Source organism: Nomascus leucogenys, chromosome 25 (assembly GCF_006542625.1).
Source record: "Nomascus leucogenys isolate Asia chromosome 25, Asia_NLE_v1, whole genome shotgun sequence".
NCBI lineage: Eukaryota > Metazoa > Chordata > Mammalia > Primates > Hylobatidae > Nomascus > Nomascus leucogenys.
In genome coordinates this window covers 15,780,282-15,852,370 of record NC_044405.1, presented here as the reverse complement: position 1 = coordinate 15,852,370, position 72,089 = coordinate 15,780,282, and the positions used below count along the sequence as shown (strand labels likewise).

At 38.1% G+C, this 72,089-nt stretch overlaps 5 protein-coding genes across 5 annotated transcripts; all 5 read left to right on the top strand.

Moving 5' to 3' along the window:
• The first annotated feature begins 5,984 nt into the window (after positions 1-5,984).
• On the top strand, positions 5,985-6,854 carry LOC100599920 (keratin-associated protein 13-2). Its single transcript, XM_003263838.3, has one exon. The coding sequence runs from the start codon at positions 6,037-6,039 to the stop codon at positions 6,562-6,564; it is 528 nt and encodes a 175-aa protein (XP_003263886.1). The 5' UTR covers positions 5,985-6,036; the 3' UTR covers positions 6,565-6,854.
• A 23,160-nt stretch (positions 6,855-30,014) lies between these two features.
• Positions 30,015-30,211, top strand: LOC115833164 (keratin-associated protein 23-1). The gene has a single exon (XM_030806329.1). It carries the CDS (start codon positions 30,015-30,017, stop codon positions 30,207-30,209), a length of 195 nt encoding a protein of 64 aa, XP_030662189.1. The 3' UTR covers positions 30,210-30,211.
• A 10,729-nt stretch (positions 30,212-40,940) lies between these two features.
• On the top strand, positions 40,941-41,579 carry LOC100599235 (keratin-associated protein 27-1; the record flags this gene model as incomplete). Its single annotated transcript, XM_003263836.3, has 1 exon — positions 40,941-41,579. A coding segment is annotated over one exon (639 nt), but the record flags the coding sequence as incomplete, so codon positions are not given.
• A 16,601-nt stretch (positions 41,580-58,180) lies between these two features.
• Positions 58,181-59,358, top strand: LOC100598898 (keratin-associated protein 26-1). The gene has a single exon (XM_003263835.4). It carries the CDS (start codon positions 58,455-58,457, stop codon positions 59,085-59,087), a length of 633 nt encoding a protein of 210 aa, XP_003263883.1. The 5' UTR covers positions 58,181-58,454; the 3' UTR covers positions 59,088-59,358.
• Positions 59,359-61,619: 2,261 nt separating this feature from the next.
• On the top strand, positions 61,620-62,559 carry LOC100598567 (keratin-associated protein 26-1). The gene has a single exon (XM_012501793.2). The coding sequence runs from the start codon at positions 61,651-61,653 to the stop codon at positions 62,281-62,283; it is 633 nt and encodes a 210-aa protein (XP_012357247.2). The 5' UTR covers positions 61,620-61,650; the 3' UTR covers positions 62,284-62,559.
• The last annotated feature ends 9,530 nt before the right edge of the window (positions 62,560-72,089 follow it).

Genomic DNA, 72,089 nt, shown 5'->3' with positions numbered 1-72,089 from the left:
CATGGTGATTGTTGGCCATGGAAATAGCCACCTTCATCCTTAAAATAAGAAAGGAATGATCTGTGTCTCTTAAGTACATGAATAAAACATATTCAGCCATGTCTGCAGAGGCAATGTTATTTTAATTAGATAACTAATTAATGAAACTGCAAAGGACTCTCTGAATACCAGGATGTTTTCTCCCTATACCAGTGGTCAAGGGTATATAAAGTTCCTTAGGAGAAAATTTGTTAGAATTCCTTATTAAATGCAAGGAAAACTGAAGTCAGGAAACAATATCCAATTGAAATTCTATAGTAGGCATTTTTTTTTAACTTTTAGCGATGGCCTGTCTCCTGTTGTATGAGTTGAATTTTGTCCTCCCATGAGATTTGTATTTTAAAGTGCTAACCCTCTGCACCTCAGAACATAACCTTATTTGGTGATAGAGCCTTTATAGAGACAGGCAAGTGAAAGTGGGCCCAATTCATTCATATGACTAGTGTCCACATAAAAAGGGGAAATACAGACACAGAGACAGTCACGCACAGAGGGAAGATAACGTGAAGAGACACAGGGAGAAGACCATTCAGGACCATTTAGGGAGATGGCCATTTGGGGAGAAGTATCCAAGAAAGAGGCCTAGAAGAGATGCTCTCCTCACACCCCTCAGAAGGACCCAACTGCCAATACCTTCATCTCAGCCTTCCGGCCTCCAGGACTGTAAGACAACACATTCCTACTAAGTCACTCAATTTGTGGTACTTTGTAATGGCAGCCCAAGCAGACTAATATATCCACCATCTGTCAAAGGGAATTCCTCCCATCCCAGGAATTGAGTGGCCACAAGGACCTCCTTCACTCAGTGTCTACCATGTTTCTCCTGGCCAGCAAAGAACCTACCAGCCATCCCGTGCCCTCTTATGGACACCCTTTCATCAGCCTGTCCAGAGGACAGGGCTTTGAGCATGGGGCTGTGGACTCTGCAGTTTTCAGCCTCTGTGGATGTGAGACCTCCCTTGACCCAGATGATGGGCTGGGTTTCTGTCACACTCATAATTGCTCCTCCAGGAGAAGTCAGTTCACCGTATTCCCAATCAATTTGTGGTCACAGGTCTAAAGAGCAGCATGTTGCCTTTCCAGAATCTCATGAATGAGACTCTAGATTTTCTAACTCATGAACTGCCTATTCATTTCCAAAAATGAGGTCTTCAAAAGCCATCTTCAAGAACTTAGCTGAAGCTTTTTAATATAGTAGTGACCTATGCTACAGCTAGAAATCTGCAAGTTGTTACTCCTGAAATTATCTCTTTTCTCCCCCTTTCATTTTCTTCCTTCCTCTCCCTGTCTCTGTCTCTTCCTTAGAATACATTTTATGTTTCATATTTTCTAAATCCTCTTTTTTCCAATGTGTCTCCCCAAAACAGAAATATTCCAACTTCTTTAAAATCATCCTCCTAAGTTAACACAGAAATCAGGTTTTTGTTTTTACTTATTTTTGTGTGTTTTGTATGCTTCTAGTAAGTTTCCTCTGGCATGAAAATCCACTGGTCCTGCTTGGGAAGGCCATTTAACTGTAAGGTATAGCACTTCTGGAGACTATTCAAGGCAAGTGCCCAGATATTGAAATCACTGCAATAGCTACATTCTTAATTAGCTCTCCTACTTAATGTATTTTCTTCTCTTGGTCTCTATCCAAATGTGGAGCCACAAAAAATATATTTTTAAGTCTGAATAGTGATTAGCTTTTCCCCATCCCTTGTGTGATAAATCAGAGTATAACTTAAGAAATGTGTTGAGAAAAGTTCTTTCTTCTGTGCTAGCTGTTCCACTTGAGACCTAAGTGTTATCTCAAATAAGCAGAATCCAAATTCAACCTAAAGTTAGAATACAGTTCTTGCCATCTTGAAATATATTTCAGGCTCCTAAAAGAGTCAGAATTTAGGATAATTTGAGAGAGGATTTTATATTAATAACTTAGACTGCAGTGAACTCATAAACTTCATTTTTTCCTTTATGCATTTATATATCAACTCATCTGATCAAAATGAATAATGCCTATTCTGCTTAAAAATCTCATACTTAGAAAAGTAAATGAAATAAATAGAATAAGTGAATGAATGAAATGAATGAAATTTGCAGTAAGACAAACCTAAACTTGAGCATAATTCTATCATTTATGAGAGGTGACCTTATGTTAAGTTATTAAGATTTGTTGGTCTCTGTTTCAACATCTAGAAAATGTGAATGGTAATAACACATATTTCTTTGGAGAATTAAATGAGGCTACATATGTACAATTCCTGCTAGGGCCTTTGGACACATGTTGGTTCTGCTACTTTCCAACCCTTCCATCTAGCTGCCACATTGCTCTATATCCCTTTGTTTTGATCTCTCTGTATCCAGGAAGCTTTCTTGGACTAAACTTTCTCAACTTCTTAGTGTCATGTCTGTGATTTCTCCTCTATGAGCTTACTTTTTGATTTTTCATAGTCCTGGTCTTGTCTTTTTAGAGTTTTAATGCTCATGTCTACCTTCCTATGGCATCCAAACTAGAAATTAACATCAAATAATACGAAGGGTCAACTTTCAGAAATGTGTGATGAAATTGACAAATATATTTGAACCAATGGGATTTGTTAGAGAAAAGTTAGAAAAAGCTTCATGGAGAAAGCATGTTTTGAGGTGGATTTTCAAGTTGGAAAGGCTGGTCTCAAACTCCTGACCTCATGATCCGCCTGCCTCAGCCTCCCAAAGTGCTGGGATTGCAGGCGTGAGCCACCACGCCCAGCCTGGACTTTTTATTTCAAACGAAAGTCATGGATGATGAGGGTCTGAAGACATAAAATGGATGAATTTGAAGCAGGAAGAGCTGTAGTGAAGTTAGAGGAGGTGCCAGGGCCTGGAAAAGTCTCAAACAATGAGGCAGGATGACCTCCGACAAAGCCACAGGCCTGGGTAGGCTTGCATGGGAGACTGGGAAGAGACCATGAACAGGTTAGTCCAGCGAGTTCTCATCAAGCCCTTTACTCAGTAGTGGGTCCTTCATAGTTAGCATTAATGTTTAATAGATAAATTTCCCCTTGGGTGAGAATTTTAAAAATAAAATCTAGTGTAAGGCAGCTGTTATGAAGAAGACTCTTTAGTGACCAGATAATAAAAGGCTCTCCTAGGTCTAGAGAAAGCAGAAAATTAAAAAGTGAACAGAAAGTAAAAAAGGTGGCCAGATGCAGTGGCTCACGCCTGTAATCCCAGCACTTTGGGAGGCCGAGGTGGGCGGATCATGAGGTCAGGAGATCAAGACCATCCTAGCTAATATGGTGAAACCCCGTCTCTACTAAACATACAAAAAATTAGCCAGGCATGGTGGCGGGCGCCTGTAGTCCCAGCTACTGGGGAGGCTGAGGCAGGGGAATGGTGTGAACTCGGGAGGCAGAGCTTGCAGTGAGCCGAGATCACGCCACTGCACTCCAGCCTGGGCAACAGAGCCAGACTCCGTCTCGAAAAAAAAAAAAAAGAAAGTAAAAAAGGTATACGGCAGTATATACAGATTTCTACTATTTCTACTACTTCCTAGTATTTGGTTAATTTGAAAGCTTTTGAAGAATCTCTGGAAACATTGCAATAGAAGATTATCAGTTTAAAGCTTCTGCTACATTACTATGTTAACTTGGAAAAACAATCACTTTTCAAGTAATTCAGATCATAAGCTACTTGTGGCTACTACGTACTGTAATGATAGTTTTATTCTCTGTAGTGTTGTTATGCCTAAATTTCTAAAGAGAAAAGAGAAAGAAGAAAGAAAGAGAAAAAAAGAGAGAGAGGGAGGAAGGGAGGGAAGGAGGGAGAGAGAGAGGGAGGGAGGGAAAGAAAAGAGAGAAAAAGAAAAGGAAAGGGAGGGAGGGAAAGAAAAAGGAAAGAGGGAGGGAGGGAAGGAAGGAGAAAAGATTCCAATATCACGTTTTCCCTGACATATCAAGATAGTGAATTTTTCTTTCTGTACTAACACTTTGCCTATGTATGTAGAGCACGTAGAGTATTTTATTAGTTCCAGAATCCACTTTTGAACTGTTAAGGCTACTCTAGTTTTGTTTTGCTTTTTCTGCCTTTCAGATGGACACATTTATTAGCATTCGGGAGTTGTTCATTAGCATTTGTACAAAGTGCCCAAATAACTCCTAATAAAAAGTGTTAACCCAATTAGGAATGGGTGGAGGGACTGTTAATTGGAATTGATTTATTCCCAAGTTATTTTAGTGTTTATTCCGAGACATAGGGAGCTGGTCTAGAAAGGCAAGAACTTTTGGGTATTAGAAAGTTTTTTTTTTTTTTTTTTGGAGTAAAATCAACATGTAGTAAGAAAAGAAAAATATTTCTCATTTTAAAGGTGTTAAAATCTGCCATTATAAGGAATCCCATGTATTGGGGGTGGTGCGTACTTTTTAGTAAATTTAATAGGTGTCCATTCATAAAGCACAGCTTATTTTACTTCAGTGAATCAGAGTGATGGCTTAAGTATTGCACAAGGGCACTTCATGTGACGCATGCCACACTTTGGATCCTGCATGGGAGAGATAATCATAAAACAAAGTAACTAAGTGCTCTGAAGCAGCATGCTTTGGAATGAAGCAAGTTAATTTTCAGGTAGTTAAGAGGCTCTCTTTTCGATAACAATTGTGAATGCCATTTCCCTTAGTTAAACCAAATAAAATGTCAGATTCAAAAGAAGAAGAATAGGCACAAATAAGAAGCCTCTTCCCCCCATTAATCTAAACATGGATTATCAAGATTCTTTATCTTTCTTGGGCTAGGAAGTGAAATATACTTCAAATGTATAAAGATCAGTAAGGCATAGAACTCCCCAGCTGAACACTATTCAGTCTGAATATCCTTAGGAAAAGTAAATAAGGCTTTGTTAGGCTTTTATATCTTAGTATAAATAAGCTTAATAGTTTCTTTTCTGAGACAAGTTAAAGTTGAATTTACTTTTATATTTTCAAGGTATTTGCAACTTGACTCTGAATAAGAAAACCATGATTAAAGCTTCAATTTTGCTTCTATCTTACTGAGAAATTAGGGGAAAGTTAAAGCTCCTGAGAGGTAATTTTTCCATGTATGAGTTGACCAGGGGATGTTCAAAGACCCATATAACTCTAATACTTCAAGTTAAAAGTTTCAGAAAAATGTTAACAATTCCTCAAAGTTTAAGTATAAATTAATAATTGCAGCTAAGAATCTGTCCTTTCATCCAGAAAAAAAAATTGAAACATAAAATAAAATTTATGAGTTGATTTAGAGCATAACCATAGAATAATGCTTGCTACAAGATAGGTTCATCAGAAAATATCTGAAAAACTTCAATTTGAAGTCTTACTAAAAAGTTTGGGTTTATTGTTTCCTAAGTGAGCATTGTCTAAAGTAGCCTCTTGTTAAGGAAGATGCCCGGTATGGACACCCAACATAATGCTGCACTCCTCAATTCTGATCCTGAGCTCTTAAGATACTAGTAAAAGGTTTAACTGACAGATTGCTGAGGCTACTGAATATAGTTAGTATTTGGAGAAATCCTCTGTTTCTAGTAACAAGTAATATGCTTGTGTAAAAAAAAAGAAAGAAAGGACAATCTATTTTGAGTAGTAACCACTGATTCTCCTTATAACTTAATGGAAGTAAAGAAAGAATTTTGTGTAATTCTATTTGGTACAATAAGGACTCACTGTACTCAAATAGTAAGAGGCAAGATACTCATAAATGTGATGACATATAACACTGAAGGTCAAACCACAGTGAATTCCAGGAAAAAAAAAAAAAACTGAGTGGCTTCCTTCTAAGTGTTCCAGAGTGACTAAAGTACAACTAAGTATATGGAGATGTGATAAATTACACAATAACCTAGGGAAGCATTCTTATAATAGAAGGTGAGCAGGGAGGAGGGAGTGTCGAGACAGTGGACACACCCAGGTCTAAGAGCATATATAACTTGGAGTCCAGACTATGACATTCAAACTCAGAGAATCTTTCCACTATAACTCAACTGAACTCACATCTCCCGTCAACATGTCCTACAACTGCTGCTCTGGAAAATTCTCCTCCCGCTCCTGTGGCAGCTACCTGCGCTACCCAGCCTCCTCCTGTGGCTTTTCCTACCCCAGCAATCTGGTCTACAGCACTGACCTCTGCTCTCCCAGCACATGCCAGCTGGGATCCTCTCTCTACAGGGGCTGTCAGGAAACCTGCTGGGAGCCCACCAGCTGCCAGACGTCCTGTGTGGAGTCCAGCCCCTGCCAGACCTCCTGCTACCGCCCCAGAACCTCCTTGCTCTGCAGTCCCTGCCAGACAACTTACTCTGGGTCTCTAGGCTGTGGATCCAGCAGCTGCCGCTCCCTGGGCTATGGATCGAGGAGCTGCTACTCGGTGGGCTGTGGGTCCAGTGGCTTCAGATCTCTGGGTTATGGAGGCTGTGGCTTCCCTCCCCTGAGCTATGGCTCTGGATTCTGCCGCCCAACCTACTTGGCTTCTAGGAGCTGCCAGTCTCCTTGTTACAGACCAGCCTATGGATCAACCTTCTGCAGATCAACTTGCTGAATTTCCAGACCTTTTAAGCAAAGTGTCTCAGTCTCTACGTAGAGCTGTTATCATAGGCTTTTCCAGCAATGTGAGCTAACCCCTCTTACTACTAGCTCTTCATCCTTTCTCTGGCATCAAGTACTGGCTGGACAGGCTAGTTCTTTCAGACTGCGAAATTAATGAATGAGCAAAATATAGAGTCAAATGTCTACAATTTTGAAACAAGTGATTCATTATCACATAAGTTCATCTTATAAAGTATATGGAAGGTCAGTTTTATTTCACATAATAAATTCATTTACTGTTGATTCCAATATGTTCTCTTTGTCTTTTATTGGTTTTCAAAGTTTGATTTGTGATCTGTTTTGGGGGCGCCAGGCCCCCAGACGTCTTTTCCTTGGACATCCATTTCCGTAGGTCATGTCATCAGGCCTAGTGTATGGGGAGATTCTCTGGGCATGCCACTGCCTAAAAGACTGAGCAAGTGCATGTCTTCTGCCATGAAAACTGGTTGAATTCTTAACAGAATTATTGAGAGTACGCTCATGATGGTGGCGTGTTTTCAAGGAAGACACCTTTTGCTGACAATCATATTTGTTTTTTGTTTACATTTTTAAAACAGTATTTAGAGTTTTCTCAGAAGATGTCAACTAGGTGATTAAATATAAAATTATAAAATATTTGAATAAATCTGAAATATGATGGAAAAGGGAAAATATGAAATGTTAGGTACTGGAGGGCATTATGGTTGTGTTTAAATATAGGAGAAAATTAATTATTCAGTGTGTGTGTGTGTTTGTGTTGTGTGTGTGTGAGAGAAAGAGAGAGAGAAGCAGAGAAGACAGAAAGACTTAAGGTTTACAACTGTGAGTAATGGAAACAGTTATAGGGAGAAATACTTCGGCTTGTTATAAATGTATATTTATAAATTATAAATTTATAGAACTATTATGACCTTTGTATTTTCTTTGGATTATTGAGTTTATCAACAAGGAAAAAGATATTACTTTTCAGTGATTCCTGCATTGAGTGGCAGTTAAAATTAGATTATTTTCAATGTTCTAGATCTTATAACCTCCCTCAGTATCCTTGGAATCCACTGCTCAGCTCTGACAGTGTGAATAAAAATAAATATTTGTAGGATGCATTTCACATCTGAGACATAAGACCTTCTCTGTTTATTTTAATTTAAGCAAGTAATTTCTTTCAGAGGCTAAAGGTAGTATAAAAATTCAGCTAAAACTTTTTCATAAAATATTTAGTAACAACTCTCCATGAATAGGAAAATAAATTTGAAAGATTATCATTTCCTCCAATAATATGTCATGAGCTTTAATTGATTTTTTTCCCTGACACCTTTTCCTCAAGCTTTTTATAATTAAACCTGAAAAAATAGGGTATCTTTTCTCTTATACTGGAGACAATATGGGCTAAGCATGGAAGTGTGGGAACCACATCCTCTCATCATAGAAACCTGCCCACCACAGAAACTAGAAGAATAGAGAAGGGAAACACAGGAAGAAACTCCCAGCAACACAGAAGCCTCTGATTCACACGCATCTTAAGCTAGCTTTATTCATCCTTTAAGTGCTTTGATCATATGGGTCAATAAAGTCTTCTTTAGGTTTAAACTAAATAAAATAATTGAAATAAAATAAGACTTCTGGCACTCTCATACAAAGATTTACAATACTGGCAAACTGAATCTGGCAACACATCAAAAAGCTTATGCACCATGATCAAGTGGGCTTCATCCCTGGGATGCAGGATTGGTTCAACACACACAAATCAATAAACGTAATCCAGCATATAAACAGAACCAACGACAAAAACGTGATTATCTCAATAGATGCAGAAAAGGCCTTTGACAAAATTCAGCAGCTCCTCATGCTAAAAATTCTCAGTAAATTAGGTATTGATGGGATGTATCTCAAAATAATAAGAGCTATTTATGACAAACCCACAGCCAATGTCATACTGAATGGGCAAAAACTGGAAGCATTCCCTTTGAAAACTGGCACAAGACAGGGATGCCCTCTCTCACCACTCCCATTCAACATAGTGTTGGAAGTTCTGGCCCGGGCAATCAGGCAGGAGAAGGAAATAAAGGGTATTCAATTAGGAAAAGAGGAAGTCAAATTGTCCCTGTTTGCAGATGACATGATTATATATCTAGATAACCCCACTGTCTCAGCCCAAAATCTCCTTCAGCTGATAAGCAACTTCAGCAAAGTCTCAGGATACAAAATCAATGTACAAAAATCACAAGCATTTCTATACACCAATAACAGACAACAGGGAGCCAAATCATGAGTGAACTCCCCTTCACAATTGCTACAAAGAGAGTAAAATACCTAGGAATACAACTGACAAGGAATGTGAAGGACCTCTTCAAGGAGAACTACAAACCACTGCTCACCAAAATAAAAGAGGATACAAACAACTGGAAGAACATTCCATGCTCATGGGTTGGAAGAATCAATATTGTGAAAATGGCCATACTGCCTGAGGTAATTTATAGATTCAGTGCCATCCCCATCAAGCTACCAATGACTTTCTTCACAGAATTGGAAAACACTACTTTAAAGTTGATATGGAACCAAAAAAAGAGCCCGCATTTCCAAGTCAATCGTAAGTCAAAAGAACAAAGCTGGAAGCATCATGCTACCTGACTTCAAACTATACTACAAGGCTACAGTAACCAAAACAGCATGGTACTGGTACCAAAACAGAATATAGATCAATGGAACAGAACAGAGCCCTCAGAAATAATGCCACATATCTGCAACTATCTGATCTTTGACAAACCTGACAAAAAGAAGCAATGGTGAAAGGATTCCCTATTTAATAAATGGTGCTGGGAAAACTGGCTAGCCATAAGTAGAAAGCTGAAACTGGATCCCTTCCTTACACCTTATACAAAAATTAATTCAAGATGGATTAAAGACTTACAGGTTAGACCTAAAACTATAAAAACCCTAGAAGAAAACCTAGGCAATACCATTCCAGACATAGGCATGGGCAAGGACTTCAGGTCTAAAACACCAAAAGCAATGGCAACAAAAGCCAAAATTGACAAATGGCATCTAATTAAACTAAAGAGCTTCTGCACAGCAAAAGAAACTACCATCAGAGTGGACAGGCAACCCAGAGAATGGGAGAAAATTTTTGCAATCTACTCATCTGACAAAGGGCTAATATCCAGAATCTACAAAGAACTCAAACAAATTTACAAGAAAAAAACAAACAACCTCATCAACAACTGGGCAAAGGATATGAACAGACACTTCTCAAAAGAAGACATTTATGCATCCAACAGACACATGAGAAAATGCTCATCATCACTGGCCATCAGAGAAATGCAGATCAAAACCACAAGGAGATACCATCTCACACCAGTTAGAATGGCCATCATTAAAAAGTCAGGAAACAACTTTTACACTGTTGATGGGACAGTAAACTAGTTCAACCATTGTGGAAGTCAGTGTGGCAATTCCTCAGGGATTTAGAACTAGAAATACTATTTGACCCAGCCATCCCATTACTGGGTATATACCCAAAGGACTATAAATCATGCTGCTATAAAGACACATGCACACGTATGTTTATAGCGACACTATTCACAATAGCAAAGACTTGGAACCAACCCAAATGTCCATCAACTATAGACTGGATTAAGAAAATGTGGCACATATGCACCATGGAATACTATGCAGCCATAAAAAAGGATGAGTTCATGTCCTTTGTAGGGACACGGATGAAGCTGGAAACCATCATTCTCAGCAAGCTATCACAAGGACAAAAAACCAAACACCACATGTTCTCACTCATAGGTGGGAATTGAACAATGAGAACACATGGACACAGGAAGGGGAACATCACACACCGGGGCCTGTTGTGGGGTGGGGGGAGGGATAGCATTAGGAGATATACCTAATGTAAATGACGAGTTAATGGGTGCAGCACACCAACATGACACATGGATACATACGTAACAAACCTGCACGTTGTGCACATGTACCCTAGAACTTAAAGTATAATTTAAAAAACAAACAAAAAAAAGTGTCATTGGGCAGGGCTTGGTGGCTAATGCCTGTAATCCCAGCACTTTGGGAGGCCAACGTGGGTGGATCACAAGGTCAGGATTTTGAGACCAGCTTGGTCAACATAGTGAAACTCCGGCTCTACTAAAAATACAAAAAATTAGCCAGGTATGGTGGCTGGCACCTGTAATCCCAGCTACTTGGGAGGCTGAGGCAGGAGAATCACTTGAACCTGGGAGGCGGAGGTTGTAGTCAGCCAAGATTGCACCATTGAACTCCAGCCTGGGTGACAGTGTGAGACTCTGACTCAAAAAAAAAAAAAAATATGTCGTCAAGTGCAGAGCTACTCATTGACTTTGGTGTAAATAGGTAATTAAAAATGTTTATTAGACATAAAGGTCCTATGAGTCTAAATTATGCCATTAGCATTGAATGTGGACTACTAATTCATCTTTAAATAATGCGGAATGAGTAAAATGTGGATTAAAGAAATCGTTTGAGAAAACAAACTAAATGGGTCACAGTAGCATGGCCAGTAAAAGTCCTGGGAGCTAGAGGCTCATAACTTCAAGTGTGGAAGGCACCAGGCCTTGCAAGGAGAGATGAGCGCAGAGAAATGTTTAAAATGCAGCAATCCCAAGATAGAAGGAAGGGGTGTCCAGTGACATAGAGAATCTAGTTCTGTAGTGACTTGAAGAATCTCCCCCATTCTAATGCAGTCTTTAAGTGGGATGCAAATAATTGAAACAGGGAGGCAGAGAGTAAAGGAGGAAATTAACATATTAGAATACTTTCAATATTTAAACCTTTCAAAGTATAATGTGAAGACTCAGATTTCATGATTCAGACAAAATGAACATTCTTTGCCTCCTCCATTTTCCGCATGAGTAATCTTTCCTTAATATCTCATCTCTGCTAATCTCTATTTTTTATTTTCTTCTCTCACCTTTTCTCTTTGCTTTTCTTCTCTCTCTCTCTCCTTCTCTCTGTACACTCTGCTCCTCTCCACATTCACCCTTTAGGGTGCTGTCAACTTTAGGCACCTGGTAACTGTGGGTCAATGCCTAAGTTGTATGATGGTAACAGAGAGTGTAATGGAAGGCTGACTCCCATCACTGGCTAAGAAAAAGCAGAGTGGAAAGGACAAATTGCTTTCAAGCTCACTTATAATTATTCCACTCCTAATGACCTTAATACACCAAGTGACATCAGCTCTTTGTTCTAATTCAGCTCACTAGATGTGTTTGAGCTTTAACTTTGCACTAGAGCTCTTCTGTGAAAAGTGCTGAGAGCTCAGAAAAGACCAATGTCACTAGACTCATGTCTCTCACTAGTGAGAGAGACAAATTTCCTCCTATGATTTTGGTGTGAAGGATGCGTGAGAAGAGAGTGCCAGAAAGAGGAAACTGCTTAAGTGGTGGCATAATTGCTTGGAAGAATACAGTGTGGGTTTCGGGGACAAAACTGCAAGTTCCTTTTTTATTAAACTGGGAAATGTGGTCAGCAAGAGATAGAAGACTACATAATAATAAGAAAGTGTGATTGTCCAATTCTACAAATCCAGAAATAGAGACAGAAGCAACACGGATGCCATAGAGAGCCTTAACTTTGTGTCTGGGGTGGCAAGATGTCAATGATAAACAAATAAAAAAACTTCACATTTCATATGTGGGAGTGGTTTTGGGGGCTCATGTTATTCTTAGATATCAAAGTTTATGTAACTGGAGACTTAGTTACAATTAGCAGTCTAATAAAGTGTTAACAAGCACAAGCTCAGGGTTGCAGACTATTACTTGAGAGGCACCACAGTATGAATTAGAAAACATCAGGTATTTATTGTTCAAGTCCAGAATTCTCTATCCAGCTGTTCAAAAGAAATCATTCATGGTTATTCCAATCCTAATATCTCATCTCTGTTGATCTCCAACCATTTTTATTTTCTGTTTGTTTTTTTTTTCTCACTATGTCTTGCATGCTGCTTCCCTGCAACTTAAAGGGAAGGCAAATGTTTAAAATGTGATACTATATATATATATATATATTTTTTTTTTTTTTTTTTTTTTTTTTTTTTTTTTTTTTTTTTTTTTGAGACGGAGTCTTGCTCTGTCACCCAGGCTGGAGTGCAGTGGCGCAATCTCGGCTCACTGCAAGCTCCGCCTCCCGGGTTCACGCCATTCTCCTGCCTCAGCCTCTCCGAGTAGCTGGGACTACAGGCGCCCACCACGCCCGGCTAATTTTTTGTATTTTTAGTAGAGACGGGGTTTCACCATGGTCTCGATCTCCTGACCTCGTGATCCGCCCGCCTCGGCCTCCCAAAGTGCCGGGATTACAAGCGTGAGCCACCGTGCCCAGCCAAAGTCACGATTCTTACACAAATGAAAAAATAAAACACATATAAAAATTTTTATTTAACTCATTAATAAATGTGGGGACCGCTAAGATGCTACAACTGGTTCAAAACGTAATTCAGAGAACACTTATACAGGTTGTTAGGAAGGTTGAAATGAATCCACAGATAGATGCAAAGTAGTCACTGTACACAGAGTAAAAATCAGTATCATTCCACTTAACAGAAACTAATTCATTTCTATGGACTAGAATCATTTGCATTATTAACAATTTTATTCAACTTACAGAATTATATAGGAGTTCAAAAGCAATAATAAGTGACAATACCTTGAAAAATGAACTAGACAGACCACATAGTAATACATTTCCCCCATTTCAAAATCCCACAATTTTTTCTGACAACAGTATGTGAAATCAGTAATGTTAATTGTAAAACTTAGTAACACATGTGCTGCAAAAGTCTGAATATCATTTTTTCCTTTAATATGGAAACTGAGGAGGAAAAGAAATTATGCGTATCATTTCCTGGAAAGAATTACTTTACCTTATCAATTTATGCCTTTTTTCTTTTTCTCATCTTTACTGAGGTATAGTCTACAAAAATTATATAAATTTAAGGAGTATAAATTGATGTTTTGAGATACACACACTAGATATAATATATATACACATACTGTGAAATTGTCACAGTCAAGGTAATTAATATAGTTATAATTTCACAGTTTCCATTTGATTGATTATTTGACTGTGGCAAGAACACTGAGGTCTACCCTTTCTGCAAATTTTAAGTATACAATACAATATTGTTAACTACAGTCACATTGCTATACATTAGATATCCAGAACTTAATTGTCCTGCATAACTGAAACTTTTTACCCTTTGACCAACACCCTCCCATTTTACTCTCCACCCAGGCCCTGGCAGCTACCAGTCTAGTCTCTGCTTTTGTGAGTTTAACTAGTTTAGATTTCTACATGTATGATATCATGTAGTATTTTCCTTTCTGTGTCTGGCTTATTCCTCTTAGCATGATGTCCTCCAGGTTCATCCAAAATTTTGACATTTCTAATGGCACCGCTTCTACTTGTGACTTGGGGAAAAAAGGACATAATTACATAAATGTGTCATATTTTGACCTGATCTTTCTTTCTGCTCTATACCACCACTTGCACCACTCACCTCAAATGCTGCGTTACTGTCTAGTGTTGTTGTCTAGAAAACACAAGCTTCCATTTTTAATTTCATATATAACTAAATTAAACATTTTATAACTATAAAAGGGCAAATATGTGGCTCATATTTCTGCCTCATTACATGAACATTGTAATTCATGCACATGGTGCATGCCTGTAGTCCCAGCTCCTTGGGAAGCCGAGGTGGGAGTATTGAAGCCAGGAGTTCCAGGCTGCAGTGAGCTATTGATTGCACCACTGCAATCCAGCCTAGGCAGCAAAACAAGACCCTGTCTCTAAAAAAATAAAAATAAAATGCTAATCATAAATGGAAGAATTTTTCTTCTGGACTGTGGTAGTGGTTACACTAATCTATACATTAGATAAATTACATTGAACCATACACATACATACACAAATGAGTACATGTATAAACCAGCAAAACTCAATAAGGTCTGTAGTCTAGCGAACAACATGGCACCAGTGTCAATTTCCTGGGTTTGATTTTGTAGTATGGTTAAATAAGTTGGCAATATTGCAGGAGGCTGGGTGAAGGGACTCTAGGTACTATTTGTACAACTTTATGTGAGCCTATGATTTTTTTTTAAGTTTAATGAAAGTTAGTCACGTGTTGAGAACGTAAGTAGATTATTCATTAGTAAGATGTGTTATAAGGTTTTTAGTTGGCATTTCCGAAAGATTAGTATAAGAATACTAAAGTCTGTTAATTAAAGTGAGAAGCTGCAGTTATTGATGTATGGAAACTCTTCTGTTCTAAAGTTCTATTTTAATTTATTTTTATAGATTTAAGGGTAAACGTGCAGTTTTGTTACATGAATATATTATGTAGTGTGAACTCGGGGCTTTTAGCATATCCATCACCCAGATAATTTACATTGTCTCCAATAGGTAATTTTTCATCCCTCAACCCTCTCCCACTCTCTCAACTTTTGGAGTCTGCAAAGTCAATTATTCCACTCTGTATATCCAGGTATACACATTGTTTAGCTCCCAATCATAAGTGAGAACATCTGATATTTGACTCTGTTTCTTAGTCATTTCACTTAGGATAATGGCTTCCATTTCCATCCATTTTGCTGCAAAAGACACAATTTTATTCTTTTTTATGGCTGAGTGTATCACATTGCATTTATGTATCACTTTTTAAAATTCAATCATTCATTGATGGACACTTTGGCCGATTCCATGACTTTGCAATAGTCAATAGTGTTACAATAAACATACCAGTGCAGGGGTTTTTAATATATATAACAATTTCTTTTTCTTTGTGTAGACACCCAATAGTGGGATTGCTAGATCAAATGGTAGTTCTAGTCTCAGCTCTTTGAGGAATCTTCATACTGTTTTCCATAAAGTTTGTACTAATTTACATTCCCACCAACAGTGTTCCCTTTTCTCCGCATCCTTGCCAACATCTGTTGTTTTTTGACTTTTTAATAATCATTCTGATTACTGTAAGATGGTATCTTAACGTGGTTCTAATTTGCATTTCTCTAATGATTAATGATGTTGAGAATTTTTCCACATGTTTGTTGGCTGCTTGTATGTCTTCTTTGGAAAAAATGTCTGTTCATGTCCTTTGCCCACTTTTTGATAGTGGTTTTATTTTTTTTCTTGTTGAGTTGTTTGAGCTTCTTGTAGATTCTAGATATTAGTCTTTTTGTTGGACACATAGTTTTCAAATATTTTCTCCCATTCTGTAAGTTGTCTGTTTATTCTGTTGACAGTTTCTTTAGGAGTGCAGAAGCTTTTCAGTTTAATTAAGTCTCATTGGTCTATATTTGTTTTTGTTGCATTTGCTTTTGTGGTCTTAGTCATAAATTCTTTGCCTAAGTCAATGTCTAGAAGAGATTTCCTAGGTTTTCTTCTGGGATTTTTATAGTTTCAGATATTACATTTAAGTTTTTAATCCATTTTGAGTTAATTTTTGTATACAGTGAAAGATATGGATTCAGTTTCATTCTTCTGCATATGACAATCCAGTTTTCCTAGCACCATTTATTAAACAGGGTGTGCTTTCCCTTGTGTATATTTTTGTTGACTTTGTCAAAGATCAGTTGATTGTAGGTATTTGGCTTTATTTCTGTGTTCTCTATTCTGATCCATTGATCTATTTCTCTAGTTTTATACAGTACTATGCTGTTGTGTTTATTATAGCCTTGTAGTATAATTTAAAATCAAGAAATGTGATACCCCAGCTTTGTTATTTTTACTTAGGATTGCTTTGGATACTGTGGTTCTTTTTTGATTCCACATGAAGTTTAGGCTTCATAATTCTATAAAAGTGATGTTGTTATTTGATAGGAATTGCACTGAATCTGTAGGTTGCTTTGGGCCGTGAGGTCATTTTAATGGTACTGATTTTGCCAATCCATGAGTACAGGATGCTCTTCCATTGTTTGTATCATCTATGATTTCTTTCATTAGTGTTTTATAGTTCTCCTTGTAGAGATCTTTTACCTTCTTGGTTCAATGTATTCCTAGTTATTTTTGTAGCCATTGTAAATGGAATTGAGTTGATGATTCGTTTCTCAGCTTGATTGTTATTGAAGAAGATGTAGTTACTGATATAGGAAGTTCTTAATCTAGTAAGGGTAGCTATAGAAGTAGTGAGCAAAGTCAAAGAATTAGAAATTGCCCTAAGTTTTTTCTTTCCTTTAATGTTTGCCACCTATTTTAGTAGGTATCCCTTTAATCTCCAGTTTGTTTCCTGAGCTATACCCGTAATATCATTCCATTCCAATCTCAAATGACCAAAGCCCTTCTCCTCAAATGTTAATTGCTTGAGACACTGGTTTTAAGAAATATTAATAGATTGGATACAAAGTTTATATTTATATGATTAATTTGGACTAACCACATTAATCAGATTTGTTTTTATCCTTTTTAAAAGTTTGTTAATATGCTCAAGTGTTTTATGACTTTCCAAAAAATGAGAGGGAGAATTCTAGTTTTATTCTTCTGGACAGTGGAGTTGAAAGAAACACAACACTGTTTTTCCCAAGTGTCTTTGGGCTAGATAATATTGTAATTTTCAGTCAAACAAATTTTAGTTAAAATCTATACTCAAAATAATGAGTGATTGCCCTAATTTCAGGGCATTTCTGCAAAGAGAGAATATCTAAATTTGCTTCTGGTATATATTATCTTTTTGGTACTTTACTGGCAAAATAACCCTAGTCATGTAATTGAAGGGAAAGCTGTTAACACACTCATAATCATCAAAAGAAGTGAATAGTAACTGATTTTGTGTTTTTTAACAAGTTACTCTTTCTGCTGGGCAAATGACCACAAAGGTTAACGTCTTGACTGTAAAATTGATTCCAGAGACTTCACTGTCTGTATTCTATGGATATTGTAAGGTGAAGAGGTGTCATTGGCTGTTCATCTTCTCCGGCTTATAAACCAAATTTGAAAAATGCTTTAGCTTTGACAATCTTAGGGTAATTTACCATGGTCTATTATTACACCAGAGAGAACAGGAAAAACAGTCAACCACATTTAGTACATCTTTGGGAGCTGCAAACTTCATTCTGGGGAAAATGATGCAGAAATGTTCTCTTAATCAATTGTGAACACATGGAGAGTAACGTTTTGTACAGAAGCCTACATTTACTGAAGCCATGAGATGGAATTCTACTCAGCAAGGTTTTATTTTAAAATTCTAGACAAGAAAAGAATACCTTTATGGATTCTAAAATGATCTGCCTTTTGTTTTTCGACTCCCTATCTTCTGTCATTTGCATTAGTACTCTGTCTGGGATAGTCTATTCTTTCCTTCCACTTTCGTCCTTCTTCTGAGGAGTTTTAAATGCTAGGAGCTTAATAATAAAATCACCTCACCTGTGTCATACATTTGATCCTCAGCATTTGTTAGCTTTATATCATGGCTTAATAAACACAGAAAGTAGGGATGAATAATGAAATATCTGCAGACAGACAGAACTAGTCTCACTTTTTGGATTTATAACTTTTTGTTAAAATAATTTTTTAACAAATTACTTAATGTATCTCTATATCTTTATCTGGAAGTGAAAATATTAGTTAAATCATAAGTCTATTGTAAGAAATATATGATAATTATATAGAGTATGAACTTTTAGATTTTGAATTTCTTGAAGGTACTGTGCATCAGACACTTTGTCCTTTGAGCACATCTTTGTTCTTCTGAGCACATTCCCCTCAATATATGATTCTCATACGCTTGTCAGTGTTCACATATTAGTCTCCTTTTAGCAAGCAGGAAGAGCACAGAAAAGACTGATTGCATCACTGAGATTCCCGTAGGGCATTGCTATTTCAAGCATAAGCAAATAAACTGTTGTTTTTTCAACTATGGCTAAAAATAAATTTTGTGTAATAAAGTTTACTTGTAACTAAATTAACATATTTGCTTTTCTAAATTTTAACTGACATGTTGTGTTTGAGTAAAACAGCCAGAAAAATAAACAAATGCATAAACCTTTTTTAAAGTAATCTTTTACCTGTTGAAATACTATTCTGGGCAGACCCCTATTAATTACTGTAGCATATAATGACAGCCACTAAAAAGTTAGAAAAAAAACAACATTAAAACAGAATGCCACCAGGCACCCATTAGACTACCAGCATAACTAACACATTCTATTCTTGATGGTAACAGATAATGACTACACCACCATTGTTTTTTTTTTTTAATTTTTATATTTTTAGATGGTACACATGCAGATTTCTTACATGCATATTTTGCATAGTGGTGAAGTCTGAGCTTTTAGCGTATCCATTACCCAAATAGTGAATATCTACTATGGTTCTGTTGGGGATGACAAACAAGACGTAGCTTAATGATGGTCTTGAAACTCAAAATGAATGGACACCATAAGTTATCATCTTTGCCAGTTGAACTTTAAAGCCTTTCCAATATGGATAGAAAATGAAGGTGCATTGCCCTCAAGTTGCTGAAATCATGTAGAATTGATACTGTCCAAAGGAGTCCTGCCTGTTAACAGGCATATGATTCCTGAGTGGCTACGTGTCTTTGGTGAGTCAGAACTTGATTACCAACAGCAACAATCTTCCTAAAATGAAAGAAGATCTAGGATAGTTCTAGTGGAAGGTAAAGAGTTTGTAAGGATCAAGCTGCTTAAACAGACAGAGGAGTCAGGGCTGCTAGGTCTAGTAAGCAACTCATATTCCAGGTTTTGCCTTGTCTCCCATGCTGTCCTCCAGATAATAGGAGTGCTTGATCATCAGAATGTCATGCTCAGGGTCCCCACTTTGGTTTCTACACTTCCAGGATCTTCTCAGTTTTTGTGCTTTAGAAAAATTCCTTAGAAGATTTCAACATTTAGTTAATAATGTATTTTTTTTAGCTGCACGTTACTCTGCCTGCTGTGAGATTGAACCCATTTAAATTGTCAAAGCATGTAAATCCTGAAGAAGCACCATATATATTTATATATCTGAATTCCCGACTCTAACACCAGCTATTTGCCTTGTAAACATTATAGAACCTCTCAAAAAATTAGTTTCCTTAAATGTAAAAGAGAGATCATGAATGATAGCAATTTGATCGTGGGGTTACGATGAGAGGCAAATGATAGGATACGTGAAGCAGCCGGAAGAATTCCTTGAGTATAGAAATCACTCCATAAATGTTAACTATTATTAGATTATAAATGTATGCAACTTATGGCCAAAAACTAAATGCACATGAGTGCTTCGAGTGAGCCATACACGTCATATTCTTTTATGCACCCTAAAATGAAATATTTATCCTACACATATTTCTAAACATTTTTTGCTGAAAATGTTTTAAACGTTTAGAAATTATAAATAGTTAGCACATTTTATACGTTTAAAATGTGTTTAGTATTTAACAACATGTATTAGTTGTTTGGCACATTTTAAATGTTTAGAAGCTTCTAAACGTTTACACGGTACACATGTCAATTTTTAAACATTTAACATATCCACTACAGTACACAATACTGTAATTCATTCCCTCCCAAACATCATACATATGTAAAAAAAAAAAAGTGTGTTTTACTCTATTTCCATTATATTTTTATCCTGGTTGTAACCTAAGTCACCATTCCGTTAACGCTTTTTTTGTATCCATTTTTAAAAATTTATTTTATTCTATGATGTTTCTGGTTAGACCCATTTCTTTGCCATTAATTTCTTGTCCTCACCAATGTCTGCTCTTCTCCAGGCCACCACATTACTATATCTAGGCTCATCTGTAGATGTAATTTCCCCTCTCTCATAATAAGGAAATGTGACTAGCTACAACATTACTTTGGAACTTTTTATTTGTTCAGCAATTTTCAAGGTGTTTGAAGAAAATAATTTCGTATTTGTTTTATCGCTTATAAATGCAGTCCCTAAGGGGCCATTAAAAGTTTCCACACTATAAATTTGAGAGATTACTTTTTTTTTTTTTTTTTTTTTTTGAGACAGAGTCTCGCTCTGTCACCCAAGCTGGAGTGCAGTGGCGCCATCTCGGCTCACTGCAACTTCTGCCTCCCGGGTTCAAGCAATTCTCCTGCCTCAGCCTCCAGAGCAGCTGCGATTACAGGCACCCATCACCACACCCGGCTAATTTTTTCTATTTTAGTAGAGACGGGGTTTCAGCGTGTTGCCCAGGCTGGTCACAAACTCATGAGCTCAGGCAATCTGCCCACTTCAGCCTCCCAAAGTGCCGGGATTACAGGCGTGATCCATCGTGCCCAACGGAAATTACTTTTTAAAAGTATTTGGCCTGAAATTTCCATCTTCTTAACTAATGTAATTTAAGTCCCCTTATATAAGGCATTCTATACCCATTCAGCTGGTAAAGAGAGCCAAGTAGAATTTTTTTTTAATAAAACTTTTTCAACTTTTTTAGAGTATCATGATCATTTCTACCTCTTATATTAGTTGTTAGTAAACATAAACATGTGCTTGGTAATATGGCAAATCATATCAGGAATGACTGAGAAAAGAATCAAACTATAAAACTGTAAGCAGGGAGGAAAAAAAGACCTATATCTCAGCATCCTCTAAGTGATCCTCTCAGTCAAAAATTAAGCTGCCAATGACTGATCAATTGCTTTGACCATGCAACAATCATCTGAAGTCCAAGACTAAGAGTAAACTGGCTTTTGGTTATAAAATACAGGTATGCATATTTATGACGGTGTTAATCTATTCAGCTGAAATTGGACAACACACTAAGGAGATATTCTTAGTCAAATTGTAGGACAGAAGAATAGTAAAGCTGGGCATCTAAAACATCATACCCACAGGGTCAGAGCACATAGCTTCTAGGCAATAAGGTGACATTTAGACAACCTTTGACACTAATAAAAAGTGAATCAGATACAGCAGTCACACATCAAGCTGCTACACTGGAAGCTTCTTTTCCTGCTCACTTGGGGAACTCTTGGTCTATTCAGTCTAATCTTGTGTCTCTTCTTACCCCAGCTACTTGGTCCACCCCACTGACCTCTGCTTTTCTAGTTTCCACCAAGACGGGTCTCTCTGTAAGACTCTCAGATGAGCTACAATAAGCCCTCCGGCAGCCATATATCATGCTTTCTACCACAGGTGCTTTCTAGGCTATGAATTCAATGGATTCCAATCTTTAAGTTATAGACTCAGTAGTACCCAAAGCTTGAATTACCGTCCCAGCTTCTTGCCACCCAAACTACTTGTCTACTAAGAAAATCCTGTCAACTTACTATAGACCAATGTACAGGCATGGCTTCTACAAATTGACTTAATATCTCTTCATACACTGCCAGGAAATGCTACTTTCCCTCATATTCATCTCCACAAACGCCGTTTTAGGAACTGGCTGACCATAAACTAGTTCGTTTCTCTTAGAGAGAAAGGTTCTGTCACCATTATATGATAAAAAAAAAATTGAGAAACTACACTAAAAATTTATGTCTGAAAATAGAAATTATATATAATAGAAATTAGGGGGTATTTCATGTGCTCTTGTTAGTTTACAATGTGACAGAAATGCTATTATTTAATAAAGTAATCTTTTAAGGAATTCAAATATAAACAGTTTTTCCTTGAGCTTTTTTAAGTTATTGGCTTACTGAAGTTGCATGATTTTTACTATGATGAATTACTATTTGGATAACTTGGCTGTTGATTTTGTCAGAAGCAATGTGTAAAGTTAGAGCAAGGACAGCCAACCTTCTATAAGCAGGGAAAAAATTGTATAGCCTACAATAATTTTTAATCCAAGAATTACTATTTTTCTACATAAAACACTAACAAGACTCGAAATAATTCAGGATATGTAAATGCAACAGATCTAAGACTCTATTTAGCTTTGACTAGTAGCTTCAGGGTCTGAGAGAACAGCAAAAGTGATTGAATTTAATGGACTATGACACACTTTCTCTAAAGTCACTTATCTTCTATTAACATACTTCCACTCATTTTCCAGACAAAGATTAAAACATGCCTCCTTCAGGGATAGGGCTATCTCTCACTCACCTCCTTATCCTCACCTCTCACCACAATGCCTACACTTCACTGCACGCTTGCTGAATTGACTTGAAATGAATCTCTCTAGCTTTCAAATTTCACATTGCTATATTAAAAAAAAATTGGACAAATGGTTCAGTTTAACAAGTCTTTATTTAGTGTTCAGACTATAGATGGTATATTATAGCTAAGTTAGGGTGCAAAGGAATAGAAGCAAGTCTGGGCCAAGTGGTACTGATTAAGAGGGCAGTTGAGACTCCTCTGAGTTTACTGTTGTAAAGCATCCGAGAGGAGTTTAGAGGTCTAGGAACAGGATAAGATAGGAGATATTCAGCAATGATAAAACTAGTATCTAGTTTATCATTAAGTATTTATTGAACAACAACTTTGACTACTCTTGAGCTGAGAATTTTATGTCGAATAAGAAAGAACATAGATAGTATTTGCCGCCAACTCAACTTTAGATATTACAATTCAGAGATGTGTCATTCAAAGAGTGGATCATAGATCAGGGTACAGGGTAAAGCAGGTATGTTTGACATATGATTTCCTTAAGCTGAAATTGTTAATCATGCAAGACTTCTTAAGGAAGGTAGCCATGCATTCATTTGCATATTGATATACACACTTAACTTATGGCCAGTTGGTGAACTGTCATGGACTGGTTTGTTGAGTAGCACTGCTCTAGTCTAGAAGACAGTCTAAGAAATAAACAATTTTTTAAAATATTAGAATTAAGTACAGAGATAATTTAAAAATCACAACAGGAGAACCTACTTTATCTTGAGATATAATGTATTGAGGTGAGAAAAGGCTTAATTATTTTCATCCAGATGAAGAAAAAACATTCAAGGCAGAGAGAAGAGTGTGTCCTTGGATTAGGAAAGAGCTTGAGATACTTTAGTGTGGAACAAAGACCAGTGTATTTGTGAGAAAGACAAAGAAGTCAGAGACATGAGCAGGGACTCAATTACACAGCTTTACAGATCATATAGAGGATTTGTTTCATCCTCAGTGTACAGTAAATCAACCAGGAAGTTGTAATTAGGAAAGTGAAATGACCAGATTTTTGTTTTCAGATCAGGCAGAAAAATGGAAAAGAAAGGAAAGGAAAAAGGAAAGGAAAGGAAAGGAAAAAGAATAGGGAAAGGAAAGGAAAAAGAATAGGAAAAGTAAAGGAAAAAGGAAAGGGGAAAGAAGGAAGGAAGAAAGAAAGGAAGGAAGGAAAAGGAAGGAAGGAGGAAGAAAGAAAGAAAAGGAAGAATGAAGGAGAGAGAAAGAAAAAGAAAGAAAGAAAATCAGGCAGGAGTGTAGAAGAAAGACTGGAGGAGACAATTTTTGAAAAAAAAAAAAGAGGCAGACAATCTTGACATTATTTTTGGTTGCTCCACCAAGAAAGGAGCCCACCTTGGACTAGGACAATGCCTTTCCTCCAGGGCTAATTTTGCTCTCTCCCCTAGGCAATTTTCGGAGACATTCTTAACTGTAATTTTAAGAGGAAGGTGTACTACTGGCATCTAGTGGGTAGACACCAAGAATACTGCCAACTCTCTTAAAATTCACAGGATATCTCCCCATAACAAAAAACTATCCAGCCCTAAATGCCCCTGGTACCAAGGGTGAGAAATCCTGAACTACACAGAAAGCAGTAATAGGACTGGATAAATGTAAGACAGATTTCAGAAAGAAAATGGCCAATGCTCAGGGTAGATTGCGTATGTTAGGAGGATTCCAAATTGTCTGAGTTAAACAACTAGATAGGTGGAAATGCAGTTTACTAATAGGAGACAAAAAATATTTCTGCCTCACAAGAAAAGAGCAAAAGTTCAGTGTCATACACATAAAAGTTTAACACCCTTATGAAACCTTTAAGTGGGATGGCAAGAAGTACTTGGATATTTAGGTCTGGAATTAAAAAAGAAAAAACTATACAGACTGAAAAGATAATTTGAATATTTCAGTGTCACAGAATATGGATGGTATTTGAAGCCATGGAAGGGAGGTGTCTCCTCTGTAGAGAGAATATGTCCAGAGATCAACACCAAGTCTTCAGGAATGTTATGAAAGAAATCCAACTAATAGTAACAAAGAATTAGGTGAAAGTTAGATAGAAGACTAGAACTGTAATCTCATGGAAGTATATAGATGAACATGATTTAAGGTTAAGGGCATAGTTGCCTGTGCTGAATATGGTTAAATGTTGACATGGGATCATCCTAAAAATGTACATCATATTTGGCAGCATTGAGGCTACTGCTGACCATGTCAGAGCAATTCCAGAAGAGTTTTAAACCAGACAGAAACAAGATGGTAATTGTATTAGTCCATTTTCATACTGCTATAAAGAACTGTCTGAGACTGAGTAATTTATACAGGAAAGAGGTTTAATTGACTCACACTTCAGCATGGCTGAGGAGACCTCAGGAAACTTACAGTCATGGTGGAAGGCAAAGGGGAAGCAAGGCACCTTCATCACAAAGCAGCAGGAAGGAGAAGTTCTAAGTGAAAGGGGAAGAGCCCCTTATAAAACCATCAAATCTTGTGCTAACTCACTCACTATCACGAGAACAGCATGGGGGAAACTGCCCCCACGATTCAGTTACCTCCACCTGGTAATTCCCTTGACACATGGAGATTATGGGGATTATTGCAGTTACAATTCAAAATGAGAATTGGCCAGGGACACAAAGCCTAATCATATCAGTTATTGAAAAGAGAATAAAAAGTGAGATAGCTGACAAGCTGATTGCATACCTCTTTAGGTAATTCTGATATAAAATAAGAAGAGCTATATAATCATAGAGAAAATGGCACTTTTTAAAATTTTTGGATTGAAGAAGATTGAGCATGGTTATAAGGGTGAGAATAAAAGAACCATTAGAATGAAAGAGAATGAAGCAATTGGAAAGAGAAAGAAAAATAATTGAGGAAGGCCCCAAAGGCAATTTTGCTTGGGATATGGATTGAGGACAGATATTGAGGATCACTTCAAGCACTGAAATTTTTAAGAGATTTTGATTTTTAAAATGAACATATTGATATAGTCAAAGTAAGGGAAATTCAACATTTCAAATGAGACATATTCAAGAATATGTACAAATATGAGATGCATGCTAGAGGGCCATGTTTATGCAAATACAGAGTGAAGAGAATATACAATTTCTCTTAAGGTTCATGCATTTGCATCATGTAAAGTGCAAAAGTAATTACAGTTTCTGCAATTACTTTCAATGTCAAAAATCACAATTACTTTTGCACCAGCCTAATGGAAGAAAGAATTGGACTCAGAGCCAGGGACATGCATTCCAATCCCAAGCTTGCAGCTTTTCGACTGCATGACATCGTTTCCTCAGATGACAAATTATTATTCTATGATTATAGCTCCTTCAATGCTATAAAGCATTAGTGTGAAATCCACGAATGCACCTTCAGACCCAAACAGCTTTATAGAAAGGTGACATGAAGTGATGCAAAGTATTTGGCAAAATTTCTTTGTAAATACATAACCATAATATTTGGCCTTTCTCAAAATTTATGGATACACACACACACACACACACACACCCATAGTGAATATATATTTAAATGTGTTTAAATTCTTAGAGGGATGTTTTCTAATTTGCTTAATAAAGAAGTGGCTCTTTATATTTAAAACTATGTTATAAAGCCGGGCGCAGTGGCTCATGCCTGTAATCCTACAACTATGGGAGGCTGAGGTGGGGAGCCCAGGGGTTTGAGCTCAAGCATGGGCAACAGAGAGACCACATCTCTACTAAAAATTAAAAAAAAAAAAAAAAAAAGCCAGGCCTGGTGGTGCATGCCTGTAGTACCAGTCACTTGGGAAGCTGAGGTGGGAGGATCACTTGAGCTCGGGAACTCCAGGCTGCAGTTAGCCAGATCGCACCACTGCACTCCAGCCTGGACCATGGGAGTGAGACCCTGTTTCAAAAATAAATAAATAAATAAATAAATAAATAAATAAATAAATAAATAAATAAAACTATTGCATTGCCTTAAGTTACATATATGAAGAATTTTACTTTTTGAAAAAATTATAGTGATATCTATTTTTAGAAGAGTATTCCAAGTTCCAAAAGTAACCTATGTACATTTTTAATTTTTAAAAATTGTAGTTATTTTTTATCTTTTTAAAAATTACGAGTTTGAGAAATTATAAAATAGCTGAGATTAATAGTGGCTATAATAGACTGCTGGACATCCCCTAAATAACACTGATATGCCTACAGGAATAGAGGAAAACTAATTAAAAGACTGATACCACAGTGATTCAGGAAAATTGGTATATAGCTGGTTGTGATGGAGAATTTGAGCTAGAGAAATGGCTGGGTAGTGTGTATGGTTTTTGCATCTGTACTATAATGGAAAGAAGCCATAATTAAAATATTACTGCCATGTAAAGTTGTACCCAGACTTCTGGCTAAACTAACTGACCACCTTTACCAATTATGGTTTATTTGATCCTGTTGCCTTGTGTAATGAGAAGAGAAGTGCACATTCACATACAAGGACTATAAAGATTGTTCAGGAAGCGCCCCTACACACTAAAACCATAATTTCCATCCTCCGTTCATCTTCTAAGTGACGCTCTATCTTAACAGGCCTTGGCTTACTGGTTATGGTTAACTTGGGGATCTATTCATTATAAAAGATAGATTTAATATTCATTTTACTTTTAATTAGAGGTAACTTTAAAAGCAGAAACATTATTTTCACATGCATACATTTATCTTGAGTGAAAGTAATATAAAAGTTAATCATTTGATATAAATAACTGATGAGGCCGGGCATGGTGGCTCACGCCTGTAATCCCAGCACTTTGGGAGGCCGAGGCGGGCGGATCACAAGGTCAGGAGATCGAGACCATCCTGGCTAACACGGTGAAACCCCGTCTCTACTAAAAATACAAAAAATTAGCTGGGCGTGGTGGTGGGCGCCTGTAGTCCCAGCTACTCAGGAGGCTAAGGCAGGAGACTGGCGTGAACCCAGGAGGCAGAGCTTGCAGTGAGCCGAGATCACGCCATTGCACTCCAGCCTGAGTGACAGAGCGAGACTCTGTCTCAAAAAAAAAATAAATAAATAAAAAATAAAAAAATAATGAGCACCCATGATGTGTCAGGAATTAGGTCAAAGAAGACTAAGCACCATCACTGACCCCACAAAACTTCTGTGTATTGCGTTCTTCTCACATATGTAATTTCCCTGCAAGCTGAAATATTACTCATTCTGCATGAGCCATTTCAAAATACATCCCTTGCAATTCCTCCACAGTGTGTGTGTGTGTGCGCGTGTGTGTGTGTGTGTCAACTAGATTATCAAATACTGAGATCTTTGTTCCTGAAGAGCTAAGTCTAGTTGAGATGAACACCTATCTGATAGGGGGAGTTTGATTTTGTCATTGAGGAATGAGAAGTGTCAACCTAAAAAGCAACTCACATATACTCTTCAGAACAAATGGGTTTTAATTGGAAAGAGCAGTGAAGTGCAATCTAGGAACATGCATGCTATGATGAATGATGGATGACGGATCATAGGCACATCCAAGGGGTTAGGGCACAGGAGAAGTTTTTAAATACAAAGAGAGGTCCGGGTAAGCTGCTTTGAGACAAGTTCACGGGTCAAAAGCTCATTGTAGGAGTTGACATTTGTTTATTGGTAAAGACAGCTGTTGCTAGGTAACTGTCCTGGAACCTATTTATCTGGAATACTGCAATTTGAAGAAGTTCTTGTGATAAGCCTTGTTACAGGCATGTGTGCATGAGGATTTTTTTTGTGGCCTCTCTTGACCCTATTTTGTTAGTTTGACATAAATGACTCCATTTGGGTACATCTTTCACAAAGGGATTTAGTGTAATGTGAGCAATGCATTTGGTAGAAATTTGTTAGCAAAACAATGGACAAAATATTCCATTGTTGCCAGATAAGCAAATACTACAGGAGATTACAAAAAACAGTCATCTATGAAATAGTTTGAAAAGATCAAATTACATAAATAGCTTTTTGCTTTCCAATTTCTAAAAGATGCTTGAAGGCAGAAGTTGGATATGATAATAAGTGGGGAAAAAACATTTCTAATTCCAAGATTTTTCTTTATACCATTGATGTTTTATAGTGGTAAAGATAATTTTAACCACTTAATATAATGGTAAATTTTATGCTGCTTTGTCTTTCTAGAAGGATGAACAAGAGAAGCTCAGCAAGGAGTGAAATGAATCACTCTCGAAGGTGTCATATTTCTCACTCCCAACTGAGCTGGCAAAAGGTCGGCACCCTATTAAAATGCAAGTTTCTGCAAATGTATTTTATTGGTAGTCAACTCACTAAAGGCATATCAGTTTTTAGCAACTAGTCCCAGTGAAAGTCTGTGTTTGCCAAAGAATTTTCTGCCTCACACTGAAAAAGAATCTAATAACTCCATGGTGGATGAAACATGAGTTGCTTAACTAGGACAAGCTGAGTGAGAGCGCAAATAGAAGATACTTTGTAACAAAGCATCTCCACAGTAACTCTGAATACTAAAAAAATAACCAAAATCAGTTAAGAAGCTGTCCCCTCAGTTGGCTATATTTGGGGAATTCATAAAAGGGGTAAGAATACTCAAGTAGATATATCAGATGAAATGCAAATATTAACACCTTGGAATTTTTTTTTTCACCTGCATACTCAATTGTCCATGTGATTCTGGGAGCAGAAATTACAAGCTTCACAAATTGTCTATATAGCATTGTGGTTCGTGCTAGCCTTAAAGACAGATACACCTGGGATGACACGGGGTCCATGATTTGTTTGATTATTACCTGAATGTTACATAACTTCTCCAAACCTCCATGGGCCTCACTTCTAAATTGTTTATAACAATTTGTATCTCATAAGATATTTGCAAAGATTAAATCATATCACACTTTTAAATGTTGCACATGTAGTTAATGCTTAATAAAACATGTGTAAATAATGGGGGTGGGTGGGTGCTGATGACTGTTGGGAGTACATTGCCAGTAAGAATTTGCAGGCTGAAGCTCAGAATACCCACAGTCAAGCTCAATAAAAGGGGTGGGGAGGCACTGTGTGTATCATCACCAATGTTTTTGGAAGCAAACCAAACCTTATTTCTGCAGAGAGAGAGAGAGAGAAAGAGAGAGAGAGAGAAGCCGATGGGCTTCTATAAACTGGAATGATTACAGCGCTGTTAAAGACAAATGAATGTGTTGAGTTATAATTATAACCTAGGTTACTTAGTCATTTGATGAAAACACATTCACAAGAATGGGGGGATCCCAGATACTGCGTCACACCCAGCAGTGTGAGGGTATAAACATCACTGGATCATTAGGCACAGGCAGGGACATCAGGGCATCTTCTCAGTGCAGCTCAGCTGAACTCACATCTCCTGTCAACATGTCCTACAACTGCTGCTCTGGAAACTTCTCCTCCCGCTCCTGTGGGGGCTACCTGTGCTACTCAGGCTACTCCTGTGGCTCCTCGTACCCCAGCAACCTGGTCTACAGCACTGAACCTTTGATCTCCCAGCACCTGCCAGCTGGGTTCCTCTCTCTACAAGGGCTTTCAGAAGACCTGCTGGGAAACCCCTAGCTGCCAGACGTCCTGTGTGGAGTCCAGTCCCTGCCAGACCTCCTGCTACCGCCCCAGAACCTCCTTGCTCTGTAGTCCCTGACAGACGACTTACTCTGGGTCTCTAGGCTGTGGATCCAGCAGCTGCTGCTCCCTGGGCTATGGATCGAGGAGCTGCTACTCAGTGGGCTGTGGGTCCAGTGGCTTCAGATCCCTGGGTTATGGAGGCTGTGGCTTCCCTTCCCTGGGCTGTGGATCTGGATTCTGCCACCCAACATATGTTCTCTTTAGGTCATTCCAGTCTTCTTGTTACAGACCAGCTTGTGCATCTGGCTTCTACCGATCAACTTGCTAAGGGCTGCAAACCTCCACAGTACGTTTATTTCTCTCAAAGTCCGTCTCAGCTATCATCTGGGTAGAATCTATATTCTACTATCCAGAAGAGATAATTTTTTTAAACCTATTAATATTAAAATAACTTTTCTCATAGAATACTCATCTCTTTTTCTTCTGTTTTCTTGTATTTTCCCCTTCCTTCTCTAGTTAAAAATGGAGCAAGAGTTGATTTTTTTTTCTTCAAATAAACTCATTTAATCTGATATCAGATCACAAAGCTTGTGTTAATTTTCTTTATAAGATGTCTGTTGGGAATTTGAAATCCCCACTTTTTGTCTAAAAATAAAATATTCACTTTGAGGCACAGGAGTAGCTTCCTTGATAGGCAGAGTTTTCTAACAACAGAGAGCTAGTTCCTGGGAATTTCTGCCAAGTAGACTCAGAGATAGGACAGGAGATTATCTCTGCTTTTCTATTCATGGCCATTTAGGCCTAATCAATCAGGACACTTCACTTTGGTTAAGCTACTCATGGGTCTAGTCTAGGAAGAAAAGATCCAGAGACAGCAGTGATATTTTAGCAAGTACTAGCCTGGCTGTTTTTATGAGAAAATTATCAAAATCCTTCCTGTAATCTTCCTTCCTAGACATATATAAGCCATAATGAAATTCTGAGGTCAGGATTTTAACTGACTTCAGTAGCTAGTGAAATGAAGCAAACAGTTTAAGTATGCATGAAATTAAACATGTATGCATTCCACTACAATAAGAAGAATATAATATCTAAGAGTTTTTTTTTTTTTTTTAATGTTGATGCTTCCCTCCCTCCTCCATTTATTGGGTCACTATAAAGCCATCTGTTGTTATAATAGAAGTCACCTGAAAACTGCCTGAAACCTGGCAGTATCAAGCTTAGGTGACACGGACTTAGAAATAAGACTTTACCTCTTGACATTCTGGGCTTGCATCTGGATGTAAAACTAGATAGTCCATTATATTCTTACATTAAGTGGAACACAATCATCTACATTTTCAAATATCTAAATGGATGTCGGTAGCTCATCATTCACTGCTCTCACAGCTGTTTTCCTTCTCGCTCTTCTTTCTATGGAAATTGGATTTTGTTTGTGCATCCCTCCTCGTCCGCACATAGTCCTGCAAATGAACGTGATTATGGCTTAGGCTTAAGGATTGAATTTGTCTACTCTAGAGCATCCCAATGCCTACTGAAAATGATTGATTGGCTCAGGAATGAGCATGTGATCTGAGGTAAGCCAATGAGAAACAAGGAGCCATGTGGAACAATGCTTATGGTAAAGTTCCTTCTCTGGGATTTTTTTTTTTTTTTTTTTTTGAGACGGAGTCTCACTCTGTAGCCCAGGCTGGAGTGCAGTGGCGCGATCTCGGCTCACTGCAAGCTCTGCCTCCCGGGTTCACGCCATTCTCCTGCCTCAGCCTACCGAGTAGCTGGGACTACAGGCACCCGCCACCATGCCCGGCTAATTTTTTGTATTTTTAGTAGAGACGGGGTTTCACTGTGTTAGCCAGGATGGTCTCGATCTCCTGACCTCACAATCTGCTCGCCTCAGCCTCCCAAAGTGTCTCTGGGATTTCTTAAAACGATTCTGTCTACCTCTGGACTTTGTTATATGTGGAATGCTGCATCTGATTTGCATATGGCCTGAATTTTTTTTTTTTTTGTCTTGCAACAGGGTCTCCCTCTGTTGCCCAGGCTGGAGTGCAGTGGTGCAATCTCAGCTCACTATAACCTCTGCCTCCTGGTTCCAAGCGATTCTCTCCTGCCTCAGCCTCCTGAGTAGCTGGGATTACAGGTGCATGCCACCATGCCCAGCTAGTTTTTGTATTTTTTGTAGAAATGGGGTTTTGCCATGTTGGCCAGGCTGTTGACGAACTCCTGACCTCAAGTGATCTGCCTGCCTCAGCCTCCCAAAGTGCTGGGATTACAGGCATGAGCCACCATGCCTGATCTAACCTGAAAATTAAACCATCAAATGAAAGAGGCCAGAACCAAGAGAAATGCAGGAGAACAGAACCTGAACCATCTCACTTCTGGACACTGGTTTATGTAAGCCCATAAAATTTCTTATCGGTTAAGCCATTTTGAATTACAATTTCTGTTACTTGCAGCTAACATGTTACCTTCAACAATCCTCCTTCCCAATGAAGACCCCTTAATATAATTGTAAAGGCCATTTGCAGCCCATCTCTGCTTTCCCTCCAGCCCCTTTCAAAGCTCTCGGGTGACTAGGTGCATAGTCAGCGAGCAGTAATATTTTGAAGGGAGTCTTTCTTTAGCAGTAGGTCTCAACCACAGGCTTCAAATATTCAGTAAACCATGCTGTAAACAGATGTGCTGTCATCCAGGCTTTGTTGTTCCATTTACAGAGCACAAGTGGAATAGATTTAGAATAATACTTAAGGGCCTTGTGATTTTCAGAATGGTAAATGAGCATTGGCTTCAACTTGTCACCAGCTGCATTAGCCCCTAAAAGAGTCAGCCTGTCCTTTGAAACTTTGGAGCCAGGCATTGACTTCTCTCTAGCTATGAAAGTCCTAGATGATGTTATCTTCCATTAGAATGCTCTTTTATCTGCATTGAAAATCTGCTGTTTTGTGTAGCCACCTTCTTCAATGATCTTGGCTAGATCTGGATAACTTGCAGCGATTTCTCCATCAGCACTTACTGCTTTACCTTGCACTTTTATGTTATAGAGATGGCTTCCTTCCTTAAACCTCATGAATCAGCCTCTGCTAGCTTCTGACTTTTCTTCTAAAGCTTCCTTATCTCTCTCAGTATTCATAGAATTGAAAAGAGTTAGCGCCTCACCCTGGATTAGGTTTTGGCTTAAGGGAATGTGGTGGCTGGTTTGATCTTCTATCCAGGCTGCTAAAACTTTCTCCATATCAGCAAGGAGCTTGTTTTTCTTTCTTACCATTTGTGTGTTCATATAGAGTATCATTCTTTTCATTAGTATAGGTTAGCACTTTTAATTTCCTTTAAGGACTTTTCCTTTGCATTCACAAGTTAGCTATTTGGTGCAAGAGGCCTAGCTTTCAGTCTATCTCAGCTTTCAACATTGTCTTCCTCACTAAGCTTAATCATTTTTAGTTTTTGATTTAAAATAAGGGGTATATGACGCTTCCTTTCATTTGAACACACAGAGGCCATTTTAGGGTTATTGATTGGACTAATTGCAATATTGTTGTATCTCAGGGAATAGGGAAGCCTGAAGAAAGGGAGAGAGACAGGGGTGTGCCATTCAATGGAATGGTTGTAACACACACAACATTTGATTTATTAAGTTTGTTGTCTTATTGATATGGGAGGGGGCAAAGAAGTGCTGGGTAGAGAAAAGTGGGTCCCTGGCTATGGTTCCACCCCCCTGGCCTGTGCCCACGGACCTAGGTGAGGACAGCCATTTCTTATTTTGTGCCCAAGTGTTGCATTACCTAAGACCACTTGGCCTGCCACACCCCCATCCTGTGCCTATAGAAAAACCCGAGACCCTAGTGGGCATGCACACAAGCAGCTGGACGTCAAGAGGAACACACCAGCAGAAGCCACAAGTGGCTGGACGTCAAGAGGAACACACCAGCAGAAGCCACAAGTGGCTGGACGTCAAGAGGAATGCATTTGTGTAAGAGCACACCGACAGACACCGGCAGACAGGCAGACCATCAGCCAGCGGAACGATGCGAAGTTTGGCTGGGGCAGTTAGAGGAGAGCCCAGCCACTGAGAGGGCCCAACTCCAGGGTAAAACCACCTTCCCACTCCATCTCCCCTCTGGCTCCCCCATATGCTGAGAGCTACTTCCATTCAATAAAACTTGCACTCAACTCATTCTCCAAGCCCATGTGTGCTCTGATTCTTACGGTATGCCAAGGCAAGAAACTCTGGGATACAGAAAGCCCCCTGTCTTTGTGATAAGGCAGAGGGTGTAATTGAGCTAACACAAGCTGCCTATGGATGGCTAAACTGAAAGAACACCCTGTAACTCACGCCCACTGGGGCTACAGCTGTAAACATTCACCCCTAGACACTGCTGTAGGGTTGGAGCCCCACAACCTGCCCATCTGCCTGTTCCCCCGGAGGTTTGAGCAGGAGCGAGCCACAACCCCATTGCATGCCTTGCAAGGGAGAATAAAAGAACTTTTCCCATTTCATTATATGGGTGTGGTTCGTGGTGCCCCAAAACAATTACAATAATAACATTAAACATCACTGGTCACAGATCACCATAACAGATAAAATAATAATGAAAAAGTCTGAAATACTGCAAGAGTTATCAAAATGTGGCACAGAGACATGAAATGAGCACACACTATTGGAAAAATGACGTGGATAGCCGTGCTTGACTCAGTGTTGCCACAAATCTTTAATTTGTAAAACATGCAATATCTGCAAAGTACAACAGAGAAAAGCACAATAAAATGTGGTATGCCTGTACTCAATAAAAGATAAATAAATATTAATAAGTGGAATTGAGCCAGGTGACAGTCGCAGAATATGTCAGTGACACATCAAACTCACATTCATTTTTGCTAGTGGAACTCTTTTTAGATAAGCTAGTTGTCACCAACCCTCTGATCATCATCATCACAATTGATTTAGCACAATCTCAATATCTCAATGACACACTGTCACAACTCCAGTGCCTACAGAAGTGAGACAAATCAAAAACAAATTCACATTTCTGGGTCACCCAGAAATAGAAAAATAACTTCACTCAAAGATAACCTCAGAGGAAGGCAAGAACAACTACATCTGGGGAAAGAAGCAAAAACCATGTCTAATTACTACAATAAACTATAATGCTTTCATATCCAAGATATAATGGAACAAAGGGTTGGAAAATGTGCACTATAATGCTCAGATGGTCAAAACACCATGGTTCATTCTTTTCTCCAATTACTTATTATTGAGAGCTGCATAGACACCTGTGTAATCCTCCATCTTTTATGTTTTACTTCTTTTGTTTTCTGTTTGGCTATTTGAATTAATGTGTCGTATAATTGAATTATAAATGACCAAGAACTAGCCAAAGAAGCAAAATTATTTAGAGATAGTCTCAGAGAACAAATGATGTCACATATGATTTATTTTATCATATTATAAAATATCTATTTCTCATTAGAAACAGAGAAAGCTGGCAAAATACTATTTCTATATTCCACATAAGAATTTTGAAGTATTTTACAACTTAAATTTTTTTTTCTATATGCATTACAGTGTCTGAGAAGGGTTATATGGTACTTGACTTATTTCATAGAATGTTATGTTTAACAAAAGTTATTCATTTCCCTCAAAAAAGCCTCTTTTGGGATAGGCTAATGTGTACTTGACTGCAGAAATATTCTTTTATTTATTCTCAAGAGTTGTTCTCAAATACTATAAGATTAATACTATAAGAAGAATTAATATAAGATTAATACTATAAGATTAAATACCATAAAATTACTAATTTTATAGTTGTGGATATTGACTAGCATCTGTGGGAACAAATAATGTACTGACTTCAGTCTTTGGTCTGTCCTGTTAAAATTTTATATGTAATCTTAATAAAGATCAGATGGTCTTAAATGTAAGTGAAGATTTCATTCAATAGACAGATTCGACGAGATGTCATGTAATGTTAATTCTACGTTATTAAGATTCTGACCGAAAATTATAGGATGTGACAGCTGGAAAGGACCTTAGAGAGCTTCTCATATAAACTCATTATCTTAAAAGAGATCCAGAGAGGTAGAGTGACTTGTCCAAATTTATGCAGTGAATTAATGGATCCAAGGCTGAAAGCCACATCTCTTCATGCTTTTTCTAGTATTCCTCCATTGCTATGCAGTGGTTCTATATGAAACTTCTTGAATAGAGACAAGGAATGGATTAAAATTAACTTAGGGCATTTGGTGAATGGAGAAGAGGAATGGATTAAAATTAACTTACAGCATTTGGTATAAGTTTGGTTGATGAGATAAAACTAAGACAAGGATGAGGTAAATAAATTGTGGGACCACTGGGATGAAGAGAGTGACTAGGCCCAGGCATGGTGGCTCATGCCTGTAATCCCAGCACTTTGAGAGGGCGAGGCAGGAGGATCACTTGAGGCCAGGGGTTCAAAACCAGCCTGGGCAGCATAGTGAGACCCCTGTCTCTACAAAATAATTTAAAATAGTCAGGTGTGGTGGTGTGAGCCTGTAGTCCTAGCTATTCAGAAAACCAAGGTAGGAGGATTGCTTGAATCCAGGAGTTCGAGGTTGCAAATTGTGATCACACCACTGCACTCCAACCTAGGCTACAGAGTAAGACCCTGCCTCAAAAAAAAAAAAAGAATGATTATTTTATTTTATTTCACTTTAATGTTTCTAAACAAGTGATTAAGAAGTTTAGTATGGCCATATGATCAAATATAAAGGACATATAAATTACTCGATGTTACAACTACCAAATGCTGAGCTCTTGAGAGATGGAGACAAGTTCCATCATTAATGGGAATAAGTATAATCCAACCTTTAAAGGAATGGAATGTGAAAATTAACACATAATTATAAATCAACAACTAATCATAAACATAAAAAAACTGTGCTTGTTTTTGCTTATAATTTTATGTCAATCCTAGATTGATGTTATAATGAGAAGTGTCTTAGTCTACATGAAGATTCCTAACCTGATCAGTAATAATAGCTGTTATTACTTATCATTCAATATGTGGCAGGCAATCTGGTACCATATACAATATCTCATTTATTTTAATTTTTAAAATGAAAAAGCCATGAGATAGAAAACTTATGGAACCTGTTCAAAGTTACAGTTTGAGATTGTAAATATTGGCTTAGAATCCTGGCATTCTCACTCTAGAATTCTTATATTTAATTGCATCCTCATACCAAATGTTGATATTCCACCCTCTGGTGGTTAGGAGGTGCCACTGCAGCTGCAGTCATTCCAGGAGAATGCTTTCAAGTCCAGGAGAGACCAGGGAATTGTTCACCCCTTTAGCAGCAAGAGTATCCAGTTACTGTATGCAATTAGGTAACCAGTTCTATCTATTTCTCAAGAATACCAGCAGATAAACTACATAATCATAATTTTTCAAATTCTTACAAAGCTAATACTTAGTTTTTAGTAGGCTGCATGTAAACAATTCCAAGGTGACCAGTTGTCCTAGCCTATGTCATTCCATAGTAATAAACCAGGTAACTCCCTCTATAAATCCAGCAACAACCAAAATCTGCGTTTACTCACTGAATCAAAATTATATACTGAAACACTTATTAATTTGGCACTCACTTAACTAAAATGTGCAAATGCCTCATTCCAAAGAGAAAATAACTCATGGAGTGACCTTATTCACAAATGACAGACTTAACATCACCATATGAAATTTGAAGGGACTGCCCAAGTTCTCACTAATTGGCTGCACATTGTGAAATTAATAAGAAGGCTGCTGGCTGGAGACAGTTCTGTAAATTCCAGCCTGTATGATGTCCTGCCTATGCCTACACAATTTGGCAAGAGGACTCTGTGTTGGCATTGAGAACTGGCTCCCATTTTCATGGTAAAAACATACCTACATGGCCAGGCACAGTGGCTCAAGCCTGTAATCCCAGCACTTTTGGAGTCCATGGTGGGAGGATCAGCTGAGGTCAGGAGTTCAAGATGAGCCGGGCCAACATGGTGAAACCCCGTCTCTACTAAAAATACAAAAATTAGCCAGGTGTGGTGGCGCACACCCATAATCCTAGCTACTTGGGAGGCTGAGGCAGGAGAATGGCTTGAACCCAGGAGATGGAGGTTGCAGTGAGCCAAGATCACACCACTGTACTCCAGCCTGGGTGACAGAGCAAGACTCCGTCTAGAAAAAAAAAAGAAAACCTACAAATAAACATGATTTTGAAATAATTGAATCAGTTTGTGCCATGGTAATAAGTAGCTTTCTTAATGATTGTGTTCTTATTAAACAAAGGGGTAGCTGAAAGATAGGCATAGTTTTTAAATTTGTTTTTCTTTGAGCTCAATACTCTTGTCAATTCTTAGAAATCTTGGACATGTCAAAATTTCAAAACTATATTTCTTCAGATGCTTAGTTATAATTAAATTTTTATTTAGCACCTTCTATTTATGAATTTTTGAAGATATACTTATGGGAATCTCATGATATGGCAACAAGACACCATGCTCAGTGTTGGGTGTATGGAAGTGAGGAAGATACACATGCTTCTCCTCTTCATGGAATTCACAATTAGTGGCAAAGGCACAAAAGAGAAATAAATAAAATCATGAGTTAAGATGAGTTTTAAAAAGGAAAAAATATGAGACCCTGATAATGGAATTTTTTCATACAGGATGATAGAGAGACATTCTAAGAAGTAACTCTTAAGCTAAGACACAAAAGATGAGAACTATAGATAAAGTGGGAGAAGGCAATGGAGGGATGAAACAGACAGGCAGCTGCGTATGCAAAGTTTGGGGGCAAGGAAAGGTTTAGTGTGCCAAGCAGCTGCATAAGGCCTGTGAGGATGAAGCACGTTGGGCAGAGTGACATGACAAGAGTTAGACTTAGAAAAATAGGGCCGGGCATGGTGGCTCACGCCTGTAATCCCAGCACTTTGGGAGGCCAAGACGGGAAGATCACCTGAAGTCCGGAGTTCGAGACCAGCCTGGCCAACATGATGAAACCCCCATCTCTATTAAAAATACAAAAATTAGCTGGGCGTGGCAGTGGGCACATGTAATCCCAGCTACTCAGGAGGCTGAGGCAGGAGAATCGCTTGAACCCAGGAGGTGGAGGTTGCAGTGACCTGAGACCATGCCATTGCACTCCAGCCTGGGCAAAAAGAGTGAAACTCTGTCAAAAAAAAAAAAAAAAAAGAGAAAGAAAAGAAAGGGAAGGAAGGAAGGAAGGAAGGAAGGAAGGAAGGAAGGAAGGAAGAAAGGCCATGGCCAGGTCTGATAAGATGTTGTAGGGAAGGCTAAAGGAAAAAGATCTTACTGTAAGGACAATGAGAATCCTTTTGGTATCTTTAAGCAAGAAAGTCACAAGCTATAATGAAGCCTCCGTGCAATAATAAATACATATATGTGTAAGAATTAAATGGGTGGCTGTAGGGTTCATGTGGAGGGCAAAGTGAGATCTTTAAACATACAAGTGTGGTTATTCAAAATTATAAATGACTTGCATGTGTTACAAAGGTATTGTATACAAGATAAGTGTGCAGCCTATAAAAGTATTCAGATGTGCCCTTTTAAATTTATAATATCCTCAGTCTTTCAAGGAAGTGTTTGCATAAGAATTACTGAGAAGTGCTGAATGTTCTTGGGCTTATGCAGACCTTAGAAAGGGAGTCTAGATAGTGCACTAAGACTATACTTCTATTTTATTGTCATTAGCTGAGCCAAGTATATTATAGAATATGTTATAGAAATTGTCCTGGTCAGTTCTGTGCCATGAGTATGAAACTATGCTAAGAACGGTGTCCTAATGCAATAAACACAGGAGCTGATCATTTGTCTGCAGTCAATAAAAACACAGAATAAAGATGAAAAACATCCGAAGAAGGTTTGTTATAAAGGAAAATAACCTTTGAGAAGCACAAACACAAGTAAACACACCACTTTGTCAAGTATAGAAAAAAGGAATTAAATCCATTAGTAATTCAGAAAAGGAAGAAATAAGTCCTAAATTGGAAGATGGGGGAAGACTTCAGGAAAAGGAAGCATTTAAACTTGTCTTTCAAGGAGATTAGGGAAACGAAATGTTAGGCAAAAGACAAGTATTTATTGGGCAATGGCCACACTCAGTACTTTGCATGAACACTGAGAAGGAATGTGATCACAAAGTCCTCTCACATTCTGGTCCACTGGAGAGAACAATATCTGAGTGGAATGAGATTGGGCTCAACCTGGATCCAATTCGAACTTTAAATGTCTTGAACATCAAACTACCACATTCTGCTACATTGGCAGCTATCAAAACCAGTGCTAAATGTTAATCAGTATTCAATTGGCCACTGCCTCATGCATTGCTCGTTGTCCACTTACCAATGTGCAGGGTCATGGTGGCAAAAAAACAAAAAAACAAAAAAACAACAACATGTTAGCTTGGGTGAACAGGTTTAGACTCTTATTTGACCAACCCCACCTTGAATGAGTCATCTTTGGAGCTAACATAAAAGCCATTTTGAAGATTCAAAATGGACTTACATCTTTGTTAATAAGACATCATCTTCATGTATAACCAAAGTGCTAATGAGATGTTATCCTTCAAATTAGTTTAAGCAATGAATTGCAAAGAAGTCTTGAGAAAAAGCCAACACCCAGGTTTCTGAATATATAATCGCCCCACCAAAGAATTTAATTTTCAAACTCAGCATGTTGAGTCCTTATGACCATCTTTAATTAAGGATTTTAGCAGTATCCCTCATAGCCACTGCCATTCACTCAGGAGCTTTGACAAAGCCCCACCACTCTCTGCCATCACACATGGCACTAATCCTATAAGCTTTGAAGATGGATTGTGTTTGCCCAGCAGCTTCCATAGCAGAACCTGGCTCCTCGACAACTTTCAAGAAACCTGCAATGAAACCACCAGCTGCCAAATGACCGATTGTGAACAGGACTTATTCACAGACGATAGCTGTGTGCAAAGTAACTGCCTCCCCGGAGTTGTCCAAACTACTTACTCCAATTCCAGGCCCTGCGAAAGGACAGCGTGCCAATCAGAAAGTTCTTCAGCAGGGCTGGCTTGTGTTTCTCAGCCTTGCCAATCAGAAAGCACTCAGCAGATGGGTTTTGTAGCCCAGAGCTGCCAACCTGCAAGCCTCAAGGGAAACAGTTGCCCACCCAAGACTTCTGAGTCTAAAAATTTCCAAACTCTGGAATGTGCATCTAGCCAATGTCAGTCTCAGAACCCTGAATCCAGTTCCTGTAGACCTCTGGCCAGTGTTGCACCTGAGCCACAACTCCTGGAATCTTCTTCCAGCACTTATGAACCAACTTGCTGTGTTACTGGTGGTTTTCAATTGCCTAGTAAGTGAAGATCTGTAGGGGAGATGGCATATATTCTCATTTGCATGAGTTTATTTTTGAGATACTTAGATATTTTGTATTTCTTTAAATACAAAATGTTGTGTGTGTGTTTGTTAGTAAATGAACATGTCTTATTTTACTACTGTCTCCAAAGACAAGATTTTTTTTCTTGTTCTTTTGGGTATGTCTAGTGGTAATCTGGGGTTGGAAAGCATGCTAGCTATTTTAGAGCAGTAGGATACGATTTGTTATTAAACAACAAGAGCTGTAGCCAGGAAATAACATGAATACTTAAAGGAAACATCACACTTTACCTGCGAGTTGTTTTCTTTGGAAATACTTAGCATTGGATCTGGCTTATTAAGTAATGTGCTACTAGTCTCAGAAATTCATAAAATATTGGAACTAAACCTAAAAGCCTACCTAGTCCTGTGAATTATGATAGGTTGCCCAAATAGTTAATAACATCAGAACCACAACTAAAATCCAGGCCTACTCACTGGCCATCTGTTATTTTAGCCATTGAATCACAACATTCTCAAATTAACTATAAGATTAAGTCTATTGTTCGAATAGAGCAAGGTAATTTTGAATTTCACCTCCATGATCTTTATAACCACGTAGCAACCAGAAACCTTTAAATAGAATGAACTGAAGTTTAGCATCTTCATTTTGTTCCCATTGTTTTTTTGGTTGTTTGTTTTTTTCCTGTTTTCATTATTTCTTAAGTATTTTTTGAGTTTGGAAAATATTTTTTGTATTAAATAAATTTGCTTCGTTTGGAAGCAAAATTTGGACTTGTCACACTATTATTTTTATTCAATCCTTTTGCAGGTGTTATGTTACAGGCTTTTTGTTTGTTTGTTACCTAATGAAAATAGTATAAATATTTAGAAGAAAAGAGAACATATCCTCTTGTTATAATTTTTATAGTGTGAACCAGAAAAGAATAACTCATGGTGGTAGTCAACAGAAGATGGAAAATACACTCATATGAACATCATAAGACCATAGAGTCAGATGTTTGAAATTGATTAATTTTGTTTAGGTAGCTTAGCTATTCTGAAACTTTTGGTGGGTTCTTAAATTGATCTCTCAATTTTTTTTTTTTTTTGAGACAGAGTCTCGCTATGTCACCCAAGCTGGAGTGCAGTGCCACAATCTCGGCTCACTGCAAGCTCTGCCTCCTGGGTTCACGCCATTCTCCTGCCTCAGCCTCCCGAGTAGCTGGGACTACATGTGCCTGCCACCACGCCCGGCTAATTTTTTGTATTTTTAGTAGAAACGGGTTTCACCATGTTAGCCAGGATGGTCTCAATCTCCTGACCTCGTGATCCGCCTGCCTCGGCCTCCCAAAGTGCTGGGATTACAGGCGTGAGCCACCGCGCCTGGCCTTGGATCTCACATTTTTTCAGGGCAAAATAAGGTAGTGGTAGAGAGCATGAACTCTGAATATGGATTTCCTTGAGTTGGAATCTTAGCTTTGCTTAGTGACGGCTGTTTAAATTCCAACTGTGTGACTGTGTGCAAGTTATTTAACCACCTCAGTTTCTTCAACTTCAAAAGTGAAGGATAATAATAGGGCTACTGTGAGCCTTAATAAGTTAATAAATTGAAAGTGTAAGGCTTAAAAAATTACCACGTATATAGCAGATTTAGCAACTCAGCTACCTCAGAGAATTAGTATGGAGGAGGTAGTGGGGATTTGTAAATAAACCCAGAAATCTGTGACAGATTAGGAAAGCGAGTCATCCAACAAAAGACAGATTAGCTGTTTTGTATTGTGGAAGATGCAGGCAGCATCATCTACTAAGGGAGAAAATTAAGAAACTCAAACCCTGTCTAGTTGAAGTAAATTGGCAAGTATCTCTGAATCTCTGGCAAACCTAATGCTACTGACAATTTACCAGTTAGTTCTGTGGGTGGGTGCCATGGTAATTCTATGTATCAACATGACTGAGCCAAGGGCTGCCCAGATTAAGCATTATTTCTGAGTGTGTCTATGAGAGTTTTCATGGGAGATAAGCATTTAAATCAGTGTGCTCAGTAGATGGCCCTTCCAGTGTGGATGGGAATCGTTCAGTCCATTGAGGGCCTAAATAAAACAAATGGTCAGGGAAGGAGAAATGTGCCCGTTTATGTTTCCTGCAAGCCTACTTGAGCAGAGACATTGGGTTTCTCCTGCCCTTGGACTGAATTTATGCCATTGGCTCCCCTGGTTCTCAGATCTTCATGTTTGGACTGGAATTATATCACTGGTTTCCTTGAGTTTCCAGGTTGCAGGTGACACATCATGAGATTTCTTAGCCTCCATAATTGTGTGAGCCAATCCTTCATGATAAATCAATCACTCTCTCTCTTCATACACACACACACACACACGCGTATATATACACACACATATATACAGTGAGATAAATATATTATATATAGTCTATCATCTATCTAATCTATCTATCTAATCTATCTATCTATCTATCTATCTATCTATCTATCTATCTATCATCTATCATCTATCTATTTTATTGGTTCTGTTTCTCTATGTAGCCCTGAATAATACAGTGGGCTAGACACAGGCCATCTCAAAGAGGAAGATTTAAGCCTAAAATCTCTAAACCACCACTTACACAGGTGCTCTGTAGAGGGACAGGATTGACGGAAGTCTGAGAGAGGCCAAACACTATTCAATACCATCAATAGTACTCAGAGCCTTTGGCAGCCTCAATAGCAGAACATCCCTGAAGCAAACAGCATTGACATAAGGCTTCCGTCCACAGCACTGATGGCAGTAACACAGCATTGGCAACAGTAAAGACAGAATTTATCTCGTGGCAGCTTCTCAGGATTCTAGTCACAGCCAATCATGTGAACATAGATCAAGTTCATTCACAATGAGGATTTTTACTAATGCAATGCCAACTGGGTTGCCCAGAAAAAGCTCAATTCATTTGGGCCACTGTTTCTAAAGACAAGAGGGAAAACCTACCCATTCCATGTGCCTTCCAATTATATATTATTTTACTGGGTGTAGCTTGCTGAGAAAACAGGACTTTGGCGAAAACTGGCTATGTGTGGTGTGTGTTGTGGAGCAGGGGAATGCTGGGAAAGAGGGACATGATGTTTAGTTTCACTTTCCCATCTACTCTGTTCATCATTCTAGACATTCGCTTTCCAGGCTGAACTTGACCACTGCTCGAAGGAGAAGCTAGCTGAAGAAGGGGCCAGTATTTAATCTAACTCAACATGGAGCATATTAGAGCTCCTCATAGAGAGAAATTATGTGGACTCAGGTACAAAAAGACTTCTGATATTGGAATATGGAATGCCATAATTATATAAACCTTGGTAGGAAATTTAGTGTAAGGAAAAGGACATGAGTCTTATAATATGACTAGATCTTACTCAATTCCAAATTCTGTCTATTAAAAGCTATGTGCTCTGGGATGAATTAACATTCTTTTTTTTTTTTTTTTTTTTTTTTTTTTTTGTCAGAGTCTCACTTTGCTGCCCAGGCTGGAGGGCAGTAGTGCAGTGTTGGCTCACTGCAAACTCTGCCTCCCGGGTTCAAGCGATTCCAATGCCTCAGCCTCCCAAGTAGCTGGGATTACAGGTGCATGCCACAACACCTGGCTAATTTTTGTACTTTTTGTAGAGATGGGGTTTCATCATGCTGGGCAGGCTGGTCTCAAACTTCTGACATCAAGTGATCCACCTGCTTCAGCCTTCCAAAATGCTGGGATTACAGGCGTGAGCCACTGCACCTGGTCCAGATTAACATTTCTGAGACTTGGTTCCATTATTGTAAAATGGAGATAATAATATTAAAGTCATCGGATGATGATGACAACTAAATGGCATGATTCCAATTAAATGCTTAGTGGAGTGTTTGGCACATAATAAGAGCACAATATATGCTAGGTATCATTTGATACTTCATCTGATATTTTTCTCTTGAGCCTCAATTTCAGTTTGTTTTTATGATTGTCTATAATGCATTTGAATCCAGGGCAGAGACCAAGAAAATCATTTCATTCCATGTGAAAAGGATGTAAGCAGTATGGGACATAACCAGGATATTCCATTCAGGACTCATTTTTAAGCAATGTCAAAACATACCGGTGGGTATATGCATGCTACAGAGCATTCTTCATAGACCAAGGGACTTCTGCTTGCCTAAAAAGAATGGTAGGATTTGTGCATTGGTATCCTGAACACTTCAAGACATTGGTAGTTTAACCACATGTTTTTCTCTTAGAAGTAAAGCATAATGACTACCAAGAATGTCTTCTTGCCTGTATAGTGCTGGGTCAAGAGCCATAAAATAGCTCTTATTAATTGGGTGCTTATTATTTACCTAACACTTTGTACATATTTTATCATTTTAAACTCAAATAACCCAATGGTATAAGTAACATTAGTAAATCCCCCTTTTTCCAGTGAGGACAAAGGCACAAATTTGTTCTGTGGAGGACAAGACTTTGCTTTGTGTTAGATGAGAATTACTCATATCTTTCTTTAAGCCTCGATATCCTTCCCTAGTTCTACTTTCTCTTTCTACTTTCAAGAGTCCTACTTACTCCCTACTCTGTAATTTAAGTAGCTTTTCCAATACAGGAAGTAAATGGTGGAACGAGGGTTTTAACCCATGAATCTTCAAAGTTTGAGTATAACCCTTTAATATTTTAATTATGCTTTACTTATATTATACTTCCAGTCATTAGAGTAGCTTCAAATGTGGAAGAAATATCTGTGCTATGTGGAGGACTGATACAAATAATTTAACTAAAAATGATTGGTCGGGTTATATTGTATTGTTGTGAGACTGCAGAGGAAACACCCAGAGAACTGAGTATTGTTGACTGGATGGCTCATTTGTAACTCAAAAATAAATGCAATGAAGGAAATGAACATATTTTCATTAGAGTTTGTAAAATATTATGCACTTGAAATATCTTAGAAAAGAACAAATACTAACTTCAAGTCATGTGTAATCAATAGAGTCCAGATGCTAGGAAAAGGATTTAGATGGCATGGAGTCAGATTCAGCTACAATAGAACAATTATCATCTTAATGTTAGTACTTTCATTTTCCATATCCTTTAGTCCTTATTCTTTTTTAATTAAATAATATTTCTCTTGAAAATTTTGAGCTCATTGTAGACACTAATAGGATCAGACAGGACTTTGCTCCATGTTAGATGAGAATCACATATCTCTATTGAAGCCACAATATCCTTCCCTAGTTGTGCTTTCTGTTTTATTTCCAGGAGTCTTACTTACTTCCTCATTTGAAATTCTTTTACCTAGAGAGTTGTTCTAAACTCTTCCACTTGGACTCAAATAATAGTTGATTGAAAAAATAGTTAAGAAAGAAACAGCTAATATAATTAATAAATCATATTCTGGTTATATCAGAGATATGGCCTTGATGAAGTATAAAATGCATCATAGGTAGATAGGTGCAAATACACTAAACATCTAAAGCTGAATTTTGAAATAAAATACAAATCTTTTTATAGTTGCATAATAAGTTATTTGCCTGACTTTTTGTATAATTTCCTCTAGCTTTATGGAAACAAAGTCACTGATGGCATTCAAAGAGAGTTGTCCCTTGGATCCCAGAGGCAAAACTAATGTAGTTGTATCCAAACTTAAGAACAAAGAAATGTTGAGGGTAAATTTCAGAAAATAGTTAAGTCAATTTCTATTCTTCCATTACTCAATGGTACTGGGTCATTGGCCCTGAAGGGTTTAGTAACTACTAATTGACAAAGATAATGAGAAAAGGAGGCTGAAAATCAAAGAGAAAGCTAAGAATAGCATCGCCCTTATTATTGCAGTGCCTTGTCACTATTACTTTATGGACAGTTGCATGCTCCTTATTTAAATTGACTGTGCAGAGTGAAACACCTGGATTAAAAAGCCCTCTTTCACAATAAACTGTGTCAAAACTTAGAGTTATTAGCCATTGTTCTTATCTCCCACTTGGCAGAAGCGAATTCACTTTCACACTCTGTTCCTAAGAATCTCAACATGCATTATTAGATTGGTTTCCTAACATACAAAGTACCTTCCTCTAGACCTCATATTTTATTAAATTAAACTGCAGGAGCAAGTACAATAAATAAATTTTAAATTTTAGCTCTGTTGATATTCACAAAGGTTTGTAGTGATTACAGGTGTACTTACCAGATTAAAGTTAGAAAATAGAAACAGGCTTCGGTGTGGCTCTTTCATTTTTCAAGTCTATATTTATTCAGCAGGTTGCTTAAAGTGGGCCTGCTCCCACATTCCCATCTCCCTGAGGCTACAGCTGATGCTGGCTTGGTCCTCAGGAGTCTGGTTTAATTTCCAGCAGTGAATGATGGTGGAGATCAAACTACTGATCTTGAGAAGGTCCTGGATGGGCTTCTAATGCAAGATCAGCCTCCACGGCCCTGAGGCTACAAATGAAATGTTAGGCAATTAAAAAAAACAATATTCTACACTTTGAGCCATTGAGCTTTCCTTAGAGGACAAATATCAGCCCAAGCTGTGTTTTGCTCTGAAAGATGCCTAATCAGAGTTAAATGTTTCCCAAGCTTCCATCTGAGTGAAATGCTGTGGTCTTTGTATTTACGGCAAAGAGCAGTTGACCATTTTTGCATGGTTTCTTCTGAAGCTGCCTCATTTCTATCACAGTTATGTTTTCATAGAATCACGATCATGTCTAAAAGTGTAAGAGATCTTTAGTGATCTTTATTCTGCAGTTGAGCAAATACATCTGCTGAGGTTAAATGAGTTATTCAGTTTCACGTGGCTCATTACCAGCTGAGTCAGGGCTAGAACTCAAGGCTTGTGATGCTCATCCTAGTGCCCCACTGATTGTACCTCGAAGTATCTCTCATGAGAAGTTTATTAAAAATATTTAAACATATGAAGCACAATAATTTTAGTGAGTCCTCTATGTACCTTAAGGGCCATACTTAACACATATACAAGTCTTTATTCGGTCATAAATGTAACCTATCTTAAATTAATATTCCAGGTGTAGTAAATATTCATCTAGCCACAGCATTTTAAATATATTTTAATAAAACTTGAAATATTGTTTTTCTAGATGCATGGTTTGTTAAACAGTAAATAAGACCACAGTTCTCTTGCTTTAGAGATTCACTGAGTACTTTTTTCATGGTAATAGGTAATAGGTGGCCATTTTCCCTGACATCTAAATAATTGAGCTATGTTCATAACCACATTTGAAATAGTGAGTCAGAATAAAACCTATACTGAATGCTGGTAGTCATTACTAAAAAATTCTAGAAGTCACAGCAAAGAAGGAGAAATAGCACTAAGTAAGTGCGAGTACTTTATCTAGAATCTAAACTAAGGTCATCTTGTCTTTCAATAATTGCTCAGCTGAAAACCACAGCTGTCATTCCCTCAGGGGTTATTGCCATGGGGCTGTCATCCCCTCTAATAGCCCCCTTTTTCATGTGACCCTCAGAGATGTCCTCTGCTAAGCCAGGAGCAGCTATGGCAGAATCCAGCTCCTGAACTACTGCCAAGAAACCTGAGGGGATCCACCAGCTGCTGACAGCATGCCGCGTACCCAGCTCCAGTGAAACCACTCCCTGTGCTCCTCTGCTTGTGATGTGTCCAGAACCTGCCATACAATCAACCTCTGCCCTTTTCGTCCTAAGTCTTTACTTCCTTCCACCAAGCAATCTGCGATCAATGTTTTGGACTACATGGACAGCAGTGGCTGTCCCAGGATTCACTGGTCTTAGGTATTAACCCCTGGGCTGGCTCTTGCATCTCATTCATGATTGGGATTTAGCAGCTGCTGCCCCCTCATGCAGCACCTTCACTTGTTAACAAATGATGAGCTATATAATAAACAGCTTTTGCCCCTGACTTGCATACTGTGTATGTATACATATTGTATACCTATGCTTATTGCATACAAATACATCATATTGTATACATATTGCCATATCTATACATATTGTATACCTATACATATTATATACAATATGGAAGTCAGGGGCAAAAGCTGTTGCTTATATAGGTCATGGGGGTATTTTGAGTGCTCCCTCATAATTGCCAATTCCCAAATAAACTATCCAAACATTTCTATCTAGCATAGTTGGGTAAAATGGGCAGTCTCATGGAGGGCTATGTTATATGGCTGGATTGCTGTAAAAAAATATGTGACAGAGCTATTTATTGCTCTCCTATTCCATGAGAAGACTGTTTATTAACTAAACCGTGGTTCACATGTGTCCCTTTTCTTCGTCATTTTTTTCTTTTAATGCCTTATAAGCCATTAAGATATATTTTCACTATGGTATCAAGTTGCTTTCTTTATCTTCTAATAGCTTCAATTAATCTCTCCTAGTTATTACTGCATAAACTGCCCATAATTATTTCAATATTATTATGACTATATTATATTTTGACTAAAATGTCTGTGTCTTATTAAAAGATTGTCAAAGCAATAGAGTTGGTGATTATGATGACGTTGCAGTGCCACAATTTCAACTAGAAAACTGAAATCTGTGGAAGGGACATTGAGAACCGTGAAAAGTCAGAAATTTTATCCTATTTGTATGCTATTTGTATTTGTATTTTATCCTATTTGTATTTAACCCATCAGTTTTGGGAATGCAGGCAGAAGACATAAGAAGCCTAGGTTAGAGACAAAGACCTTTATCATTTATGGCAACAGCAGAAGCCAGAGTGTTAGCATTGACACCAGATCCCTGAGCTCCAGTTCCCATAGGGCGGGTTGACACCTGCATATGCAGCAAGTTGTTTCACAGGAGAGGAATGTTGAGTTGAGGAACCTTGGATCATAGACATAATGAAGAGTAAGCATGTTTGACATTTGACCCTGAGAGAAACACTATATCTATTTTCCAAGACTGTTTCTCTACAAACATGCTTGAAAAGTTAATTTAGAACAAAGGGAGCCAGTGACTCTGCACCGAAGACATGCAGAAATGCAAGAGACCCATGGGGATTATTTTCGCTGAAGCAATACCCAACTCTTATCTCTACACTGCACTGCTCCTGTTGAATTCTCCCATGAGAATGACATTCCACTGACCACTCCGATTAGTCTGACCAATAGAGGCTGCAACCAAATCTATTGAATATATCTCATATGTCATTCAGGTTAGAATACTATTACGAAGACTCCAAGTTGCATTCAGTGAGTGGAGGCGTCTACCTATGCTAAGTGCTCCAATAGCAAAATCATCAGTCACAGTGACCTGTAACTCAAAGAGACTCCAAAAGTACTAGCACTTCTATGCGTACAGATCTTCACAATCAGTGGAATCCCTTTTGTAATTTATGGAATGGGGTTATATAGTCATATAACACAAGCAAAAGTATAGTTTGCCCTCTGTATCTGTGGGTTCACCATCTGTGGATTCAACTAATCACAGATTGAAAATATTAAGGGAAACAAAGATGATTGCATATGTGTTGAACATATACAGACATTTTTCCTTATAATTAGTCCCTAGAAAATACATAATAACTATTTACATAGCACTTACATTGTATCAGCTATTATTAGTAATCTAGAAATGATTTAAAGTAGATGACAGCATCTGTGTGAATTAAATGCAAATACTATACCATTTTATAACAAGTACTTGAGTATCCATAAATTTTGGTATCTGCAGGGATTCTGGAACCAGTCCCCCAAGGATGCCAAGGGACAATTGTACATTAAACTGACCCAAAGGGCTCCACCTAGAAAGTCACATTATTTTTCCTTTCCATCTGTAATCTCTTCCAAGCCTCATTAGCTGTATTCAAGTATTTCGCTTTCACCTCCACTGGACTGAGTAAAATGGTAACTTGGACACCTGTATCCAAGAGAGCAACAAAAGTTTGAGTTCCTCTTTTTCTTGAAGTTCCTCAACATATCTGAATGAGTGTATACAGCTTCGGTCTCTCTTGGGGAAAGATAGACATTGTTCCTACCCTGAATTGTCTTTCTCCTTAAAGTGACTTATGTCAGGATAGAGAAGGAGGAAGAGGTGTGGAGAGACAGATAGCAGCTTAGCACCAGAAAGCAAGATGCTTTTACTTTTAGTCTTTGGCAGCAAGACATCTGCTAGGGGCTCGAACAAACAAACTTGTAATTTTTTAGTCCACCCAATGTTCTATATTAAGCAGTAACATAATCATTATTGACACAGTTTAATTAAGCCATGGAGCAACTGGACCAGCAGTTGCAGCCATGTTGTTTTCCTGCTGCAGACACAAAGTTTGTACCTTTTGGCTACGTGAGACTTCAGAGACATGTTTGTTAATCATGAGTATCTACTCCCCCATTATAAAGAAAAATGACTTGTCACAAACTAGAGAAGTTTCATGAGACTATCAGGAAATTTCTCAGCAAAACCCTTTCAGGCCAGTAGAGTGGAATGATGTATTCAAAGTGCTGAAACAAACAAACAAACAAACACTTGCCAACTAAGAATAATATCCCCAGTGAACCTGGCTCTCAGAAATGAAAAAGAGATAAAGACTTTCTGAGATACACAAAAGCCCAGGAATTTCCTCAACACTAGATCTGCCTTATAAGGTATGCTAAAGGGAGGTCTTCAACTTGAAATGAAAAGGCACGAAACACGAAAACTTGAGAAAGTATAAAACTCACTGTTAAAGGTAAGTATCTACTCAAATCAGAATACTTTAATATTGTAATGGTGGTATATAAATCACTTTTAACTGTAGTATAAAAGTTAAAAGCCAAAAGTATTAAAAACAACTATAACTACTGTGATAGTTAATGATATGTGTCAATTTGGCTGGTGAAGGATTTACCAAGATAGTGGTCAAAGCATATTTCTAGATGTGTCTGTGAAGGTGTTTCTAAAAGAGATTAGCATTTGAATCAGACTAAGTAAAGAAGATCCGCCCTTACCAATCTGTCAGACCTCATCCAATCCAATGGAACCCAGGAGGGAAGAAAATGGTGCAGGAAAGGTAAATTTCCTTTCCCTTCTGGAGCTGGGAGAGCCATCTTCTCCTGCTCTTTGATACTGGAGATCCTGGTTTTTGGGCCTTTGGACTCCAGGATTTACACCAACACTCCCTTCCCCAACCCTCCATGGTTCTCAGGCCCTTGGACTCATATTAAATTACACCACTGACTTTTCTGGTTCTCCATCTTGCAGATGGCATGTGTGGAGCTTCTTGGCCTTCATAATCATGTGAATCAATTTTCATAATAAATGTCCTCCTATATATTTATATATATTCTATTAGTTTTGATCCTCTGAAGAACCCTAATACAGCTAAAATAATTTGTAAATAGGTAAATAATATAAAAAGATTTAATTGTGACATCAATAACATAAAATATGTGTGTGGGGGGAAGAAGTGTAGAGCTTCTGTATGTGATCAAAGTGAAATTATTATCAGCTTAAAATAAACAGTTAGAAGATGTTTTATGTAAGCCTTATGGTGATCAACAAGAATAACCTGTAGTAAAATTAAAAGAATCGAAGCATACCACTACAAAAAAATCATCAAATCAAAAAGAACAAGGAATCACAAAACAGACAGAAAACAATTAAAATGGCAGTAGTAAGTTCTTGGCAGCAGTAATCAACAATTACTTTAAATGTAAACGGATTTAAATATCCACTTAAAAAATACAGGGTGGCTGAATATATTTTTTTAAAAGATCCAACTAAAATGCTGTCTACAAGAGACTCACTTGAGAGTTTAGAACTCACATAGGCTGAAAGTGAAAGTTATTCCATGAAAATGATAATCAAATGAGAGCAGAGGTTGCTAGATCTTATATTGTACAAAATAGGCTTTACACCAAAAACTATCGTAAGGACAGAGAAGGTCATTATATCATGAAAAAGGAGTCCATTCATAAAGAGGATATAACAATCACAAATATATATGCACCCAACATTGGAATACCTAAATATAAAAACAAATATTAACAGAACTGAGGGGAGAAATGGACAGTAGTATGATAATCATAGGAGACTTTGATACCCCAGTTTCAACAATGGATGCATCACCCAGACAGAAGATCAGAAAGGAAACAGCAGACTTACCCAACAGATTTATACAAAACATTTCATCCAACAGGAGAAGAATACACATTCTTTTCTAGCACACACTAAATATTATCCAGGATAGATTATAGGTTAACCCCCAAAAAAGTCTTAAGGAAATTAAAATCATATTAAACATCCAGCCATAATGATATTAAACCACCAAATTAGAAATCAGTAACAAGAGGAAAATTGAAAAATTCACAAATATGTGAAAATTAAACAACACACTACCAAACAACCAATAAATCAAATAAAAAATCAAAAGAGAAATTAAAAAATATTGACACAATGAAAATGGAAGCACAACATTCCAAAACTCTGGAATGCACGAAAACCATTTTAAGACTTTTACAGCAAAAAATACCTACCTGAAAAAAGAAAGATTTCAAACAACCTAACTTCTCGAGAAGTTAGAAAAAGAATAACAAACTAAGCCCAAAGTCAATAGAAGAAAAAAGTCAAATAGAAAATTTTTTATAAAATTAGGAAAGATTTGTAGAAGTGAAGCTTGTTGTTTTTTAAATATTTCCAAATTTATTTTACAAAACCAGCATTACCCTGATACCAGTGTTGGTCAAGGATAATAAAACAGAAACAAAAACATAAACTGGAAGCCAATATGCCTGATTAACATAGATGCAAAAGTCCTCAACAAAACACTAGCAAGCAGGATTCAATGGCACATTCAAAGAATGATACAACATGATTAAGTGAATTTTATTCCTGGGAGGCTAGGATGATTCAACACATGCATATCAATGAATGTGATACACCAAATTAGCAGAAAGAAGGATAAAAGTTATCATCTCTATAGATGTAGAAAAAGCATTTGACAGAATTCAACAAACTTTCACGATAAAGACTTTAACAAATTAGGCATACAAGGAATATACTTCAACATAACGAAGTCCATATATGACAAACTCACAGGTAAAACACCCAATGGTGAAAACCTAAAAGCTTTTCTTCCTAGATCAGGAACAAGACAAGGATGCCCACTCTTTCTACTTCTATTCAATATGGTACTAGAAGTCCTAGCCAGAGCAATTAGTCAGAAAAAAAAAAAAAAAAAGAAAATCACCCAAATCATAACGAAGTAAAATTGTCTCTGTTTGCATATGACACAATTCTATACGTTAGGAACCCTAAAGACTCCACCAAAAAACTATTAGAACTAGTAAATATTAACAGGCAACCCAAAAAAGTAGAAGAGAATCTTTACTGAGAAGTAGAGAAGGACCAGACAAGTGTCAGAACAATTCTCTGTCGACAAAGAGAAGTCATCCACTTTTTTGAGAAAGAGAATCATATGATGAAATTAATTTCATGAGTATTATTTCAAATGCATTATTTTGGCAAAATAGAAGAGCATAGGGATAGAAGTCAAAGGCGGCAGTAGGAAATTCACCGAAGGAGAACAAAAAAGCCCAACTTAAATCATTGCCATGAAAACAGAAAGAAAAAAAATGGAAAGAAATATGTAATTTTAGAAGACAAAGGAAGAAAAGCATAATAGGTTTCCCCACTTTCCAATCTAGCTGCAAATTAACCTCAGCACTCTCTTCCTGAAACACATTACTGGATCACCACACCTTTAGAACAACATCTTAACTACTTCCCCCGGGAATTTCAACATGTGAATATGAGTTTGCTTCTTAGAATCCTTCACTGGGAAGCTCTATGTTGTCATTTTCTCTACCTTTACATCTTCTTCCAGAGCCTAAAGTGTTTTCCTCTTCTCCAAAGCCCCTTCCATCTTTCAAAATTAATATCAAATGTTAATTTTTTGGTAAGGTGAATGAAGTATGTTTGCTCTTCTCTGTACATTACTTACAGAACTTAGTAAACACAGACATGGGTTATGTACCTGTCTTATCATGCTTACCGGATAGTATATGTGTGAGAGCAGAAACCAATTTTATGTTGGTTCCATTGCCAGCATCTATCATAGTGTTTTGCACATACTAGATGCTCAATAAATGTTTGTTGAATGGATGAGTTGAAAGTACCTTGTTTATTGGCACAACTTTATTGTTGAAATGTTCTGGGGATTTTTTGTCTCCAAGACAGAGAAACTCAGAATTCTCCTTCTAGAGTAGGAGAGACAAAGATCCATGGTTTATTAAAAAAAAAAAAAAAAAAAAAAAGCAACACCGTGGGTAAACCTGGGAAATTACACAGGATGCCCAGTTCCTCCAATTATCCCTGGGCTCTTAAATCGGAAGAGAAGTCTGAAACATGTAGTTTATAGGATCCTGCTAATGAGGTACCTGGTATTATGCTCAAACAAGCAATTCTCTTTTAGTGACACAGCCACTATCAAATAATATTAGTACAACCTATCTTACATGAAAGACAAATTATATTCAGGGCACTTTACTTTCTGAAGATCTGTTGATATTTTTGCAATTTTACCCTCCCACCCCCTACCCCTCACACACACACGAGAAACTCATGGTGGTGCTCTAAAGAAATTAAACCCAAGGTCGTACTCTCCGGAATGGGTTAAGAACGCCAAAGCAAGAAAATAGATTACTCTTGTGTAACGTTTTACAGTTTAACTTTTAATGACATCTCACTGTATTTCTAAAATGTCACTGAAAAGTGGATACTATTAATATTTCCATAAAATTATACTGACAGTCACTGGGGAGCCGAGCAATTAGGCAAATTACCCAGATTCACACGGTTATTGGTTATTAAATGATAGTATCAATGCATCTCTATGTAATGCCATATTGGATAGAGAGAAAAACTGTTTGGGGAGTCAAGGAGCCTTTGTTGAAATGTTTTTCGTAATACCTATTACTGCAACTTTCTAAAGCACAAGTTTTCTCATATAAGTACTTGAAATAGTAAGATCTACTGTATAGAATCGTGAGGACAAAGTGAATGGCACATGTGGGCACCCACAGCACAGGTTTTTCAGAGTAGGCATTCCATGAATCCAGTTTCCTCTTACTCCACACCCCTTCTCTTCATGGAAAACCATCCATGTATACATAGAACATGTTATACATCTATCCACACATACACACAAGCGTATTGATGTACTAATGATACAGGTGTTGGGCTCTTGTTTATATTAGAGAAGAGCAGACATAAAGAGGATCAACATACAATTTCATAAGCATTCAGCTAAATATGGCTGTACCTATTACTAACGCCATTCAGCTGACGCAACCAGGATTTCACAAGAAGACTCTAGCAGCTGTATACACAGAGTATTAGGTGATGTCCAAAGTAGACAAAGTATTCAGTTATACAAACAGTATTAGGTGATGAGGGCCTGGGGTTGGGGGTTGGAGTGAGTGGGGATGTCTCAAATACATCAGGTAGAAATCATCTGACCTAAAATACTGAGATAAATTCAACATGTTAGTACAGGACCTCCGGGATGATACCATTTTATTTTTATATTTCTCCCCCAGTAGTAAATAGTACAGTGTTGTCTCATTGAGAAACCAACCTTCTATTTCAGAGATTTCACTCCTCCAGGACAGAGGGAGACTGGATAAGCACAAGTATGTCCCTTAAACACCAAAACAGAAGAAAGTGTTATGATTTAAATTGACTAGCCAAAAGGAATTGGAACTTAGAGCCAGCAGATAATTTAAAATCCCATTAAAATGGCTACTGGAGCCACTGTGTATGTCAGTATGAGAAAAATATAGAGGGACAGTTGAAACTAACTAAAATCATACATTTTTTAAAACAAATTTTACCAGAAATACATATTCTCAAATGGCCTTTAAAGTACTAAAACCTAGGAAAACAATACTTTATCCTGATGCTATTCCCTATGTAAAGCAGTTTAGAAGCTCCTTTTTGGAAATTGACATCAAGGCCACTATAGAAAGCAAAATAAATTCACGTCATAATCAATGTATTTTTTAACCAAGAACAATATTTTTTCAGTTGGAATATGAGAAACCATGCAATACATAAGCTTGAAATAATCATGAAAAATGTCAAGATGCCTGACTTTCTTTAAGGGGTCTATTTATTTGCTTTGTTCACAGTAGGATATATAATTTTAACTTAGCCCAACTTCATTATCTATATTTAAGAATACCTTAAACATAAGCCAAGGTTTCAGCTTCACTCAGCTTATTTATTTATTGAAATGACTAAAATGAGCACATATTTTTGAATAAAGATATTTTGGTAGAAAGTCAAGTCTAAATAGAATTCTGAAATAAAGCAAATCGCAACTTAGAAAAATAAATTCTAATCAAGCAAAACATATTGAAATTGTCCATATTTCTGTCATATAGTTTGCAAGGATCTTCATTTTCTCTTATACTTGCTTCCAAGTTACTCACTACTGGCAATTTCCAAGAAGAATAGAATTTTTCTTCAAAAAGATGTAAGTTCTCACTGTTTCAAAGAAATTGCTACAACTTTCAAAGACAATTCTAAGAGAGGAATCTCAAGAATGTTTGTGCAATGGCGGTTATAATTGGAATAAGTACATAGCCTTTAAAATGTGTCTGTTTTGTTTGGATAATTTAAGAAGGATAGATCCTATTAAAATGCAGTCGCATTGGTTTATAGGTAGACATAATCAATGGATGGCATTGCAAGGAGCATCCAGTTTTATGAAAGGGGGAAGCATCACTTCCTTGGCTATAATAAAGAGTTCTGATGCATCCTCATACAACAAGAGGAAGAGTCTGTATGCAGAAGCACCACCTTCTAGGGATATATAAAGGGTCAAGCTAAGGAAGGGCAGAACAAACCTGAGACACTTGCTTCTTTCCCTCAACCGCAGCCTGCTCTCACAGCCTCACTATGTCTTGCCCCAACTACTGCTCGGGAAACTCCAGCTCAGGATCTCTCAGAACCTCCTGCCATATTCCTCTCACCTCCATCGCCCTCTGCCCTACCAGCGTGAGCTGTGGAGATGTCCTCTACTTACCCACTAGCTCTCAAGACCATACCTGGGTCACAGACAACTGCCAAGAGACCTGTGGTGAACCGACCAGCTGCCAGCCGGCCCACTGTGAGACCAGCAACCTTGAAACCTCTTGCGGTTCTTCCACTGCTTACTACGTGCCCGGGCCCTGCCGAGGAAGCAGTTTTCTTCCTGCTTCTTTCTTCTCCAGTTCCTGCCTTCCAGTATCCTGTAGACCGCAGAGCTATGTGTCCAGCAGCTGTCGTCCACTGAGGCCGCTGCTCAGTAGTTACCAGCCCATAGGAGGTTGTGTGCCCAATGGCTATCGCCCCCAATTCTGCTTGTCCAACAGTTGCCAGCCCCAAAACCTCCTCACTTCTGGATGCCGACCCTCGAGTTGCTTGGCCTATCGTCCTCAAAGTCTTCACGTTGTGTCCAGCAGCCTCAGACCTCTGGGGCCTCTCTTCAGTGGTTGCCAACCTCTGACCCATGTGTTCAACACGTGTCGTCCATCTTGCTCTGGACTGTGAAACCAGTAGCTTCTTTGTTCCAGTGAATAATCACTCTGAGCATCCACAATAAAAATTTGAACTCCATGGACTTTTGCTTCTTTGCTAGTAGCAACTGATGTTTCTTAGTTTTACTGTGGTGATCTAATGCAAGCTGCTTCCCTCACATGTTTTATCTTGTTTTCATCTTTCCTTGACATCAAAAAAATTAGTTTACAATGCTATTCAATGTTGCTCTGGTCGGGGAAGAATGTATTTGATTTGCACTGTAATAAATGTGATTAAGTCCAAATTAAGAATCTGGTTCAGTGCTTTGTGTTTCATACTTAATTTTAACACAGAAATGACCAACGTCAATTGCTTGCAAGATGACTGAGTGGGACAAGTGATACTCAACCACATATTCTTACCTAAGAGTAGAGGGATTGTTTGATGGTTTATTCCTTAAGCTGCTTTTCAGACTTCTGACCCTATGTACTTGAGAGACCCAAAAAGTCCTTAGGAAAGTTGTTTTGAAAAGGAAAAATTAGGAATGATGCCTCTTATCTCTCTACCCCACTGAACACACTTCCACCAGAATGTTCTTTCTAATTGCAAACCTAACCAAGTTTCTGCTTATGCCTTTGATGGCTTCCTATAATCTATTCCCATAAGATAAATATTCAAACCTCTTAGCATGACACCTAGTTCCCTCACTGTCTTTCTCCCCCGTATTTCTCTGGCTTCATCCTCTTTTGCTTAATATTGCAAATAATAAAACTAAGCTCCTGCGATCCTGACTTACACATAGGTCCCCAAACATACGCTTTTTACAATCATCCATCCTTTTGCACAGGTCATCATCGAGAGCAGTATGTTCTTCAGCTCTGTTTTGAAAACTCATACTTGCTTTTAAAAAAACACAGTCTGAGTTCATTAATTAATCTTTTGATTTATTCAGAAACAAATGTACTGCTTGCATACTATATGCCAGGCACAAAAGATACTGAGGTGAACAAAACAGTCCTGAACTATCACAGAATATGCCAGAAGTTATAAGCTATGGGACATGTAACAATTAAGGATACATTTTTTCTCTCACTCAACCTAAAATGTGGGGGGGTATATATTTCACAAATTAAAATAAAATAAAGTTGTAAAGGCATGAATATTTACCTTTTTGAGGAACTGGAATAGCTAGAAAAGCTAGAAACTGTATCACTGTGCAAGAAAGTGATTGGCAGGCAGCTCGCAGTAACTCGCAGCTGTTCCCTTTAGACAGGGCACACACTTCTGGTTCTCAGTTCCATCTTGCCCTAGAGACTTCCTGACAACGAAGCAGAATGCCAGTTCCCTACGATCATGATCATGCCACTGCTGTCAATTTCATTCTGGTTTATTATTTGCCTTATTTGCTTGCTCTCCTGGATATTTTGAATTTGTGACATCTGGATCCCTTATTTTTGGAAGCTTTTCCCCAGCCCTCTCTGTGCCCCTCACCCTAATCACACATTGGCTCAGACTTTTATCTCAGCCATATGTCTATTGTTAATCTTGTTGAACTGTTATTTTTAATATCATTTTAAATGAGATTTTAGTTAACATATAACATACATAACTAATTTTTGCATGTTCTTGAACTGTAAAATGAAATTATAAAGTATTTACCCATTGGTATCTGTCTTCTTTTACTAAATATTATGTTTGTGTGATTTTTCCATATTGTCATATGTACCAGTAGTCTTTTAATTTTTTTGTGCGCATAATATTCAAGGTTAAAACACCAAAATATATTTATACATTCTTTCGTTGATGAGCATTTAGGTTGTTTCTAGTTTGGATCTATTACAGTTAGTGTACAGAATATTCTTGTATTCTTGCGTTATATTTTCATACACATCTGGATCTATTTCTATTCTGCAATATGTGTAAGGGTGGAATTAAGTTATGTAGGGTGTGCTTGTTCAGCTCTAGTTTATACCATTAAAAAAGTTATGCCTTGCAGTTATGCTAATATTGACTTCTACTGTCAGAGTATGAGAATTCCAGTTGTTCTACACCCTCACCAACTCTTGAAGTTGTCAGGCTTTTTACATTTAGCATTTCTAGTGAGAATGTAATTCTAACAAATGTTCATTTATATTTTTAATTTTCTTGATGGTGGATTGAATTGAGCACTTTTTAAATAAAATATTTCTTCTTTCTTGGTGACAACTTTCAAAGACAATTCTAAGAGAGGAATCTTAAGAATGTTTGTGCAATGGCGGTTATAATTGGAATAAGTACATAGCCTTTAAAATGTGTCTGTTTTGTTTGGATAATTTAAGAAGGATAGATCCTATTAAAATGCAGTCGCATTGGTTTATAGATAGACTTAATCAATGGATGGCATTGCAAGGAGCATCCAGTTTTATGAAAGGGGGAAGCATCACTTCCTTGGCTATAACAAAGAATACTGTTGCATCCTCATACAACAAGAGGAAGAGCCTGCATGCAGAAGCACCACCTTCTAGGGATATATAAAGGATCAAGCTAAGGAAGGGCAGAACAAACCTGAGACACTTGCTTCTTTCCCTCAACCGCAGCCTGCTCTCACAGCCTCACTATGTCTTGCCCCAACTACTGCTCGGGAAACTCCAGCTCAGGATCTCTCAGAACCTCCTGCCATATTCCTCTCACCTCCATCGCCCTCTGCCCTACCAGCGTGAGCTGTGGAGATGTCCTCTACTTACCCACTAGCTCTCAAGACCATACCTGGGTCACAGACAACTGCCAAGAGACCTGTGGTGAACCGACCAGCTGCCAGCCGGCCCACTGTGAGACCAGCAACCTTGAAACCTCTTGCGGTTCTTCCGCTGCTTACTACGTGCCCAGGCCCTGCCAAGGAAGTAGTTTTCTTCCTGCTTCTTTCTTCTCCAGTTCCTGCCTTCCAGTATCCTGTAGACCGCAGAGCTATGTGTCCAGCAGCTGTCGTCCATTGAGGCCACTGCTTAGTAGTTACCAGCCCATAGGAGGTTGTGTGCCCAATGGCTATCGCCCCCAATTCTGCTTGTCCAACAGTTGCCAGCCCCAAAACCTCCTCACTTCTGGATGCCGACCCTCGAGTTGCTTGGCCTATCGTCCTCAAAGTCTTCACGTTGTGTCCAGCAGCCTCAGACCTCTGGGGCCTCTGTTCAGTGGTTGCCAACCTCTGACCCATGTGTTCAACACGTGTCGTCCATCTTGCTCTGGACTGTGAAACCAGTAGCTTCTTTGTTCCAGTGAATAATCACTCTGAGTATCCCCAACAAAAATTCAAACTCCATGGACTTTTGCTTCTTTGCTAGTAGCAACTGATGTTTCTTAGTTTTACTGTGCCTGATCTAATGCAAGCTGCTTCCCTCACATGTTTTATCTTGTTTTCATCTTTCCTTGACATCAAAAAAATTAGTTTACAATGCTATTCAATGTTGCTCTGGTCTGGGAAGAATGTATTTGATTTGCACTATAATAAATGTGATTAAGTCCAAATTAAGAATCTGGTTCAGTGCTTTGTGTTTCATGACTTAATTTTAACACAGAAATGACCAACGTCAATTGCTTGCAAGATGACTGAGTGGGACAAGTGATACTCAACCACATATTCTTACCTGAGAGTAGAGGGATTGTTTGATGGTTTATTCCTTAAGCTGCTCTTTAGACTTCCGACCCTATGTACTTGAGAGACCCAAAAAGTCCTTAGGAAAGTTGTTTTGAAAAGGAAAAATTAGGAATGATGCCTCTTATCTCTCTATCCCACTGAACACACTTCTACCAGAATGTTCTTTCTAATCGCAAACCTAACCAAGTTTCTGCTTATGCCTTTGATGGCTTCCTATAATCTATTCCCATAAGATAAATATTCAAACCTCTTAGCATGACACCTAGTTTCCCTCATTGTCTTTCTCTCCCGTATCTCTCTGCCTTCATCGTCTTTTGCTCAATATTGCAAATAATAAAACTAAGCTCCTGCAATCTTGACTTACATGTAAGTCCCCAAACACATGGTTTTTACAATCATCCATCCTTTTGCACAGGTCATCGAGAGCGGTATGTTCTTCAGCTCTGTTTTGAAACTCATACTTGCTTTTAAAAAACACAGTCTGAGCGCATTAATTAATCTTTTGATTTATTCAGAAACAAATGTACTTCTTGCATACTATATGCCAGGCACAAAAGATACTGAGGTGAACAAAAGAGTCCTGAACTATCGCAGAATTTACCAGAAGTTATAAGCCATGGGACATGTAACAATTAAAGATACATTTTTTCTCTCACTCAACCTAAAATGTGTGGGGTTATATATTTCACAAATTAAAATAAAATAAAGTTGTAAAGGCATGAATGTTTACCTTTTTGTGGAACTGCAGTAGCTAGAAAAGCTAGAAACTGTATTACTATGCAAGAAAGTGATTGGCAGGCAGCTCGCAGTAACTCGCAGCTGTTCCCTTTAGACAGGGCACACACTTCTGGTTCTCAGTTCCATCTTGCCCTAGAGACTTCCTGACAATGAAGCATAATGCCAGTTCCCTATGATCATGATCATGCCACTGCTGTTAATTTCATTCTAGTTCATTATTTGCCTTATTTGCTTGCTCTCCTGGATATTTTGAATTTGTGACAGCTGTATCCCCTAATTTTTGAAGCCTTTCCCCAGCCCTCTCTGTGCCCCTCACCCTAATCACACATTGGCTCAGCCTGAATTTTATCTCAGCCGTATGTCTATTGTTAATCTTCTTGAATTGTTATTTTTAACATCATTTTAAATGAGATTTTAGTTAACATATAACATATATAACTAATTTTTGCATGTTCTTGAACTGTAAAATGAAATTATAAAGTATTTACCCATTAGTGTCTGTCTTCTTTTACTAAATATTATGTTTGTGTGATTTTTCCATATTGTTATATGCACCAGTAATCTTTTAATTTTTTGTGTACATAATATTCAAGGGTAAAACACCAAAATATATACATTCTTTTGTTGATGAGCATTTAGGTTGTTTCTAGTTTGGATCTATTACAATTAGTGTACAGAATATTCTTGTATTCTTCGAGTATATTTTAATACACATCTGGAGATATTTCTATCCTGCAATATGTATAAGGGTGGAATTAAGTTATGTAGGATGTGCTTGTTCAGCTCTATTTTATACCATTACAAAGTTATCCTTGCAGTTATGCTAATATTGACTTCTACTATCAGAGTATGAGAATTCCATTTGTTCTATACCCTCACCAACACTTGAAGTTGTCAGCCTATTTACATTTAGCACTTCTAGTGTGAATGTAATTCTAACAAATGTTTGTTTTATTTTTAATTTTCTTGATGGTCCATTGAATTGAGCACTTTTTAAATAAAATGTTTCTTGTTTCTTGGCCATTTAAATTTATTTGCGTGAAGTAACATCCATGTCATTTGTCCCTATTTTTAGTAAGTTTGTCTGTCTTTAGGATTGGAATAGTTCTTTACATGGTCTAGATATTAACTCTTTGTTGATTATACATATTTAGCATAACTTCTTCCATATCATTCCTTGTCTTTTTACGCCCTTAGTGGTGTATTTAGATTAACAGAAATGAATCTAATTTATTGATCTTCTGTTTATAGTTAGTAATTTTCTCATCCTTTTAAATAAATCTTTGTTTACCCCAAATTAATAAAAATATTAACTTTAGAAACTTTCTCATTTGATTTTCCACATTTAAATATGCCATCAATGAAAAGTTGTTTGTGTGTTTATGTGTGTGTGTCTGTGTGCCTGTGTGTGATGTGAGTTAGGGGTCAAAATTCTGTTGAATCAGCACCATCTCCTAAAACACTCTCCTTTTTCTACTACTCTGCAGTTCCATGCCCCTTTTTTCATAAATACATTATCTTTAAATGGATGGGTCTATTTCTAGACTCTATTCTGTTCTGTTGACTAATTGTCTAGCGTTACCTCACTAACGTTTTATTTTTCATTATTTGCATTTATAAACTCTCCCTATACTTTGAGCCCTTCAAATGCTGCCTTTGTGGCAGTACCATGACTAGGCTCTCTGTAAATGTTTATTGATTTGAATGACAGTAGATTGCATTTTGATTGGATGGTGATGAGAAATTCACATTTTTTCCTTTGGAGTTTTGTTTTATGCTATCTTTCCTGAGTCTGGGGAAAACAAATGTTTGCTTCTCGTTTCCCCACAGCTTACAAGTCCAAGAGCTAGGAATTAAGGAAAGTTCTGTATCAATTATACCATGGCTAGACAGGAGCTGCTAACAGCTATACCTTAATCCACCTTTGATAATTGTCTGTTGCCAGCTATGTCTGATTTAGTATTTTATTAATTTAATTTCCTTAATATCCAGCACAGTAGCTCTAATTGTTCCTAATTTAGCCACAAGCATAGAGATTGTAAATTACTTGTCTGAGATTTATTTTTAAGTTTTCTCAAAGTCCATGTTTCTCCACAGTAAATGACATACAAGTGTAATATGAAGATTTGTTTATTTGAGCAGATTACAGGGCAATGTACTATCTGATATGTTTTGACTTCTAGTTGTATAGGTTTTATTTCCATGAGTAAGATAAGTGGAGGGTAGATCTTTAGGCTCCTCTTTTCACAAAATTTAAATGCTCTTTATTAATATTCAGGTACCATTGTGTTCCTTGTGATTAACCTTCGGGACGTAGTCATTTTCAACTGGATTTTATAAAAGCTGATGTCATTTTGTCAAACCATAAGCACAGATAATACATTGCCCTTTTCAACTGAACTTTAATCAAGAAAGCATAAGTCTCCATCAAAAGCAATTGTGAAGCATCACTACTTTTCCTTAATTTCAAGATGAGACTCCACATACCAAATACATAAGAAAGACACACAGAATCATCTTCTTCTTTGTCTTGATTGAAATGGGTTGAGGAAAAAAAAAAAATATACCTGAATAACTATTAGCCTTTAAATCAGTCATACATAAGAAAAATGAAAACAGTTAGTCTAACAGATTATTCAGATATTTTGAGGGTAGAATTTGGATTCTGAGTCTTCTTTCTAAGCTTAACTCTGAATAGTCACTTGCCAGTATAAACATTAATTTCATTCTCCACCGAAACTTTATTTTTGCTTGGAGAATTTTTCCAGAAATTAATGAAAGTGATGCCATTGGGGATGATGACTCAAGGAATGTATGGATTTCTGGTTTCATTTCCAACCCGTAAGGAGCTTAAGAGTCACCAATCGGTGAAGCCAAGATGGCTGAATAGGAACAGCTCCGGTCTACAGCTCCCAGCCTGAGTGACACAGAAGACGGGTGATTTCTGCATCACTGTTTAAGGTACTGGGTTTATCTCACTAGGGAGTGCCAAACAGTGGGTGCAGGACAGTCGGTGCAGCGCCCTGTGTGCGAGCCGAAGCAGGGTGAGGCATTGCCTCACTCAGGAAGCGCAAGGGGTCAGGGAGTTCCCTTTCCTAGTCAAAGAAAGCGGTAACAAACGGCACCTGGAAAATCGGGTCAGTCCCACCCTAATACTGCGCTTTTCCAATGGGCCTGGAAAACGGCACACCAGGGATTGTGTCCCGCACCTGGCTCGGAGGGTCCTATGCCCACGGAATCTCGCTGATTGCTAGCACAGCAGTCTGAGATCAAACTGCAAGGCCACAGCGAGGCTGGGGGAGGGGAGTCCGCCATTGCCCAGGCTTGCTTAGGTAAACAAAGCAGCCAGGAAGCTCGAACTGGGTGGAGCCCACCACAGCTCAAGGAGGCCTGCCTGCCTCTGTAGGCTCCACCTCCGGGGGCAGGGCACAGACAAACAAAAAGTCAGCAGGAACCTCTGCAGACTTAAATGTCCCTGTCTGACTGACAGCTTTGAAGAGAGTAGTGGTTCTCCCAGCACGCAGCTGGAGATCTGAGAACGGACAGACTGCCTCCTAAAGTGGGTCCCTCACCCCCGAGCAGCCTAACTGGGAGGCACCCCCCAGTAGGGACAGACTGACACCTCATTCAGCCGGGTACTCCTCTGAGACAAAACTTCCAGAGGAACTATCAGACAGCTGAATTTGTGGTCTCACGAAAATCCACTGTTCTGCAGCCACCGCTGCTGACACCCAGCCAAACAGGGTCTAGAGTGGACCTCTAGCAAACTCCAACAGACCTGCAGCTGAGGGTCCTGTCTGGTAGAAGGAAAACTAACAAACAGAAAGGACATCCACACCAAAAACCCATCTCTACATCACCATCATCAAAGACCAAAAGTAGATAAAACCACAAAGATGGGGAAAAAACAGAGCAGAAAAACTGGAAACTCTAAAAAGCAGAGCACCTCTCCTCCTCCAAAGGAACGCAGTTCCTCACCAGCAACAGAACAAAGCTGGATGGAGAATGACTTTGACGAGTTGAGAGAAGAAGGCTTCAGACGATCAAACTACTCTGAGCTATGGGAGGAAATTCAAAACAATAGCAAAGAAGTTAAAAACTTTGAAAAAAAATTAGACGAATGGATAACTAGAATAACCAACGCAGAGAAGGGCTTAAAGGAGCTGATGGAGCTGAAAGCCAAGTATCGAGAACTACGCGAAGATTGCAGAAGCCTCAGTAGCCGATGCAATCAACTGGAAGAAAGGGTATCAGTGATGGAAGATGAAATGAATGAAATGAAGCAAGAAGGGAAGTTTAGAGAAAAAAGAATAAAAAGGAACGAACAAAGCCTCCAAGAAATTTGGGACTATGTGAAAAGACCAAACCCACGTCTGATTGGTGTACCTGAAAGTGACGGGGAGAATGGAACCAAGTTGGAAAACACTCTGCAAGATGTTATCCAGGAGAACTTCCCCAATCTAGCAAGACAGGCCAACATTCAGATTCAGGAAATACAGAGAATGCCACAAAGATACTCCTCCAGAAGAGCAACTCCAAGACACATAATTGTCAGATTCACCAAAGTTGAAATGAAGGAAAAAATGTTAAGGGCAGCCAGAGAGAAAGGTCGGGCTACCCACAAAGGGAAGCCCATCAGACTAACAGCTGATCTCTCAGCAGAAACTCTACAAGCCAGAAGAGAGTGGGGGCTGATATTCAACATTCTTAAAGAAAAGAATTTTCAACCCAGAATTTCATATCCAGCCAAACTAAGCTTCATAAGTGAAGGAGAAATAAAATACTTTACAGACAAGCAAATGCTGAGTGATTTTGTCACCACCAGGCCTGCCCTAAAAGAGCTCCTGAAGGAAGCACTAAACATGGAAAGGAACAACCGGTACCAGCCCCTGCAAAAACATGCCAAATTGTAAAGACCATCGAGGCTAGGAAGAAACTGCATCAACTAACGAGCAAAATAACCAACTAACATCATAATGACAGGATCAAATTCACACATAACAGTATTAACTTTAAATGTAAATGGGCTAAATGCTCCAATTAAAAGACACAGACTGGCAAACTGGATAAGGAGTCAAGACCCATCAGTGTGCTGTATTCAGGAAACCCATCTCACGTGCAGAGACACACATAGACTCAAAATAAAGGGATGGAGGAAGATCTATCAAGCAAATGGAAAACAAAAAAAGGCAGGGGTTGCAATCCTAGTCTCTGATAAAATAGACTTTAAACCAACAAAGATCAAAAGAGACAAAGAAGGCCATTATATAATGGTAAAGGGACCAATTCAACAAGAAGAGCTAACTATCCTAAATATATATGCACCCAACACAGGAGCACCTAGATTCATAAAGCAAGTCCTGAGTGACCTACAAAGGGACTTAAACTCCCACACAATAATAATGGGAGATTTTAACACCCCACTGTCAACATTAGACAGATCAACGAGACAGAAAGTTAACAAGGATATCCAGGAATTGAACTCAGCTCTGCACAAAGTGGACGTAATAGATATCTACAGAACTCTCCACCCCAAATCAACAGAATATACATTTTTTTCAGCACCACACCACACCTATTCCAAAATTGACCACATAGTTGGAAGTAAAGCTCTCTTCAGCAAATGTAAAAGAATGGAAATTATAACAAACTGTCTCTCAGACCACAGTGCAATCAAACTAGAACTCAGGATTAAGAAACTCACTCAAAACCGCTCAACTACGTGGAAACTGAACAACCTGCTCCTGAATGACTATTGGGTACATAATGAAATGAAGGCAGAAATAAAGATGTTCTTTGAAACCAGTGAGAACAAAGACACAACATACCAGAATCTCTGGGACACATTCAAAGCAGTGTGTAGAGGGAAATTTATAGCACTAAATGCCCACAAGAGAAAGCAGGAAAGATCCAAAATTGACACCCTAACATCACAATTAAAAGAACTAGAAAAGCAAGAGCAAACACATTCAAAAGCTAGCAGAAGGCTAGAAATAACTAAAATCAGAGCAGAACTGAAGGAAATAGAGACACAAAAAACCCTTCAAAAAATTAATGAATCCAGGAGCTGGTTTTTTGAAAAGATCAACAAAATTGATAGACCACTAGCAAGACTAATAAAGAGGAAAAGAGAGAAGAATCAAATAGATGCAATAAAAAATGAAAAAGGGGATATCACCACCGATCCCACAGAAATACAATCTACCATCAGAGAATACTACAAACACCTCTATGCAAATAAACTAGAAAATCTAGAAGAAATGGATAAATTCCTCGACAAATACACCCTCCCAAGACTAAACCAGGAAGAAGTTGAATCTCTGAATAGACCAATAACAGGTTCTGAAATTGTGGCAATAATCAATAGCTTACCAACCAAAAAGACTCCAGGACCTGATGGATTCACAGCCGAATTCTATCAGAGGTACAAGGAGGAACTGGTACCATTCCTTCTGAAACTATTCCAATCGATAGAAAAAGAGGGAATCCTCCCTAACACATTTTATGAGGCCAGCATCGTCTGATACCAAAGCCTGGCAGAGACATAACCAAAAAAGAGAATTTCAGACCAATATCCTTGATGAACATTGATGCAAAAATCCTCAATAAAATACTGGCAAACCGAATCCAGCAGCACATCAAAAAGCTTATACACCATGATCAAGTGGGCTTCATCCCTGGGATGCAAGGCTGGTTCAACATACACAAATCAATAAATGTAATCCAGCATATAAACAGAACCAAAGACAAAAACCACATGATTATCTCAATAGATGCAGAAAAGGTCTTTGACAAAATTCAACAACCCTTCATGCTAAAAACTCTCAATAAATTAGGTATTGATGGGACGTATCTCGAAATAATAAGAGCTATCTATGACAAACCCACAGCCAATATCATACTGAATGGGCAAAAACTGGAAGCATTCCCTTTGAAAACTGGCACAAGACAGGGATGCCCTCTCTCACCACTCCTATTCAACATAGTGCTGGAAGTTCTGGCCAGAGCAATCAGGCAGGAGAAGGAAATAAAGGGTATTCAATGAGGAAAAGAGGAAGCCAAATTGTCCCTTTTTGCAGATGACATGATTGTATATCTAGAAAACCCCATTGTCTCAGCCCCAAATCTCCTTAAGCTGATTAGCAACTTCAGCAAAGTCTCAGGATACAAAATCAATGTACAAAAATCACAAGCATTCTTGTACACCAATCACAGACAAACAGAGAGCCAAATCATGAGTGAACTCCCATTCACAATTGCTTCAAAGAGAATAAAATACCTAGGAATCCAACTTACAAGGGATGTGAAGGACCTCTTCAAGGAGAACTACAAACCACTGCTCAATGAAATAAAAGAGGATACAAACAAATGGAAGACCATTCCATGCTCATGGGTTGAAAGAATCAATATCGTGAAAATGGCCATACTGCCCAAGGTAATTTATAGATTCAATGCCATCCCCATCAAGCTACCAATGACTTTCTTCACAGAATTGGAAAAAATTACTTTAAAGTTCATATGGAACCAAAAAACAGCCCGCATCGCCAAGTCAATCCTAAGCCAAAAGAACAAAGCTGGAGGCATCACGCTACCTGACTTCAAACTATACTACAAGGCTACAGTAACCAAAACAGCATGGTACTGGTACCACAACAGAGACATAGATCAATGGAACAGAACAGAGCCCTTAGAAATAATGCCACATATCTACAACTATCTGATCTTTGACAAATCTGACAAAAACAAGAAATGGGGAAAAGATACCCTATTTAATAAATAGTGCTGGGAAAACTGGCTAGCCATATGTCGAAAGCTGAAGCTGGATCCCTTCCTTACACCTTATACAAAAATGAATTCAAGATGGATTAAAGACTTAAATGTTAGACCTAAAACCATTAAAATCCTACAAGAAAACCTAGGCAATACCATTCAGGACACAGGCGTGGGCAAGGACTTCATGTCTAAAACACCAAAAGCAATGGCAACAAAAGCCAAAATTGACAAATGGGATCTAATTAAACTAAAGAGCTTCTGCACAGCAAAAGAAACTACCATCAGAGTGAACAGGCAACCTACAGAATGGGAGAAAATTTTTGCAACCTATTCATCTGACAAAGGGCTAATATCCAGAATCTGCAATGAACACAAACAAATTTACAAGAAAAAAACAAACAACCCCATCAAAAAGTGGGCAAAGGAGATGAACAGACACTTCTCAAAAGAAGACATTTATGCAGCCAAAAAAACATATGAAAAAATGCTCATCATCACTGGCCATCAGAGAAATGCAAATCAAAACCACAGTGAGATACCATCTCACACCAGTTAGAATGGCCATCATTAAAAAGTCAGGAAACAGCAGGTTCTGAAGAGGATGTGGAGAAATAGGAACACTTTTACACTGTTGGTGGGACTGTAAACTAGTTCAACCATTGTGGAAGTCAGTGTGGCGATTCCTCAGGGATCTGGAACTAGAAATACCGTTTGGCCCAGCCATCCCATTACTGGGCCATTTATAGTCCCATTTATAGTCCCAAAGGACTATAAATCATGCTGCTATAAAGACACATGCACACGTATGTTTATTGTGGCACTATTCACAATAGCAAAGACTTGGAACCAACCCAAATGTCCAACAATGATAGACTGGATTAAGAAAATGTGGC

Bases quoted from the DNA above. Each gene is read 5' to 3' on its own strand.
- LOC100598898 (XM_003263835.4), top strand. From the start codon at position 58,455: ATGTCTTGCCCCAACTACTGCTCGGGAAACTCCAGCTCAGGATCTCTC.
- LOC100598567 (XM_012501793.2), top strand. From the start codon at position 61,651: ATGTCTTGCCCCAACTACTGCTCGGGAAACTCCAGCTCAGGATCTCTC.
- LOC100599920 (XM_003263838.3), top strand. From the start codon at position 6,037: ATGTCCTACAACTGCTGCTCTGGAAAATTCTCCTCCCGCTCCTGTGGC.
- LOC115833164 (XM_030806329.1), top strand. From the start codon at position 30,015: ATGTCCTACAACTGCTGCTCTGGAAACTTCTCCTCCCGCTCCTGTGGG.